General features: G+C 36.2%; 2 protein-coding genes and 2 long non-coding RNA genes across 7 annotated transcripts; 3 read left to right on the top strand and 1 right to left on the bottom strand.

Annotated features, from left to right (window-relative positions):
- The first annotated feature begins 24,026 nt into the window (after positions 1-24,026).
- On the top strand, positions 24,027-30,868 carry LOC114264188 (phosphoglucan phosphatase LSF1, chloroplastic). 3 transcript variants are annotated; one of them, XR_003629870.2, is made up of 10 exons: positions 24,027-24,546; positions 24,799-24,905; positions 25,763-26,216; positions 27,357-27,425; positions 28,046-28,167; positions 28,270-28,485; positions 28,889-29,029; positions 29,216-29,328; positions 29,846-29,990; positions 30,224-30,868. XR_003629870.2 is itself a non-coding variant. In XM_028204781.2 (10 exons), the coding sequence occupies exons 1-10, from the start codon at positions 24,223-24,225 to the stop codon at positions 30,341-30,343; spliced, it is 1,776 nt and encodes a 591-aa protein (XP_028060582.1). In that variant the 5' UTR covers positions 24,027-24,222; the 3' UTR covers positions 30,344-30,868. The 3 variants fall into 3 exon arrangements, 1 of the variants encoding a protein (XP_028060582.1); XM_028204781.2 differs by having other exon boundaries at positions 28,889-28,994; XR_014347856.1 differs by lacking the exon at positions 28,889-29,029.
- An 801-nt stretch (positions 30,869-31,669) lies between these two features.
- DEG1 (DegP protease 1) lies at positions 31,670-38,872 on the bottom strand. 2 transcript variants are annotated; one of them, XR_014347857.1, is made up of 8 exons: positions 38,275-38,773; positions 37,886-38,008; positions 34,479-34,650; positions 34,181-34,218; positions 33,122-33,320; positions 32,764-32,967; positions 32,515-32,649; positions 31,670-31,983 (listed from the first exon to the last, which is right to left on the bottom strand). XR_014347857.1 is itself a non-coding variant. In XM_028204798.2 (8 exons), the coding sequence occupies exons 1-8, from the start codon at positions 38,685-38,687 to the stop codon at positions 31,906-31,908; spliced, it is 1,311 nt and encodes a 436-aa protein (XP_028060599.2). In that variant the 5' UTR covers positions 38,688-38,872; the 3' UTR covers positions 31,670-31,905. The 2 variants fall into 2 exon arrangements, 1 of the variants encoding a protein (XP_028060599.2); XM_028204798.2 differs by having other exon boundaries at positions 32,815-32,967; positions 38,275-38,872.
- A 10,600-nt stretch (positions 38,873-49,472) lies between these two features.
- Positions 49,473-52,579, top strand: LOC145805290 (uncharacterized). Its single transcript, XR_014347854.1, has 2 exons — positions 49,473-50,869; positions 51,912-52,579. It is a non-coding gene; the product is annotated as an uncharacterized LOC145805290 (long non-coding RNA).
- Positions 52,580-66,531: 13,952 nt separating this feature from the next.
- On the top strand, positions 66,532-69,907 carry LOC114264216 (uncharacterized). Its single transcript, XR_014347853.1, has 2 exons — positions 66,532-67,697; positions 69,574-69,907. It is a non-coding gene; the product is annotated as an uncharacterized LOC114264216 (long non-coding RNA).
- Positions 69,908-71,843: the final 1,936 nt, after the last annotated feature.

The following is a 71,843-nucleotide window of genomic DNA, read 5'->3' as shown; positions in this document are numbered from 1 at the left end:
AAAATTACCAAAATGCCCTATTGCAATATGTAATCCTAAACAACACTGAGGGTAGTATCATAATTTCATAATTGTGATTATAATCACAATCCTAAATCAAATTTTGCAGAAAAACGCACGCGTCTAGCGTCTGGCGTTCTCAGCCAAACGCTGCGTTTCTCTCTCTTGCCAAAATAGCACTTAGTTGCATTTTTTTTGGGTTAAATTTTTAATTTTTATGTTTTTGAAAAAAATAATAATAATAAAAGTTTGGAAACATGCATCTATTTCATTTTTGTGTAATAACAGTTTTTGAAAATTAAAAAACTTTGTAGTATTTTCCAAAAAATAGTTTTGTTATAAAACAAATTTTCTCTATGTTTTTTGAAAAATTAAAAGTGTAATTTACTCTTATATTTTATGTCAAAAGTGTGAGTCAAACTATATTTTTTTCAAAGGTGAGTGTAATTTAACCATATTTTTTATATGTCAAGTGGTTTTCTTATGATTGATTTGTAACTAATTCGGTTTATTTATTTAATTTTTTAAAAGAATATAGCTTTCCACTTATAAAATAGTTGAACTACTTCAATTTTTTTATTTTTATTAATTTGTCTGCCTATTTTCTAGTAACTTTGTTTGTGTGAAGGCAAGTAACTTCTTGGTAATTTTGGTGATTAACAATGGTGTGAAATTGACTAAAGGAAAGCAAGTGCCTCCAAATATCATTGAAATGTGTGAACCAGTGAATAGATAGATAGGGCCCCCATGAAATGTGCTTCACAAAGTGTCATCCTCAACTTTTGGATTTTCACATTCATTTTCTTTTAAAAGTTGAAAGAGATTTGAGGTCATGCCAGAAAGAGATTTGAGAGTATTTCATCCTTAAAATATATTTTTATAATTGAAAGAAATTATAATTCAGTATAAGTTTTAAAAAAAATGTAATTCAGTGGTAAATTTTATAAATATTAATAATTAAAATTTTAAAATTTAAAGGTTTAGCAAATTCTCAAGCTTTTATATTTTTACACGTTTAATTAATTCAAAAATTAATGTTTATTGTAATTGTATTTTCTCTCTCCTCAAAATAGTTGCTATCGACCTTCTCCTGGAGTATCAAGCTATGCATTGACAAAAAATGTTCAAAATTCCTAATTATATTGTCTAAAATATATTTAAATAATTTATTTTCATGAATTCTATATCGATTCTATCCAAATAAATGACTCATATTTGTTTAAGGCATGACCACGTCAATATTGTTTGATATCACAAATAAATTTGATTATGCATTTAATTAGTTGTTATGGACATGACACATTTCATTGTAAATTTAAATAATAACATAAAATAATTGAGAAACAAAACACATGAAATCATGGAGTGCAACACAAGTTAAAGAAATTGCTTCGAAACCACATTCCCTTTTCTCACATTTACTTGATCAACACGTAATTGATAAAATAAATAAATAAAATTTCTATGAGAGAGGGTTTTCTAGTATCAAAATTATTTATTTATTTATTTATTTATTATTATCTAAATATATTGTCCAAATATTAAATTATATTTCAAAATTTGCAAATCCAACCATTAAATCTTATTACTTATATTGTGATGCTTGGCGCTTCAAACATTTATTTAGGTGAATCATACGACAAATATGCCATGAAAAATAAACGTTGGATTCGGACTTTATAAATTTATAACAGTATTGATGTTATAAAGAGAAATGTTGCTTTTGCAATCTCACCTTTGAAACTGGTAAACCAATACACAAAAACAAACATGATTATAAACTAAAACAAGAAAAAAGGGTTAATAAGTTTAAAAAAATAGAGTAAATATTATACCTTTAGTACAACTACATTGCATTTTGTAAATATTTAATTCATATAATATTTAATCATTTTTGCAATAATAATTTATAAATCATGTGAATAAAAAGTAATATAATAATCTACTTTACGCAAATTATATTACATTTTATTTATATTACTTTTTCACAACATTATCTATCTCTTCTTTACGTTGGAAGATAGATTTAAAAAGTAATTTAAAAATAGATAAAGAAATGAAATATATATTTTATATAAATATTTTTTTATTAAATCTCTCTCTAAATTTATAATCTAAATATAATTTATTTAAAAAAAAATCTAAATACAATTCAGTGTGTTTGGTTTGAGTTTTTTAAATTAAATTTTTTGAAAACTAAGTTTTTTTATTTTCGTGTTTTTTTGTTTTTAGTGAATTTTTTTAAAATTTTAAACATTTTTTTTACTTTTTTAAATGCACATTACTTAGATGTATCTAAAAAGTAAAAAATTTGTGAAAAAATATTTTTAAAAATTAATAAATACATAAAAATACAAAAAAATGTACTGAATTCTCATATTTTTTTGTATTTTTGGTATTTAGTGAATTTTTAAAAAGTTTTTTTTATTTTTTTTTTTACTTTTAGGTATATTTATGTTAGGTATGTCTAAAAATTAAAAAAATTGCTCAAAATATTAAAAAAATTCAATAAAAAAAATATAAACAATAAGAAAATAAAATTTTTTAAAAAATAATAACCTAGCATAGTGATTACGACAAAATCAATTGGTTCGAATTATTTCATCATAGGCTAAACCATCTCACATTTTACGTTTCACAGGGTCAGTTATTGCTTTTTTTAAGGCGGAATGCGTGCCCGAAACCCATTGGCCGAAAATAACAAAATATCAATAATTGCTTCGTCTCCTTGACCTTTTTCAGATCCATCCAATTGAAATCTCACACGCAAGACATTGATTGCATTGGGGTTCAAAATACAAGAATCATTCTTAAACAGGCCCGTTTGGGAATTACCTTTCTAGCTAAAAAGTTAAAAATTTATTTCTTTAGCTAAAAAGTCAGTAATTCATACAAAAAATTTAAAAATTCTCTTTTCTCTCTACTTTTTACACATCTTTTCATAATTAATCAAAAAATCATCCTAAACATATAAATTTTTTTTACTTACTTTTTTAGTCAAATAACCAAAAAGTTACTAAATTAGCCTGTTCCTAAACGAGGCCTAAGGCCAAGTTTAGCATATTGCAAAAAAGTCAAAAAGTTAAAAAGTTATTTAAAAAGTTATTCAAAAAGTTAAAAAGTTAACACTATTCACCAAAAGTCAACAATTATGGCTGCACAATTCTCAATCCTAATTTTTTCCTACAAATCAATTTTTACAATTTTTTATTACATATTTTTTCATAAAAAGTCAAAAAATTAACCCAAACATCCTTTTTTTTTTCCTTAATTTTTTAGTTCAAAAAGACAAAAAGTGCACTTATTTAGGACACCCCAAACAACCCCTTAAATTTTCCGAAATATCTCTTGGGTAATAATCATCTGCTTCTGTATTTACAATTAAGTTGTTTTGCAATCGCCAGCCTGTTTGTCTCAAATCATGCCACATCATTCACAAAGTAGGTTAAAAGTCACTTCTTAATTTTTAACTCACTTCTTTCTCTCACAAAAAAAATCAAAAAACAGTTTTTAACTATCTTCTCAAAACACTCCAAAGGTTTTATCGTCAATTAAGACATGTTCGATTGGTTGACTAAGAGGCCGGATTGAACTATTACTGAGCTACATCAATGAATAACATGTTTAGTTGGCAAATGATGGGTCGGATTGATAGTCTAAAAGGATTAGTAATCCTGTACGACTGTTGGATTAACATAGTTGTACGGAGTGTGGGATTCAAAAGTTAGTCTACGGATTATTGGTGGAGAGGGTATAAAATTACATAAGTGTCCTCTCCTCTTCAACCCTTTGTCAAATTATTATCAGTATATAATGGCATAAAAAATTTTAAAAAAATAATTTAGGGGTGTTTATGTAAGGGGCAAGACGCCCCACGTGAGTTGTCTCCCATTTTTTATTTTTTTATTTTATATATATATATATATATGTCTATATTGGAGTATTTTGAGAAGATAGTTAAAATTTATTTTTTAGCTTTTTTTTTACTTTTTTGTAAGAGAGAGAAGTAGGTTAAAAGTTGAAAAGTGACTTTTAACCCACTTCTCAAACATGGCCGGTCCTAGCCTAAGGCCAGTGAGGCCTATGCCTTAGACCTCAAAATTTTGGTCAAAAAATAGGGCTCCCAATTTAGTAAAATGTTATATGTTTAATTTTTATTTATTTTTAGGATCAATTTAAAGGGTCCCAAAATATTTTATTGGATCCATATATGGTTTAACCTATATTTATTTATAAGTGTAGTTTGGCTCATATTTATTAAAATGAAATATATATATATATATATATATAAAGTGTTTGAGCCCAAGAAGAATAATACATACAATATATGGGTTAAGTGTTGTGCTCTCAGTGCTTTCAATTTAATCTCTCTCTCTCTCTCTCTCTCTCTCTCTCTCTCTCAAGAAGTGATGAAGAAAGAAGGACGCATGAGCATAAAGCGAGGCAGGCAGACGCAGCACAACACTGAGCAAGTGACTCGCTATCTCTCTCTCCCTCTCTTACACACACTCCTCCGGCGACGCACTCTCTCTCACACATACTTTCTCTCATACTAAGTCCTTTCTATCATTATCAGATTTTATTAAATAAAGTTGTCCTAATTTTTTTCAACATTCTTTCTTTATTAGTTAGTGGAATAATAAATTTGCCCTATTTTTATTTTTATTTTTATTTTTTACCTTCTTTATCTATTAGATTTTAGTGGAATAAATAATTTTGCTCTAATTTTTTCACTTAGGTCTTTATCAATTTTAATTAAATAATTTTTTCCTATTTTTTTGTCCTAATTTCGTTTTATTAAATTGTTTTGTTTATAATTTTAATGATTATATGTGTAAGTAAATTTTTTTGTGTCTACAAACAAATAAAAAAATTATTGTAATTTATCGTTTTATCCATAAACTTTTTTTTTTCAATGTAAGAGGGCATCATTTCCAAAGTTTGCCTTAGGCCTTCTAAATCTCAATTATAAGACTCCTCATAGGAATTACACTCCTAGTGAAGAGTGTCTATCCGAATAACATTTCACTTACTACCAACCAAGTGAGATGGTTTGCACAATCCCAGTAGGACTCTAACTCTGCTCAGCAGAGTCCTTCTAGGAGTCTCATGCCTAGGACTGCAAATGAACCGAGCTATTCATGAACAAACTCGGCTCGGCTCGTTAAGGGCTTGGCTCGGCTCGACTCGTTTAGTAAACGAGTCGAGCTCGAGCTCGCATAAGCTCGGCTCGTTTACCTTTATTTAAATTATATAATAAATATATTATTTATATATTAAATAATATATAAATATATATAAATACATTATTTATATATTAAAAAAATATTAATATATATAAAAATAATAATTTAAATACATTTTTTATATATTAAATAATATTAAAAAAATTTATCGAGCCGAGCTCGAGTTTCAATAAAATTAATGAGCCGAGCCGAGCTCGAGCCTAGTTCCTTATCGAGCCGAGCTTGAGCTCAATAAACGAGCTCGATAAGTAAACGAGCCGAGCTCAAGCTCAGCAAAGCTCGGCTCGACTCGGTTCGTTTGCAGCCCTACTCATGCCTAAGGATAATGTTTATCCTTAGAACACCCTTATCACTGCAAGTCAAGTGAGATGGCCACTCCCTTATGCTTAGATATACATTCCTGACCGAGTTACCTTAACTCGGTCCCCTATCATTTGGGCCGTGTGACCGGAAGTCGATTTACCGAATTGCACCCTGCCGAGCTACACATAACTCGGCCTTCTCCATTGACAACATCTCGGTCCAATAAAAGACTACCTTCAGAGAGGTCCAGGCCCTAGCAACCCATCTCTGGCCGACCTAGTGTCTTCTTAGCCCAAGACCGAGCTACATCAGCTCTTATCTCGGCCCATTGCGCGGCCTAACTTCCAAAGAAGACTTTTCTTGGCTCGGCCCAATTTGTTCACAAATTACCCTCTCAATTGCCCCTTAATTCCATCTGCGTAGCATGTTTAGGATTTATTTTCCTCCAGCCGAGCTAAGAAGCACAACTCTGCCGAGCTAGAAAAGTTGTTTGGTTTCACAACTCGTTCGGCCCCAATAAGTCTTGTCCGTTGCTCAACGACATCATTCCTAGGATGCGTGGCGTGCCCCCCATTATCCTCGTTCTCCTGTTACAACCGTCATGTACCCCAAAAAATTTGAACAACCCTGCCTTTTGCCTTTAACAATTATATCCTTCGAGTTCGCAATCGCATGAGAAAGCGTTCTTTCTGTGTAATTGAGCTATATGGCCCACCTCTTGTAATCACCTCTCAATCAATGATTTTTTTTTTGTTGTACTTCTTGCTCGGTCACGGCGTTTTTCCTTTATTGTAGTGTACCATTTCCTACCCAACTTTTCTTATTTGGCCGAGATACTTATCCCGGCTACAGATTGCAAAATGTTAGTCAATCTTGCCAATCTTCTTGAGCCTAGATCCTCATCTCGGCTGAAGAATGAAAAAGCGTTGGTCAATCCTGCCAACCTTCTTGAGCCTAGATCCTCATCTCGGTTAAAGAATGAAAAGTGTTGGTCAAACCTGCCAACCTTCCTAAGCCTAGATCTTTATCTCGACTAGAGGAAGAATGAAAAGTGTTGGTCAAACTTGCCAACCTTCCTGAGCGTAGATCTTTATCTCGGCTAGAGGAAGAATGAAAAGTGTTGGTGTCACGACCCAAACCCGGCCCTATGGGTTTAGCACCGTAACCGGCCAGTAATCCGAGATTACCGAAGGCCTGCTTAACAGTAGTACAGTAAAACAGAGTTCAGGGCCCGGCGGAAGCCAATACAGTAAATAAATAATGTCCATTGAGCTGTGACAGTCTGTATGCCTAAAAGATTTTTCATGCATTCATACATACAAACAGTACAGTCTATACAAAATTTACAGTCACAAAGCACAGGGACCTAATCCCTTGATAACAGTACAGCTAGTAGCTGACAGTTTATACAGTAATCCAAACAGTATGGAGACAGACGGGGGAAAAACAAAACACCCCAAAGCCATAGCATGGCAACTCGGAACCTCTCAGTGAGGCACAAAGGCTGGCTTGACAAACTGGAGTCTAACCCACGCTCCTAGCTCCGATCTGGTGGCTGAGCACCTACATATATATATATAAACAGTGAGCTAAAGCCTAGTGAATAACATAATGCGTAAAGAGGTTAAGAATGAAATGTCCTTACAGTAATGAGAGCAGTTCATTAAACAATACTTCAGTCTTTCAGTCAGAACAGTTATTCAGTCATATGTGGTACATCCATTAGCATAGCAGTAAACAGTAGGTCTTAAAGACCGAACAGTAATGATGGCCATCAATCAGTAAACAGTAGTGGTTTCACGAGAAAACCGACAGAGATCTCTGTAACAGTAGCAGTAACAGTATACAACAGTTGCTAAGAATGCCACAATACATTTCAGAATATAGGACATCTATTCAAACAATTAATCAATAATTACTTCAGAAAACAGTTTCGTTAAACAGTCAGAAAACATTATCGGTTGAACATATCTTTACACAATTGTTACTCACAGAGTTTGGGCTACAGTATGCTAGAGCGTGTCTCCTCAGTCGCCAACCCTACACAGTTCACAGGTTGAACACACACTAAGCTACACAGTTGGGAAATATCATAACTTAATCCCTAATTTGCCTTGGTGTGTTCTACATCTATATCCTCATTAAGATGCCTTAAACTAGGCCTAAGAATGCCTAGGATGAGATGAGGATGCAAAAATGCACTTTTAAAAGTATTTTCAGAGTTTTCAAAAAACAGAGTCCCGCTCGAGCGCAGGATTCCCCGCTCGAGCGGACATTCAACAAAGGTACACGCTCGAGCGTACAAATCTTCCGCTCGAGCGTACTGTAAAAGTACTGGATGGGTGAAATATCCGCTCGACTCCCGCTCGAGCTTGAGACACACGACTCCGTTCGAGCGCCCAATCCTTCGCTCGAGCAGACTGTAAAATAGTGCAGAGAAATACTGGATGCTCGGATTCTCCGCTCGAGCGCCCATTTACCCGCTCGAGCGGGAGTGCAAAATCTGGAAAACCCAGATTGCACCTCCAAGCTCAAACCAAGTTTTAGCAACTCAAAACTCGACCTCTTGGGATGAATTTCCAGAATACATTTGTAAACACATAGAATAACATGGTTCAAAGCTCAATTTTGAGAAATCAAAGCCCAAGGGTGTTTAATTCAAACCCAATTTCAAGCCAATTTCATGAACATGGAGAACGTGCAAACATGCATGAATTCAAACCAATTCAAAGCTTCCAATACTAGCCCAAAAGAGCCAATTCTTTTCAAAACATGATGAGTTCATGGTCTTAAACATAATTGTGAACATGCATGTAATATTTTGCCATGAAAACCACTCAAACATCTACAATACAAACATGCATGCATGGAATGAGCTTCAATTCAACATGTTAGAACTAAATTATGACTTAGCTCCTCAATTAGACATGAACCATGCATGAATCACTTAATATTCAAGAACAAGAGAGTAGTTATTCTACCTTAGGTCTTCAATGCAAGGCTAGAAGCTCAAAATAGCAATCTATACTTCAATTACCAAGCAATTCTTCAAGTTGAATCCCAATTTCTCTCACTCTCTCCCTCTCTTCTCTCTAAGTCGACAAAGCAAGGAGAAAGGCTGATGAAATTATGTGCTTAAGTGTATCATAGGGCTCATATATGTTATATTGAGTGGGCCACTAAGGGTTAGTTTGGTAATTAAGTCCAAAACTTGCAATCCATCAATATTTAATCTAATTTAATCATACCTAATCAGTTTTCAGATAAATACACCATAAATTCATATTAATTGTGAGGGTCGAGAAACATCAATCAATTCCCGGTTCATCCGCCGATAAGGCCTTCAATTAGTAGTTTAAACATAAAACGTGAACAGATCAAATAAACAATCGAACAGATAGAATACAAATTAACATACATACTCAGTCAATTTAGTTCCAGTTTTCAGTCAGTCAGTTCAGTACTTTAATCAGTTCAATTATCAGTCATAATCAGTCTCGGTTAATAGTAATTAGCAGTTAATCAGTCATTAATCGGTAAACAGTGTGAGGGTTGTTACAGTCTCCCCTCCTTATAAAGAGTTTAGTCCTCTAAACTCGAGTTACCTTCAGTCTGGAAGAAAACAGGGTTCAGTGGGAACAGTTCAGGATATCTTTTAGCCATGTCATCTTCCCTTTCCCAAGTGGCATACACACCACCATGGTTCTGCCAGTCAACTTTCACTAGCGGGATCTCTTTGTTTCTCAGTTTCTTGATCCGTCTGTTTACAATCTGTATAGGCCGTTCCTCGTAAGTGTAGTCATCACTCAACACTACCCGAGTATGCTCAATTACATGGAAGGGATCCCGGAGATAATCTCTTAACATCGAAATGTGGAAAACATTATGCATGTGCTCCATTTCAGGAGGGAGCGCAACCTGATACGCCACCGGATTAATTTTCTCAATAATCTCATACGGTCCGACGTATCTTGGCGCTAACTTGCCTTTGACTCCAAAACGAGTCTGGCCCTTCATTGGTGTCACTTTCACAAAAACGTGATCACCCACTTCATACTCTCTGTCCCGTCTTCTGACATCCGCATAACTTTTCTGTCTACTCTGTGCAGTTTTCAGTCTTTGCTGTATCAGTTTTATCTTTCCAGTTGTCTCATATACGATCTCGGGCCCAAGCAAAGGCCCATCTCCAACTTCTGCCCCAGCAAATCAGAGATCTACATTTTCTGCCATACAATGCCTCGAAAGGCGCCATACCAATACTCGAATGGTAGCTGTTGTTGTAGGCGAATTCAACTAATGGCAGATGACTTTCCCAATCTCCCTGAAAATCAAGGACACACATTCTCGGTAAATCCTCCAGAATTTGGATGGTCCTTTCTGACTGTCCATCTGTCTGAGGATGATAGGCACTACTCAACTTCAATTCAGTACCCAATGCAGTCTGTAGACTTTGCCAAAACCTCGATGTAAACTTCGAATCCTTGTCAGAAACAATAGACACAGGCACTCCATGCAGTCTCACAATTTCATCAATATAAATAACAGCCAATTTGTCCGCATTATAGATTGTCTTGACAGGTAAGAAGTGAGCAGATTTGGTTAGTCTATCAACAATAACCCAAATTGAATCCATACCTTTTATGGAGCGAGGTAACCCAACGATAAAATCCATCGTGATATGCTCCCATTTCCACTTTGGTATGGGTAGGGGTTGCAATAATCCGGCAGGTCGTTGATGTTTAGCTTTGACTTGTTGGCAATGAAGACATTTGGACACAAAGTCGGCAATTTCTTTCTTCATTCCCGGCCACCAGAAATTCTGTTTCAGATCTTGGTACATTTTCGTATTCCCCGGGTGGATAGACAATTTTGAATTGTGGCCCTCTTGCAGAACTCTTCTTTTCAGTTCAGTGCCATTCGGCACACACAGTCTTTCTTGAAATTTCAGTACATTGTTCTCGAATTTGAAACCCGGTCTCGGCTTAGACTCTCTTTCTTCGATGATCTTTTTCAAGAAGTCATCCTGTTACTGTTTCTCTTTAATTTCTTCTATCAAGGCTGGTTGAGCAGAAATAGCGGCTAGCGTTCTACCTTGTTCTCTCAAAACAACTTCAATTTCAAATTTTTCAAGGTCACCAAGCAGCTCTTTCTGTCCGGTGAGCAAACAAGCTAAGTTGGCAATTGACTTTCGGCTCAATGCATCGGCAACAGTATTGGCTTTTCCCGGATGGTACAGAATCTGTAGATCGTAGTCTTTGATCAGTTCTAGCCATCTGCGCTATCTCATATTTAGTTCCTTCTGTGTGAAGAAATATTTTAAGCTCTTGTGGTCGGTGTATACTTCACATGTCGCCCCATACAGATAGTGACGCCCAATTTTCAGTGCAAACACCACCGCAGCAAGTTCCAGGTCATGGGTCGGGTAGTTCTTTTCATGTGGTCTCAACTGTCGGGAAGCATAAGCAATAACTCTCCCATTCTGCATTAAAACACACCCCAAACCGTTATGAGAAGCATCACTAAACACAGTATAACCATCCGTACCTGAAGGTAAAGTCAAAACTGGTGCAGTCACAATTCGAGTTTTCAACTCTTGGAATGCTGATTCCTTTTGGTCAGTCCAGTCAAATGATGTCCCCTTCTGAGTTAACTGAGTCAATGGTAGGGCAATTTTGGAGAAATCTTTGACAAATCTTCTGTAATATCCAGCCAATCCCAAAAAGCTTCGGACTTCAGTCACATTTGTTGGTCTAGGCCAGTTCACTACAGCTTTAATTTTCTGCGGATCAACAGAAATTCCATTTTTGCTAACAACATGCCCCAAAAACATAACATGGTCAAGCCAAAATTCACATTTAGACAGTTTAGCATACAGTTTCTGTTCTCTTAGGGTCTGCAGGGCAAGTCTCAGATGATGTTCATGTTGTTCTATACTTTTGGAGTAAATCAATATGTCATCAATAAATACTACAATGAAATCATCAAGGTATGGTTTAAAAATTCTGTTCATGAGGTCCATAAAAGCAGCAAGGGCATTCGTGACTCCGAATGGCATAACTAAAAATTCATAATGGCCATACCTCGTTCTAAAAGCAGTTTTATCAATGTCTTCCGATTTAACCTTCAGTTGATGATACCCCGATCTGAGATCAATCTTGGAAAACACTTGTGCACCCTGTAACTAATCAAATAAATCATCAATACGTGGAAATGGGTATTTATTTTTCACAGTTACTTTGTTCAATTCACGGTAATCAATGCACAGTCTCAGCGAGCCATCTTTCTTCTTTACAAACAAAACCGGTGCACCCCACGGTGAAGTACTGGGCCTGATAAACTTCTTGTCTAACATTTCTTGCAATTGCACTTTCAACTCCTTCAGTTCAGTTGGGGCCATTCTGTAAGGAGCTTTCGATATCGACTGTGAACCCGGAATTACATCAACGGTAAATTCAATCTCCCTGTTAATCAAATCCCCTGGCAGATCATCTGGAAATACATCTGGGAATTCCCTGACTATAGGAATACAATTCACATCAGTTTTAACACTATCATCAGTAGACACAGTCAGCACAGAACACAGATATCCTCTACACCCCTTTCTAATTGATTTAACAGCTTTCACTGACGAAATCAAATACGGAGGAGGTACTACTCCACTCCCATTAAACACAAATTCAGGCAAACCAGGTGGATGGAAAACAACTTGCTTGGTCACACAATCAATAGTGGCATGATATTTTTGTAACCAATCCATCCCCAATATTACATAAAAATGATCAATGTTCAATGGTAGTAAATCAATAAACAGATGCATATCCCCAACAATGATTTCACATGCAGGGTACATATAAGCATATGTCATGGATCCTCTTACGGGTGATGATACGGCTAGCAGATAGTTCATGGGTTCTAAGGGTCTATTCAATTTCCGTGAGAAAGCATGCGATACATAAGAATGTGTAGACCCCGAATCAATCAATACATATGCATTTTGTGTACAAATAGAGAGGTTACCTGACACAACGGTTTCAGTATTTTGCACGTCTCCCGGTACTAGGGCGAACACTCGGCCCTGCCTCATGGGCTCTTTCCCGGTAGCTTTGGGGTTAGGCTTTGGTGCTACAGTTGACGCTGCTGCGCTTAGCGTAGCTTTGCTACTAACTTGCGGAGCAGAGGGACAGTCTCTAAGCATGTGGCCCACTTTGCCACATCTATAACAGGCTCCGAATATTTTGTGACACACCCCTTTGTGCTTGTTGCCACATACAGAGCAGGGTGGAATGAACCCACTCCCTTGGCTGGGGCTAGTTGTCGACCCCATATTCTGTTTCTTGTTGGCCGGGTTGTGCTTGCCTTTCTTGAATTTGAAACCCTGCCTTTTACCATGCCATTCAGTTGTTGGTGTTTTAGATTGTTTCACTGCTGCAATGCTCGACTCGGCCATCAATGCCCGGTCGAGAACACCCACAAAAGTCGGTAGTTTCAAAACACTTATTCGGTCAAGTATTGCAACATTAAGGTCACCCTCAAATTTTCTGGCCTTCTTGTAGTCAGTGTCCACCATATGTGGTGCATATCTGGCAAGCTCAGTGAACCTTGCTTCATATTCAGCCACAGACATTGTACCCTGTCTCAGTTGTTCGAATTCAGTCACTTTCCTATCCCTGACACACTGTGGGAAGTACTTTTCAAAGAAGCACTCCTTGAACTGAGCCCAAGTCATAACAGTATTTGTATCGCGGATCAACATCCACCACCTTCTAGCTTCTTCCTGTAGGGTGAAGGTAGCTAACAATACTTTATTCGCTTCTGAGCACGGAAACACTTCAAATAGTTTTTCTGTTTCAAGCACCCAAGCTTCAGCCTTTAGCGGTTCCAGTCCTCCCTGAAAGGATGGCGGTTTCATCTTGCTGAATTTATGGGTGAGAGCAATAATATCCCCATCATTCACATTCGCATTAGGTTCCGGCTGTACCGGAGGAGGAGGAGGAGGAGGAGGTGGGGGCTGTTGGTTCTGTTGTTGTTCAAGTCTAGCAGTTATCAGTTCCATCATTTTTTCCATTCTTTCCATTCTTGCCTCGGTAGATGAGGATTCAGGTTCAATTGCATTGTCCATTTCACTATAAGCAGTTATAACAGTTATAGCAATTGTAACATAAACAGTTGCATATTTAGACAGTTATCACATCAACATATATTCGGTCATAACATAGCCACACACTTTTCAAGTTCATGAAATGCCCTAATCACTTTTCTAGGACACCCTATAGCTCATTTGGACACGTGTGTGCGGTATGACTCGTGGTTAAGTATCGCTCTGATACCACTCTGTCACGACCCAAACCCGGCCCTATGGGTTTAGCACCGTAATCGGCCAGTAATCCGAGATTACCGAAGGTCTGCTTAACAGTAGTACAGTAAAACAGAGTTCAGGGTCCGGCGGAAGCCAATACAGTAAATAAATAATGTCCATTAAGCTGTGACAGTCTGTATGCCAAAATTTTTTTTCATGCATTCATACATACAAATAGTATAGTCTATACAAAATTTACAGTCACACAGTACAGGGACCTAATCTGTGACACTCCGAACGTTTAGTCAAGTCCATATAAATATTTATATTTATATATAATTATGGTTGCACGTAATTATGGTTGCACGTGATGATAGATGAATAAATGTATAAATCTAAAATGGCATTGGGTTATTAATTAGGGATTATTATTTGAGGCTAAATATAAAATTTATAATACAAATTAAATTAAAAAAAAAGAAAAAAAAAGGGAAATAAATAATAATATAAATAATATAAATAATAATAATGGGTATGGTAATAAAATAAATAAGTAATTTTCTGTTGGTATGTGCTAATATGTAATTTAATTAAAAATTAATTTACTTATATAATTATATTAAAATATTGGGTCAAATGTAATTATCTTAATTGTTATCTTAATTAATTCTTAAGATAGGTATGAATCTCGGGTGAATTAGAAACAATCTGGGAAGGGATTCGAATCGGCCACGTGTGGGCTAATCGGTGGACTCATCTCATTATAAATAGTGAGAAGTTGCTCAATTTGTGGAAGAGAGAAACAGAAAAGAAGAAAGGAAAAGAAAGAAAGAAGAAAGAAAGAAAAGAGAGTGGGAGAGGTACGTAAATAAGTTGGGTTAGTGGAGTAAGGCTAAGGGTCACTATTAAGGTGAGTTATATTATACCTTGAGTTACCAAAATGTATTTTATTTATGTTTTGACTTACCAAAATCTATTTTATACAAGTTATATTTTATTAGTATATTAATAAAAGTTATGTTTTATAAAGATTTCAGTTACGTGGTTTTATTTCTGAACCCTATTTGCTTAAAAGGAAACTCATGGATATGTTTGTTTTTATTTTAAAGAATATTTGGCTATAACCTTAAGTGAAAATATGTTTTGTGAATACCACCACGGGAGTCTCATGCCTTGGGGGACTTAAATAACCATTGGCTTAGTGATTGACCACTTTGTGGCCCAGTGTTTGTCATGGATCCATTGACCAGTGTAGTGCTAGTCACTTAGTGATGTACCGTGGTTATAGTGATTATTTCAGTCTCTGGCACTTAATTAAATTATGTATTCAATTCAACTCAATTTATAATGTTTTTAGCTTAAATAAATATCCATGACTATTTTGTGCCCTCATAGTATAATATTTCTCACTCTGCTATGTGCTTATAGCTGTTACCCCTTTCAGGTGACGAGGTTTAGCGTGATCAAGATGGAAAATGAATCGCTATGTTGTTTTGTTTTTTTTTATTTTTTTTTTATTTCTGTCTTCTATTATTAAACTCTTGTAATACTATGAAGCTCCAATGACTATGTTTTTTACCTTTAAAATAAACAGTTGATACCCAGTTACTTATTCTAATTTATTTAAATTATCCGTTTGTGTTGTAAAATTTTCCGAATTACCTTATTTTATTTCATTTATCTTGTTACGACATTAAACCCTTGGGGTACCGGGTTTGGGTCGTGACATAATCCCTTGATAACAGTACAGTTAGTAGTTGACAGTCTATACAGTAATCCAAACAGAATGGAGACAGACGGGGGAAAAACAAAACACCCCAAAGCCATAGCATGGTAACTCGGAATCTCTCAGTGAGGCACAAAGGCTGGCTTGACAAAACTGGAGTCTAACCCACGCTCCTAGCTCCGATCTGGTGGCTGAGCACCTACATATATATATATATATATATAAATAGTGAGCTAAAGCCCAGTGAATAACATAATGCGTAAAGAGGTTAAGAATGAAATGTCCTTACAGTAATGAGAGCAGTTCATTAAACAATACTTCAGTCTTTCAGTCAGAACAGTTATTCAGTCATATGTGGTACATCCATTAGCATAGCAGTAAACAGTAGGTCTTAAAGACCGAACAGTAATGATGGCCATCAATCAGTAAACAGTAGTGGTTCCACGAGGGAACCGACAGAGATCTCTGTAACAGTAGCAGTAACAGTATACAACAGTTGCTAAGGATGCCACAATACATTTCAGAATATAAGACATCTATTCAAACAATTAATCAATAATTACTTCAGAAAACAGTTTCGTTAAACAGTCAGAAAACATTATCGGTTGAACATATCTTTACACAATTGTTACTCACAGAGTTTGGGCTACAGTATGCTAGAGCGTGTCTCCCCAGTCGCCAACCCTACACAGTTCACAGGTTGAACACACACTAAGCTACACAGTTGGGAAATATCATAACTTAATCCCTAATTTGCCTTGGTGTGTTCTACATCTATATCCTCATTAAGATGCCTTAAACTAGGCCTAAGAATGCCTAGGATGAGATGAGGATGCAAAAATGCACTTTTAAAAGTATTTTCAGAGTTTTCAAAAAACAGAGTCCCGCTCGAGCGCAGGATTCCCCGCTCGAGCGGACATGCAACAAAGGTACACGCTCGAGAGTACAAATCTTCCGCTCGAGCGTACTGTAAAAGTACTGGATGGGTGAAATATCCGCTCGACTCCCACTCGAGCTTGAGACACACGACTCCGTTCGACCGCCCAATCCTCCGCTCGAGCGGACTGTAAAATAGTGCAGAGAAATACTGGATGCTCGGATTCTCCGCTCGAGCGCCCATTTACCCGCTCGAGCGGGAGTGCAAAATCTGGAAAACCCAGATTGCACCTCCAAGCTCAAACCAAGTTTTAGCAACTCAAAACTCGACCTCTTGGGATGAATTTCCAGAATACATTTGTAAACACATAGAATAACATGGTTCAAAGCTCAATTTTGAGAAATCAAAGCCCAAGGGTGTTTAATTCAAACCCAATTTCAAGCCAATTTCATGAACATGGAGAACGTGCAAACATGCATGAATTCAAACCAATTCAAAGCTTCCAATACTAGCCCAAAAGAGCCAATTCTTTTCAAAACATGATGAGTTCATGGTCTTAAACATAATTGTGAACATGCATGTAACATTATGCCATGAAAACAACTCAAACATCTACAATACAAACATGCATGCATGGAATGAGCTTCAATTCAACATGTTAGAACTAAATTATGACTTAGCTCCTCAATTAGACATGAACCATGCATGAATCACTTAATATTCAAGAACAAGAGAGTAGTTATTCTACCTTAGGTCTTCAATGCAAGGCTAGAAGCTCAAAATAGCAATCTATACTTTAATTACCAAGCAATTCTTCAAGTTGAATCCCAATTCCTCTCACTCTCTTCCTCTCTTCTCTCTAAGTCGGCAAAGCAAGGAGAAAGGCTGATGAAATTATGTGCTTAAGTGTATCATAGGGCTCAAATATGTTATATTGAGTGGGCCACTAAGGGTTAGTTTGGTAATTAAGTCCAAAACTTGCAATCCATTAATATTTAATCTAATTTAATCATACCTAATCAGTTTTCAGATAAAAACACCATAAATTCACATTAATTGTGAGGGTCGAGAAACATCAATCAATTCCCGGTTCGGCCGCCGATAAGGCCTTCAATTAGTAGTTTAAACATAAAACGTGAACAGATCAAATAAACAATCGAACAGATAGAATACAAATTAACATACATACTCAGTCAATTCAGTTCCAGTTTTTAGTCAGTCAGTTCAGTACTTTAATCAGTTCAATTATCAGTCATAATCAGTCTCGGTTAATAGTAATTAGCAGTTAATCAGTCATTAATCGGTAAACAGTATGAGGGTTGTTACAGTTGGTCAAACCTGCCAACCTTCTTGAGCCTAGATCCTTATCTCGGCTAGAAGAAGAAAAAAAATGTTGGTCAAACCTGCTAACCTCTCTAAGCCTAGATCCTTATCTCGGCTAAACGAAGAAAAAGTGTTGGTCAAACCTGCCAACCTTCTTTATTGCCCCCCAGTCGGGCAAAGATTTGTTAGAAAGAGTTGGTCAGACCTGCCAACCCACTTTGCCCTCAACCCACTTTGCCCTCAGTTGGTAAAAGATTTTTTAGAAAGAGTTGGTCAAACCTGCCAACCCACTTTGCCCCCAGTTGGTAAAAGATTTTTTAGAAAGAGTTGGTCAAACCTACCAATCCACTTTGCCCCTAGTTAGGCAAAGATTTTTTGCGTGGTTGGTTTTTCTTGTCGATCGTGTTAACTTTTGCCGAAGGTGTTTCGTCTGACCTCGCTATTGTGTCGGACTCTGCCTTAGTGCGTATCTCATCTTCCTCTACCAAGATGTGTTGATGCACTCTCTCCATCAGGGCTTCTATAGTAAGAGGCGACGTCGTTGTCATTGAATCCCTCAATTTATTGCCAGCCGACAAATCCCGTTTGTACTGTGCGATAGCTAAGTTTGTGGGGCAATCTCCAATCTGATTAAAAATCTCCCAATATCGGTTATTGGTGCGCATCCCATCTTCCTCTACCAAGATGTGTTGGTGCACTCTCTCCATCAAGACTTTCATAGTAAGAGGCGACGTCATTGTCATTGAATCCTTCAATTTATTACCAGCTGACAAACCTCGTTTGTACTGTGCGATAGCTAAGTTTGTAGGGCAATCTCCAATCTGATTAAAAATCTCCCAATACTGGTTATTGTAGGACCTCAATGTTTCTTTCTTGCCCATGTCTATAGAGAAAAGCTGGTCAATCTCCACTAGCGTCTTGGTGTTCATTCTGGATTTGGTCACAAATGCCTTCGCTAGTTGTGCCCATGAAGCTATGCTACCTTCTGGCAACCTTTCAAACTATGTTAAACCTAGGTCATCAAGGCTAGAAGGAAACATGATACACATTAGAGCCTCGTTTTGCCGATACACGGTCATAACCTGGCAAAAATGGCTCAAGTGCATGTAGGGGTCTGACTAATGAATTTGGGCTGGTGGAAGCTTGAGGGTAACGGTACATTCTCAATTGCCGGAACGAACGGTGAGCTCTGCAACCTTACTAACACTCTATCTGTTGGTTCCTAATAAAGGCGTGGTATTGACATCCCCATCTCGACACTTCCATGTGTCCTATGAGCCAATCGTTGTAGAGCTGAAACTCTACGAGGGTCGCGAGCCTGGGTGTCCTCTTTCCATCGGGCCTTCTCCTCTAGCACTGTACGCAAGTCTGCCGACCTAAGAAACTCTGTGTGCCTAGATGTCGTTTGGTGCGTGTGCGAAGACCGATAACTACTTCCCTCAGTATATGACCTCTTAGTCCTCATTCTCTCAGACCTTGAGTAATGAGTCTTAGAGGTTTGTGATTGTGTACCACTTATCCTTAGGCTTTTACTTTCTGTTTTAGATGGTGTGACTTGCCTGTTACAATCTTCTGAGTGGCGAGGGTGCGCCCTGCTCTTGCCTACCTCTTCTTATGCCGCCACTTTTTCCTTTATCTGGCGCTTCATTGTTTCCATGTCTGTCGCCATCCTTTGAATCAATTCGTCTTGCTCCCTCACGCGATCCTCTAGAACCTGAGGATCCAACATCTATCTCTGTCTTTCAGGACTTTGGGAGCAACGAGGATTTCCCGTGTATCATTCTGGGGGTTCCGTCATTGGGAATCTAACTCTGCCATAGATGGGATAGAAAGTAAGCCTTCGGGTCTCCCGTCTCCCTCCGGGATTTGCCTATCAATAGCAGATTGAGGCAAATCCTCATTATGTGCCATTGAAATCAGTTAAAGGAAAACTTTATTAAGATGTTTGTTCTTTGTGATTCTTTTTCCCACAGACGGCGCCAATTGTACGAGCGCAAAATAATCTTTTCATATAATCCTGTTGATCAAGTTTGTACTTCTCCAAACAATGTTGCTTTGCCACCTGAAAACACAAACGTGAGCTAACCGGCGGGTGTGTGCCGGAAACCCCTTTGATGCCTAAGTCAGCAACTAGACAATAGACAATAAGTTCTGTGTATTCTAGAGTAAGAATTGTGATACCTGTCCATAGGTCCTATCATGAGCTTTTATAGATTCTGCCTGACACAATCCTAGTAGGATTCCAACTCTCTTTATAAGAGTCCTCCTAGGAATCACACTCCCAGTAAAGAGTGTCTATCCTGATAACACTCTACTCACTACCAACAAAGTGAGATAGTTTGCACAATCCTAGTAGAACTCTAACTCTCTTTAGCAGAGTCATCCTAGGAGTCTCATGCCTAAGGATAATGCTTATCCTTAGAACACCCTCATTACTGCAAGCCAAGTGAGATGGCTACTTCCTTATGCTCGAATATACATTCCTGACCGAGCTGCTTTATCTTGGTCCCCGGTCGTTCGGGCCGTGTAACCGGAAGCCGATTTACCGAATTGTACCCTGCCGAACTACACATAGCTCAGCCCTCTCCATTGACAACATTTCGGTCCAATAAAAGATTACCTTCAGATAGGTAGGTCCAGGCCCTAGCAACCCATCTCTAGCCGACCTAGTGTCTTCTTAGCCTAAGACCGAGCTACATCAGCTCTTATATCGGTCCATTGCGCGGCCTAACTTTCAAAGAAGACTTTTCCTAGCTCGGCTCAATTTGTCACAAATTACCCTCTGAGGTTAGTTTGAGGGTATTTATGTAATTTCATATATTAATCCCATACCATAGTATTTCCTACAAACAAATCCTCTTTATCTTTCATCTTCAAATTAATACTACCACACCGTACTCATAATTCCATTCAACTTAATTCGCCAAACAAACATTACCTTAAAACTTATTACTAAAAAAATGTGTCAAACTATTATTGGTCTACCATCGCCCTACAAAATTCAGAAAACATTTAGTTAAGCTCAATCAAATCAACCAATTACAATCAAGGATAAATTACATTTTACCCTTTTACGTTAAGTAGAGTATTTTTTAACTTTGGTTGAATCTTTTTTCAATTTCCTTCGTGATTTATTTTTTTTTAATTTACATTTTAAATTAATTTTTATTTAAAATTATATATAAAATAAAAAATATCGCATTAATTATCACATAAAACAAAAAATATTATTATATTAAAATTTAAATTTAAATTAGAGTTATATATAATAAAATATTTTTATGTTATGTGATCGTTAATATTTTTTTATTTTGTTTTTATTTTGTACATAACTTAAATTTTAAAAGAAATTTAAAATATAAAAGGTAAAGTGAGAAAAAAAAATATGAGGGCCAAGTTCGGCATGTGTCTAAAAAGTCAAAAAATCAAAAAATTACTTAAAAAGTTAAAAAGTTATCACTATTCACTAAAAGTAAAAAAGTACGGCTGCACAACTCTCAATCCTAATTTTTTCCTATCTACTAATTTATATAATTTTTTAATACACAAAGTTATCTCAAACAATTATATATATATTTTAAAATTTTTAATATAAAAAGTAAAAAAATACATTTATTTAAAATATTTAAAACAATCATAAAGGCAAAAGTTAAAAAATAATTAAAAATAAAACCAAAGTATAATATATCCAAAAACGTAAAGTCCACTTTACAACGTGGCAATGTATCCAAAAGCCAAAAAAGATGCTAGATCCACGTGCAAGCGGGTCCCACGCTTGTCCACGTGGTAGTGTGTCTTACCAGAAATTATCACATGGTTAGGAATCGTCACGTGATATTCTAGGGAGGTTGTGATTCATAAAAATAAAAATAAAAATAAAAATTATAATTTTATGTTAAGTAAAATAGAAAACATGAGAGAATATGGGAGTGGTTTGAAATGATCTAAATAAGTGTATCTTTTGATTTTTTATAAAATATGAGTTGGGTATGGGTTAGATTTGAAGTGATGTGTTGGAGAGGTGATGTGATTTAAATAAGATAATGTGACTTAAATAAGATAGTGATTTTTTTGACTTTTTAACTTTTTTAAATCAGGCCAAATAAGGCCATAATATGATAATTAGGCCTCGTTTGGGAACAGACTAATTTAATAACTTTTTGACTAAAATATGAGTTAAAAAACTATGTTTGGGATGACTTTTTCACTTTTTACGAAAAGATATGCAAAAGGTAGAGAGAAAAGAGAATCTTTGACTTTTTGGTATGAATTGTTAGCTTTTTAACATTTTTTGATAACTTTTTGACTTTTTAACTAAATGGACTGTTCCCAAACGAGGCGTGAAAAATATAAATACGTGGTACTTTAAAAATATTTAATAATTTTTTCATGATAAGATGGTGATATGGAGAAATTATTTGGTGGTCCTGTGTATAATGACGTAATATTTTAAATATATTTTGATTAGTAAAAAATATAAGATTTATAATTATATATTGAATAATAAAAAAAGAAAAAAAAAACATTATATATAGGCCTATTTAAGATGGTAAAAAGTGATTTTTTGATTTTTAATCAAATTTTTAATTTTTTTAGACAAATAATTTGTGAAATTAGTAAAAAGTTACTTTTGACTTTTTCGATTAATATTTGCTTATGATGTCAAATCACAATAAAATGATCAAATTATTTCTATTAATTTAAAATATCTATAACTTCATTCATGCAACACATTTTAATTCATAAAAGATAAAAATGTAATTTAATCAGTAATTAAAAATCAACTCCCAAATAAAAAAAAATATAAAAAAATAGACAAAAAAAAAATTGACTATAAGTCAACTTTTCAAAATAGCCGAGAGTGATTACTGAGGAATCGAAGAATATCAAATAATTTTTGGGTGATGTGCTCGCCAAACGAAATCATATCAATTTTGAGAAAGATTAGAGAACTGTCCAATGAGATTATATATAATTTTTCGTTTTCAACGCATGTAATTATTAGGTGTCTTGTCATGGATGGCACACCGTGGAGAAGATATTAGTTGGTTTTGGGATATTGTCCCAAGCCATAGCGGTTATAACTTTGTATTAAGGTCAAGTTTGACATAATTGAAAAAAAGATAAAAAGTTAAAAAGTTACTATCCTATTTAAGTCACATTATCCTATTTAAGTCACATTATCTTATTTAAGTCACATCACTTCTTTAATACATCACTTCAAACCCAACCCAAATCCAACCCATATTTCATAAAAAGTCAAAAAATACACTTATTTAGTCTTCCCAAACTAGGCCTAAATGATTGAAAAATATATTTTATTCGTTTCAGAATAATGGTCATTTTAAGTAATTTTTTTTATAGTATAATTGTTACACTTTAAAAAGATTGATTTTCTAAAATTATTCTTTAATAGTATATTTTTTTGAGAAATATCAATATTATAATTGTATTTTTTACGTTTTTAATGAATTTAAAAAAATGACAAAATAAGAAATTTATGGTTGCGTTTGGTAGAATTTTAGAATTATGATTTGAGAATATAGTTGTATTTTTAGTTTGTGAGTTTTAGAATTATGATTTGAGTGTGAAAAATTTGTTTAGTTATGAATTTTGAAAAGAGTTTTGAATTGAGTAATGTGACATGATATTTGATTCAAAAATTTACAACTCATAACTAAACACATAACCTAAAATTCTATTCAAAACTCATAAAAAATTAAAAGAAAAATTTTAAAATATTTTTTATTTAAAATATAAAAATAATAGGTGGCAAAAAAAAATACGAACACTGTTCCGGTCAACCGACCAGAGGTCCGAGAAACGTCCAAGAGGATGACTAAGTATACATGTTTTGAAAAATGTATGTGTAACCAATTTTTGAAAATTGTAAGCAAAAAGAGCATCCAAAACATGTTGTGAAATCATGTTTGGAAAGTTCCACCAAATATAACCTATATTATTTTTGTACTTAATTTTTATAAATAGACTAATATTTTGAGATAATAAAAAATAAAATATATAACTTATATTTTGGAATAAAGAATACGGAGACTGTGATTGACTGAGGCCAAGTTTGACATCTTCAAAATAAAGTCAAAAAGTCAATAAGTCACTATCCTATTTAAGTCATATCACTTCACTTCAAATCCAACCCATATTTCATAAAAAGTCAAAAAATACACTTATTTAAAACATCCCAAACAACCGTTAAAAAAAAAAAAAAAAAAGAATATAGGGATTCCTGGTGCACCTTACCGTCACTCTGTGGCTTCTCTTCCTCAATCATCCACCAGCACAGGTTCCCAACTCCCCAGAAGCAGCTCGAATCTCACTGCATATACACATATACATATATGTATGTATATATAGTGATTCATAGAATTCCATCTGCAGAGTCAATCACATTCCATTTGATTGATTTCCTGAATAAAACCTAGCAGATTCAATAATGTCTTCGCTGCAAATACTGATGAATTACGGGGCTCTCAACCACCCGCCATTCCTGGGAAGCTACTCTTCGGCAGAGAAGTTCGCTTCGTCTTCTTTTTGGGGCAGAGATTTGAGTTTGATCAATGGAGGCTTTGTGGTTGGTTGTGTAGAGAAGTGTGGATCTAGTCGCAGAATTTCTAGGGTTTTGGCAATGTCTTCTTCCTCTGGTTCAACGTTCAAGATGAATCTTAATGAGTATATGGTGATACTCGAGAAACCACTCGGTATTCGGTTCGCACTCTCGGTCGATGGCAAAGTCTTCGTTCATTCGCTCAAAAAAGGGGTTAGTCATCTTAAGTGCTTTGAATTCTTAAACCATGTTTCAATTATTTATTACGATTCTTATCATTGTTACTTATTTATTTGGTTGAATTTAGTTGGCGAGTCGCTTTCATATGATGCTTAGCGTTTGCAGTTTTTGATTTATTTATTTATTTATTGATATTTTTGATAAGTGAAATGGCATTGACTAATGACTGGCGTGATATGCAATGTGATTTGTAGAATTTACTTAATCAGTAGATTAATAATGCAGGGTAATGCTGAGAAATCAAGGATAATTATGGTGGGTGACACATTGAAAAAGGCAAGTGAATCACCTGATGGAAAGCTTATTGAGATCAAGGACTTTGGAGATACAGAGTATGCAATGCCCTTTTTGCTTTGTTTTCATTCTAGCACTACTCCATAATCATATCTCAATTTTTCAACATCAAACTGTTTTGGTGGGAAGAATATTGAGTGTAATGGTGACACCGTTTTATATGGTAAAAAACTGCAAAGGTCATTAGGTCCACAAAGCTCGTCTCCTACTAACCCAACAATGTTGTAGTCCCTATTGCAAAGAGAGATTGTTCAATGTATGGTGATATATATCCGATGGAGCCATATACTAGAAAATTTTAAGTTGCACTCCATGATGTTCTTGATGTATTAATTGCTAACTTACTGTGAAGTGTCACTCTGTTCTTCCAATAGATAGCAAATTAGTTATATACTTGATTTTATCATTAACTTCTTACAGCTATATAAATTTCAAAGGGTTTTAATTGTAGAGTAACTTGAGAGTAATTATAATCGATAACTCTACCTTCCAATATATAATAAATTATCTCTGTTCTTGATTTTATCATTTAGCTTTCTATAACTATAACTGTATTTGGATGAGTGATAATAAGAACTATCCTACATGGAGTATGCGAAGAACAGATCTTTGGTTACCACTTTGGGATTGCTTTTGCATGTATTAAAACTTGATCGTTGGAGACCATATTCTTTCCTGGTGAAAGTGAAATATAGATGTGCTTTATTTTCTGTCTTTTTCATTCACATTTAACTTTGAATGTAGTTCAGTTTCTTGACTTAGAAAATACTAGAGTTCATATGACTTGGAAAATACCAGAGCTCATATTTCAATGATTGAAAATCACTTCTTTTCATCTCTGTATACAAAACACACATGCATTTCTGGCTATCGACCTATCATTTTGGTTCTGCAGGATGATAAGGAAAGGAAAATCTGGACCTTGTAGCCTTGTACTTGAGAGACCCTTCTCTCCTTTTCCTATTCAACAACTGCATATTACTAGTGATCTTGATATTTTATATAATAGAGGTCGTGTTCCTATTGCTACTTGGAATAAAACTATACTGGCATCAAACTTGCAAGCTTCTGAGAGCAGCGGAAATTCTGGGTTTGTCATGTTTTCCTCAAAGTTTTTAACAACTCAAGGATGGAAGTTGAATAATCAAAATGGACACATTCATCCACAAATGCAGAAAAGCACATTTGCTGCACCCTTGAGTCAACTTGTAACCATTTTCTCCGAGGAAGAGTCAGGAGATGCTGAATGGGGACATGGGAGTTTCTCATTGGAGGAATACACTAAGGCACTGGATCGTTCGAAAGGGGAACTATACTACAATCACTCTCTTGGTATGCGCTACAGTAAGGTGTGATGTAGAGCTTTTTTTTTTTTTTTTTGCTCTATAGCATTGATTATTTTGCCAAATCTTTACATCTTTACAATAACAAAAGTTGTTAGTTGTTAGTTTTTTATTTTTATTTTTTTGTTTATTCAATGTTATGGTCATATTGGTTTTTATTTTTTGTTCTTAAAATTGGCTCCCAATCCTGCCTCCCTATTTAGTGAATGTTTGCCCTTCTTGTAAAGACTTAAGAGAAGATGAATCAAGGTTCACTTATTTTTCTATGGAAGTATGCGAACACATAAAAGAAAAGTAGTTGGCTTTGACAAATAGAGTTTACTTTCTAGATTGTTGCATGCTTGACATGCCTTATTTCTGTGTTTGAAGGCTGTCTTTTAGGAGACCACCAATTTTCCTGCTGGGAAAACCATCGTTCTGAAGGTCTTGGGCATACACTTTTTGATGAATCCAATGTTAAATAACTTTGGGTAAAGGTTTTGGTTGTGAACTTGTGAGTACGCCCCCAAAAGTTGAATTAAGGCCACCTTGTGTGACAATATTTAAAGGAGTTGTATGTGCATCAACGATCAATAATTAAGTAATTAATTCAAGGTACAATTTAAATAAAAAAAACAATCTATTTTCTCATTTTATTGTTTTTGAAGTGAATTGATTATGAAATGAAGTAATAGCAAACTTGAGAACATAAGCCAAATTTAGCAATATCTCATATTTAGACAAGGGAACATTTATTTCAACCATTTAAAATAACTTATTTACTGTTTTGGCTGCATGCTGTAGACAGTGGTATGTGTTCTGTGGGGGATTAGTGCATGTAGATTTGAAGTATGGGATACATTCTGTACCATGTACCGTTTTGATATAGGTTCTCTTTGTATGTGCATGTATTATGTTGTAGTTAAAGTTTTCTGTACCATGTACCGTTTTCTGTACAATATTGACTTTTATCAACCCTGTCATCTTTGACTTAAAGTTTTCATAATATGCCTGTTAGATAGAGATGTTGAGAAGACTAGAGCATGTGAACTTGAATTAGATAATTGTATGCAGCAGGGCTCCAAATCTTGTATGAGTTTAAAATATTTTAGTCTTGACCATGAAACTTTCTTTTCTCGGCCTAATTATTGTTTTTTATTTTCTTAGATTACAGAGCAGATATATGTGGGGTCATGTATACAAACAGAAGCTGATGTAGAGACTTTGTCAAATGCGGTGAGGGCTGTTATGCCTTTCTTTTACTAGTCATTTTTTAGTTATTTTTATAAACTTATAATTTGAATTTGCACACAATTATCTATCCTGCTATCTGAACTTCTAGTAGCATGCATAGATGTGCACAGTGAAAGAGGTTTTTGTGTGTATAACGGCAGTGTCTTGTCTTGTGTAATTAATACATATATTATTTTCAAGAGCCTTGCATGTGTCTGGTTGGCAAGGTAGGAGTTACATGCTCGGGTTTGAGCAGGTCAAGTTCTTTGGAGCAGATCACTTTTTGGACCTTGATCTATTTGTCCTTTTACAGATATCACATTTCTTTAACTTGTTAAGGGGAAAAGTTAATCAGAACCAGAAACTAATTTGTATTAAATTCTATCAATAAAGTTCCAGTCAACTTCATAAAACAATTTCAAAATTACACTGCAAAAGGAATTTAATTACTTTAATATTCCTTTAGACGGAATTTTACAGTTATTTTAGGTTCTATTTGTGTTTATGTATTTTAATTTTCCTGTTGATACCCTTCACTTTTTTTTTTTTTTTTCTTTGAGGATCTAGTTGTTTCTTGTTCACTTGCTTGCTTGCTCACAACAGTTGGGGAATGTCTGCCTCAGGGAGTCACTGCTGTGCTGAATTTCCAGAGTGGAATTGAAGCAGAAAATTGGGGAATTAATTCAAAATCAATCAATGAATCATGCCAAGGGTTTAACATCCTTATGATTAACTATCCTATAAGGTAACTCAAAGCCAAACTTTACTTTTATAGCCTTTAATGAATGTTCTGTCATGCATGCTTACCTGGGATGATGGCATGAAACATTTCTGATTTCTTTTGCAGGGAGGTAGATTCATTTGATATGAGGAAGAAACTACCATTTTGTGTGGGCCTGCTTTTACGCCTACTGAAAAAAAACCATCGTGTTTACATTACTTGCACCACTGGGTTTAATCGATCCCCTGCTTGTGTGATTGCATACCTGCACTGGATGACAGATACCTCCCTTCATGTTGCCTACAATTTTGTCACCGGATTACATTCTTGCAGGCCTGACAGGTTTTTCCACTAACTGTTTTATCTCTGCATAAGTCATTTGACATTGCAAAATTAATGTCTCAAATGCTTTCTCTCTCAAGATAGTTGTATTAGGAGCATTTGTTGACGATTCACATATTAAGTTTTTCTGGATTATAATATATAAGCATATGCCTAGAAATATTGCTTTCAGGACATTGTTGACTAGCATCTGAGGATTTGGCTCTTGTGCTTTAATTGGTCTCTGTTGCACATGTCTGTATCATCTCAACTATTTCTCATTTAAATCTTAAAATAATTATGTTACTACTTTTTGGCATACATTACTTTATATTATACAAAAAAAAGAAAAGAAAAGAAAAAGAAAAAATATGTCTTCCTTTATAAGAAACTTGATTAAGCATGTGCTGCAATTTGAATGCAGACCAGCAATTGCCTGGGCTACATGGGATCTAATAGCAATGGTGGAAAAGGGCAAACATGAAGGACCTGCAACCCATGCTGTGACTTTTGTGTGGAATGGGCGTGAAGTAATTCATGGCTTCAATCTTTGTTACTACTTTTAGTATGGATTTTTTTAAATACTTAAAATGTGTAGCAAAACTTTATGGTGTTTTATTTCTGAGAACTTATTGTTAAGGGATTTCACAGCATCTAGGATTTTTGCCAGTATTATTCATTAATTAGTTTACATTTATGGATTTATTAGTTTTGACGGTGCTATTTTTATCACTTCGTCTTCCAATTGCAGGGGGAGGATGTATACTTGGTTGGAGATTTCACTGGAAACTGGAAAGAACCAATTAAGGCTGTTCACAAGGGTGGCCCAAGATATGAAGCCGAAGTTAGACTTTCGCAAGGGAAGTAAGTTTCTTCTTTTTCTGTTTCTAAGGTCCTACCCTTGAAATCTAACTTTTTAACATTCATTGAAATTTTCCGTTAGGCTGCTCATTAAGCGTCATCACGCCAAGTAATGGAACAGAAAACCTTCATAGTTCCAAAATTAGTGCTTGGGATTGGGGCATGTATTGAGCACACCTTTGCTACAATGCATTCTTCTCATCTTATTTGAAAAATCAATTGGCATTGCATATTTGTGCTATAGATGCATTCTGCTTTATCTTGGTTGACATGATGCTTGTGTTTGCTGGCATATTTTCTCTATTTTTTTTTTCCTATTTCTCCCCTTTTTTAGTTGGGTTGGGGGTAGGAAGGGAATTATAAATGTTAGAAATCCGTGGTGAATCACACAACCATAGGTCAGTCATCCTGACTGCTAAAGCTCATTGATCAGTGTTTCTACGGTAAAGGACTCGGCTGTTGACATTCTGGCCCTATTACCTAGATTTCTGTATAAAAGTAATTATATTTATGACTTCAGGTATTACTACAAATACATTACTAGTGGGCAATGGAGGCATTCAACGGCTTCACCAACAGAAAGGGATGAAAGGGGGAATGTTAACAATATAATCGTGGTCGGTGACATTGCCAGCGTGAGGCCTTCTATTCAACAACAAAAGAAGGTACATGTGTTCCATTTTGATACTTCTGACTTAGAAAGCATAAAAAAATATTGCTGTTTTAGCTTTGTCATATAATGATAATGTCTTGTCGTTGATGTTGATGCCAATGTCAACTGAAATTAATTGGAGATACGCGAACATATTCAATCAGATTTCAAGCTAGCAGCATCCTTGCAAGTTGAAGTTCATTATATCATCATTGTGGATGATTGTTTTACTCTGGTATGTTTTAGGATGCAAATATCATCAAGGTGATTGAGAGGCCGCTGACAGAAAATGAGCGCTTTATGCTGGCAAAAGCAGCTCGATGTATTGCATTCTCTGTTTGTCCAATTAGACTAGCCCCCAAGTAGTTGTGCATCCTATACTCAACAAGTCCGTGGTACCCTGGTGTAGACCATTATACCCCTGTTGTAGACATTTCAAGACACTGGTCATGAGCGAGAGAATCGAAAACTATGATTCTAAATTTACACGTCACACTTGTGAAGGGATGGAACCTTCAAGGTTATTATTACTTCATACAACAATTTCAAAAAGATGTTGTGCCTGCATGGATGAAATTTGGCACAATTGACAAGGTTACTTCTTCACTTTATTCAAGGCCTTATGGGGGAGGACCAGTATAAGTTCAATATCATCAAATAGAGTTTTCTATGGATCCTGTGGGTTTTTGGTTCTTAGCATTCTGAGCTGTACATGTAGGAGCCACGACTGTTTGTCTGTTCTTTTTTTTTTTTTTTTTTTTCGCAATATATAGGGAGAAATAAAAATAAGACAACCTACAATTGTATTTCAGTTGTAATGTTCCCACTGTCCTGCACATACCAAAGGGATAAACTACTCATATATTCAACAGCATATTTCCTTTGATTTTATAGCACATTTCTCTATAGATAAACAGCATGTATTTACAGTGTTGGTGCAACCTTTCCCATCTCTTCCATCAATCAATAGCAGTTTTTATTCTGTAATAATAATTTTGCACTTACATACAATATGAACGCTCGTCTATCCTCTCACCTCTAAGAAGTGGAAATTTATTAATTAGTCCTATTAATTAGATTTATTTACCAACAAGTCTTACCTGATAAATTTATTATTATAAATTTATTTATAAAAATACAAAATTGATAAATTTATCAATAAGGACTTAATAGATAATAAAGTCTCATTTAACAACCTTTAGTTTTAATCAAAAAGTCAAAAAATTACTATAAATTGTTATATTATTATCTATTTTTTTGTACATCTTTCATAAAAAATCAAGAAGGTACTAAAATGGCCTGTTTTCAAATGAGGATCAAGTCCCAAAAATAAAATCTGTTAGTAATTTATCCTCAAAATTGTGTTGGTGGATTTCTTGTTGGCTTTTTGACTTCTATTAGGCCAAACCCTTCTTTGGAGTTCGGAAATCCTTGCACACACAATATATCCCCTAAGATAATATAAATCCCCAATACAATAAAAAAAATAATTGAAAGCACTAAAAGTGATGTTTTAATAGCACCGCTAATGATGTGGCAGGATGTCTTGCCCACTACCTATGCCTTGTATTTTTTTTTTTGGCATTCCCAATACTTTAATATTATTAGTGGTTTTTGTTTTTTAGTAGTATGAATCATTTTCGAGTACAATATAAGTCCATGATCAAAGCACGCATATCCATGAAATACAAGTTGAAATGCAAACCACTGCCCAATGATGCAGGATAAAAATTCAGCTCATACAGTTGAAACACAGCCGTACAGCGTTAACTCATCAGTGTACTAGCTTTTTATATCAACATCGTACAATAGCTGGAATATGTACAACACCTATGTGGTGAAACAATTAATACACAAACATGCATTTTTTCGGCGGGGTTGTATTTGTATCATACTTGGATTTTACATGCTCGTCGCATTTGAGCCAATTACGATTCATCAGCCTTGGGCTCCAGTAATACAGGGATCTTCTCTTTGTGATCACCTCGCAGCACTTCCACAGTCACCTGACCATAAAAAAGACAACTGATTATTTCACTCATAACAATTCCATTTAACAAAACTTCTTAAATAATAGGTAATTGGAACAATTATGTCAGCCCATGTCTGGAAGATCATGAAATCAACTTGTACATAGGAGTCTGATTATGCCCAACTGTCATTAGGACCCAAGAAAAAAAAGGTGGGCGAGGCTCTCACTAGAATGAGGTCTGGAGGAGAGACTATTCTCGTGACTCAAACCCTTGCCACCAGCCAAGCCGTCCTTTAAAACATACTTTTAGGAATTTGATAGCAGTCAATTCTCAGGTAATTTAAAAGATAATATGCCGACACAGAATGACATTCTTGACCATTTAGAACTATTCTCTGCTTTATAGTGTAAATATCCTACTTTCATCCAAATAGAGAGAACTTGTTTCAATAGTGCATATGTGTAAAATTACTGAACCACAACTGAAAAATATCTAGAACCACCTTAGAAACAAGTAAACAGGACATGTAAAATGATCCGTGAAAAAAATTAAATGAGTGCATACCTTATCGCCCACTTTACATTGGTCAAGAATTCTGTACAAGTCACTCCCATTAGAGACCTTTTTTCCATTTACAGATGTTATAATATCACCCAATATAAGTCTGCCGTAAGAATCTCGTTTAGTTGGTTGCAGACCCTGAAGAAAAGAATAAATCTGCTTTACATGCGCATGCACAATCTTCTAAGATCAAAAGCACAAAGAAGGAGATTTCTAGACCAAACATCTTTGAAAAAAGAAACTAATGCAAACCATTTTTTCAATTATAGGATAAAACAGTCGTAAAGATCAAAATGATCATACTGCTTTGCCAGCTGGACCATTTGCAGGAGCATCTAAGACAAGCACCCCACTAACTCCTATTTGCTCAACAGACTGATCAGGAGCAAACTTGATTCCTAATATCGGTCTTGTAACTTTCCCAAACTTCACCAATTGGTCAACGATGCCACCTACCTGGACATGTAATGAATGTGTATAAATGATTCATCTATAAACATGAGAGAGAGAGAGAATTATCTATTTCCTCACCAATTTCATATGATCCTTTAACTAAAGATCTCATCCTATAAATTGAGGAAAGGAGAAAAAGGTTGAACTAATAACCCACCGTGTCAACTGGTATTGAGAAACCAACGCCAGAGGATGCGCCGGAAGGAGAGTATATAGCTGTATTTACCCCAATAAGACTTCCTGAACTATCAAGAAGTGGGCCACCACTATTTCCAGGGTTGATGGCAGCATCTGTCTGGATAACATCCTGGATTGGACGCCCAGTAGCAGCAGAACTGATTTCTCTTCTAAGCCCACTACAGATAACTTAAAGAATGAGTTATTAAAATGTGAATAGTGATATAAATATGAGCCAATATGTAAACATATAAGTGGGTATTAATATAGACGTCACTGACATTGTAACAGGTTACCTATAGTTTTCCTTAATAATCCTGATAATAGATGCCTGCAATTATTCATTGTACTTGACTGCAATCACAACTTTCCTACTTGTCATTAGTAACTGTATCTTGTTTACATCTATTCATACTTTGAGATGGCTCCAAAGTGTAGAATATCAGAACAAAGATCAGGCACCAAAATCTTAATACTTACCATGAGAATGGAAGGCCTTGTGCCTTGAGAATCTTACTTATGTCACCATCTCTTCTTTTGTTATGTTAAAGAGGTGTACGTGGCTATATTTTGCAATATTTAACAGTTCCACAATTTCTCCCAAACTTTTCTGTTTAATCAAAATTTACTTCTTAGCAGCAATTTTGACCCCAAAATAAAAAAATAAAAAAAGAGCACTAGTTTTCACAAGAGCCAAATTTAGAACTGTTTCACTGAAAATTCAGATGTAACTAAATTATGAATTTTTTTTATAAGTAGAAGTGTATTGATAAAAATAAAAATAAAAATAAAAAAGCCACCTAAGCGGGGAGGACGTTGTACACAAAAACCAAGCTAAAAGCTATACATCAAGAGGCATGTACAGACCTCCAATGAACTGAGCAAAAGATTCAACAGAAAAAAAGGGCACTTCTCTCTCAACCACAAAAACAAGGAAAGGAGCATAGATCCTTTAATACTACTAATTGGGATCTTAAAACCCCATCAAACAGTCTCATGTTATTCATGCATTTGATGTAATGATACGTGAACATCATACCTGATGACACCAGTTGTAAGTGTATGGTCAAGTCCAAACTGCAGAAACATTGAGGTAGAAGTTAAAAACAAAGAAACTTTATGTCAATTAAATTCACTGATGATTGAGCAAATCAACTGTTCCAATTGCCACTCAAAATTCAAAAAAATTTCCACGATTCTATAATTTATCACAATCCCATTTATAGACCACTTAATACATCATCAATGACAAGTCCAAAGAACAATAAGGCATTAAAAAAAAGAAAGAAAAAAAGCCAGGAACAAATTTTTTTGTAAATACATATTTTCACACTCACAGGGTTTCCAATGGCATATACTTTTTGGCCAACAAGCAAGTCAGCTGACGCACCAACAGGTATAGGCCTCAATTTGTCTTTGGGTGCATCAACACGCAATACAGCGACATCTTTATCTTGGTCAAATCCAACAACTTTTGCATCATAAGTTGACTGGTCAGCAAGAGTGACACTGCACAAAACTAACACTAATTCAATTCCAGACAAAATAAAACATCTTTATTAAATTTATAGATGATTAAAGGAACAACTACAGATCAAAGCCAATGTCAAACCATCGCATTGTCAACGTCTATGAGTATAAAGGAATTCATGCATCCCAAGATACAGAAATTAAACTTCATAGACATATGCAAAAGGCATCTAATAACTTGAACTGTAAAGCGAAGAAAAAGCTAAAATCAATAAAATTGGAATGAAGAGAAGATACATATTTGCATATACAAAATAGTTCTGTGCTATCTAACACCAACTCATCTTAACAAACAAACCAGAAAACCCATCTACGGGAATATCATCTATAAAATCAGAGGCATATATGTTTGTTCTCATTTCCTTTTTCACATTCTCTTATATAATTCCTCTTGTTTTCATAGCAACTTCAACCTGGTTGGTTTGGGATCAAGCTCTCTAGAGTCTACTGGATTAAGGGAGATGACACCGGAAGCTTGCATTCCAAATAGATTCAATTTGTTAGGTAGGTCTGCAACATTATTTTTTAGAGGGAAATGATTTAAGTAGGAGGATGATTCAAGAAGAGGATAAGTGTGGGATCACAGTGTGGTGGATGAAAAAGAATTTCATATTTTCAACAAGTGTATATAGGCAAAGGAATTATGGTCCTTGTTCAATGGGGCAGTTTGCTGATAGAATAGTTAGGTTGCCCACGGAATGGATCATCAAAGTGCTGAATGGATCATATAAGGACATTCCACCCTCCTTAGTTGTGAACTTAGGATATGGAGAACTGTTCGAAATCAAAGTAGAAGCTCCTTGGTGAAAAATCTAAAATCCCTGACATATTGATTTGTGACTATGTTTCCATTTTAAGTAGTAAATAGCAATCCCAATCAAATAATCAAAGACAAATCGACACAACGATTTTACGTGAAAAAATCACAATTGGAGCGCCTGTAATTGTGATAAAAAAAAATCACGGGCAAAAGTCACAAAACAATATACTAAGAAAATACAAAGGAATTACACAAGTGTACTCTCAATTACCTAGTGAATCCGCACCCGAATCGAACCGACCCCTATCTGCCTCTTCAAGTCCTGTCTTCGCCTCGGAATTGTCTTGCCCAACGTTGAATCCATAACGCCGATATCAAATCCACGACAATGAGCCACTCCGAAATCCACCAAAACTTTAGGCTCAAGTTCCACACAATCCACCGAAGAACAACTCTCTCTTTTATAAATAAAACAAACTAAACAAACCCTTTAATATAATCCACTCAATTCATGATTAAACTCTCACAGATATCAAAGGAAACAAGTAAAGAAACTCTAGATGAAAACCCTAATACCTAAGAAGAAGATTTGAAAGCCGTATCCTAGAGACTGAATTAATCGTAAATTTATAGAAAACAGAATCACGATCTCCGCTCGAGCGCAAGAATGGCCGCTCGAGCGAAAAATACAACTTCTAGTGCTTTTTCAAGTGAGTGAAACTTCTGAAAAGTCGCGATCTTTGCTCGAGCGGTCAAACAACTTCGACTGCAATTTTGCTTTTTGCTTCGAAGGCGCTGTCCCTCGACCCCGCTTGGGCGCTGCCCCGAAACCGCCAAGGAGCGCTGCCTCCTGGACCCCCGCGAGTTGATCAAGCAGCTCGATCCCCGACATAGTCAGCGAAGTGGCAAACATGATAGGATTAAGAACACAAACTCCTCTGCATTGGCCCAATTTGGATTGGATTCACATCTAAATACTTATAACCTCACTTAAATAAAAGATCGAATAAAATTACGACTGAAAAGAGTTTTGTCAAACGGGATTACCAAGAATAAAAACCTAACCCCAAGTGTGTGGAGAATGCAAAATATTTGATCATGCTACAAGTTTGTGTCCAAGTAAACCGAAAACTCAAGCTCCTAGTAAACTCAAACAAGAGTGGAAGGCCAAAGAAGTAGCCGAGACGCAAGAGGAAGGCAAGCCAAGTGAATGGGTTGAAGTGAAAAAGAAAAAAGGCAAGGATGTCGTTGATGCTCCTATGGTTAACTTTGTTCCTACACCTCCTCCATCTTCATCGAATGCATTTAATATTCTCAATACTTGTGTAGCCAATAAGGAGTTTCTTTTTGTGCAGATCTTACGAGCATGCTTAATGCGAATTGTTCCTCTTTGAAAGTAACCCTTCAAAAGATATACCGAATGAAGAGGCTTCAAAGGAAAAGAAAGAAATTGTCGGGAATGTGGGTAATATAAATGGTTTAGCCACTAGATGATCTTCACGTCCCAAAGGAGCTCCCCAATCCCTTTCAGATGGAACATTTGTTGTTCCATAGATAAACCCATCTTCAAGAGTGAAAAACAAGAAAAAACTTCTTAAGAGAATTGCTAATCTTAAACTTGCTCAAGAGGTAAGCCTCTCTATGAAATCTAAGAAATCAAGTTGTAAGACTCCTATGAAATCGTAGGCATGTCTGTTGATTGTTGCTTGGTCTAACTTTTGGATTCTCCTTGTATGTTTATCTACTTGTTAGATTTTTGTGTAAAAGCTAGGCATGTTTTTTCCCTCCTTGAAGGGAGTGTTGCCTTTGGACATGCAATGAGCCTCACTGTAATATCTATTTAAACAAAAAAAAAGGTCATTTTAAGGGGTTATTTATCTAGGGAAATAAATTTATCTAGGAGTTTTGTTTAGGAAGTTGAGTTTGTTTAGGATTTTGTTTTGTGCATGTCTCTTATAGAATTAGTTTGCTTTGCCTATATATATGGCTTTGATATAATCGATTTATCAGACTTGATATTATTTGAGTAATGAATAATTGAGATTGACATTGAGATATTGCTTTGAGATAGTGATCACTGGTTTTTCCCTCTTTATTCCTGCTTCTATCCTTCTTCTCCTTCTACGTTGCTCTTTCTCTAGTGCTACATCATGGACTCATGGTTGACAATGAAGAAACACAAACATTAAAACAATCAAATGATATAAGGTTGAAAAAACAATGAAAGGCTCTCTTAAGGTATACCGCATCTTTTTTCTTCTAATTGTATTTACTGCTTTGTATCACTCAAAGTAGAACCTTTCACAATTCAAAATTTACCACACGGAGAAATAATAGATAATGCCATTTAAACAATATGCAGCATTGTTCTTCATCAACTAATCAAAGTTGATGTGGAACTTAAGCAACAAACAAGCAAATACAACCAAATAAAATGAACAAAAAATAACCTACTTCAGATCAGATGCACCGCGAATCACATGATAATTTGTGACAATATGACCCTGTTTGTCCCAGACAAAGCCTGATCCAGACCCTTGAGGCACTTCCAGCACATCCAATGTAAAAGCATCCTGCCTAAAACACACCACATCACTCCAAATCAAAATTCCCATGCCCTAGAACTACTTTAATCAGTGCTAAACAAACAATTATATTACACATCAATTTCCATTCAAAAAATCACCATATTGACCTTAATCTCCAAACTACCTCATTTAAATCAGTTCACGGAACTGTTTCATGCAAATTCTTCTTGTAAAACACCAAAAAGATAATGAAAGGCATAATAAATTAATTAATTAAAAAAAAAAAAATCCGACAAATTCAAAAACATAACATACCGGACAGCAAGATTGGTGATATAGACAACGGAAGGCGTGTTCTCTTGGAAAAGACGAACCGTAGCGAGCTCATCGGACTGCAATTTCCTCGGCGTGTTGACTACGAAAGCCGAAGCCGAATCGACATCGGCAACGAAGAGAGCAAAAGACAAAGCAACGGAAGTGCAGAGAACGAACAAAGAATCCAAAGCCGACGAGAATTTGTGATCGGAGCCTGAGGTGTGAGAATTGGATTGAGAGGAGTTGCGAAGAGCAGAGAGAATGGGACTGAGTCGGCTAGGGTTTCTGTAAAGAGAAAGAGATTTAGAGAGAGAGAAATGGGTGGTTCTAGAGCGAGAAGAAACAGAAGAGGAGAGAGAGAGAATGGGAGGAGTTGCAGACAAGTTTGTGGAAAGGAGTGAATGTGCAGCCATTCCTGCTTGGAAAGCTGCTTCGAAAAGAGACTGACTCAATACGCTAGGTTAGCTATTTATAGTTTTAACAACCACCACATATGTGCTCTATAGAGTTTTAACAACCACCACATATGTGATCTATAGAGCAGCCGAGAAATTACACGATAAAAGGGTCAATACGGTGAATATCCAAATCCAAAAACTTAGAAAATTTATTCTTATAATTTAAAAATAAAAATAAAAAAGTAACACAGGTTTTATTTTATTTTATACAAATTGGTATCCTTTAGGCCCTGTGTTTGGGTGTAGGAGATGGAATGAGGTTAGAATAGTGGTGGGGTCACTTAATATTATGTTTGTTTGTAGAGTTTAACAATGGATTGATAAGTCGAAGGCTTGAAGATGGGCCTTGCATACAGGTTTCATAGTCTGTCCCAATACATGGTATTGAGAATTTAGTCCGTTGGTATTAGGGGAGTGATTACTTATTTACCTAGGGCTGTTCAAAAATCCGTTCAAATCGGTAATCCGGACCGAACCAAACCAAACCGCAAGAATCGGTTCGATTTCAGTTTAAGAAATATAAGAACCGTAAAAACGGTTCGGTTAATGGATTTTATGAAAAAATCACAGTTCGAACCGAACCAAACCGAATTTTAAAAGATATATATATATATAATATCAAGTTTTATTTTTATTAATTGGTTTTTTTGTAATTTTAATGATATTAAGATGATATAGATATGTAATGTTGAGTAATGTCTTAATATTATTAGTTTTTATCATGAGTTAAATGTAATTAGTTTGAGTAATTATTTTGCTAATATTAACAATTTATTCTTGTAAATAGAAATTTTTGGAATCGTGAACCAAACCGAAACCGAACCGTTATTTCGATTTGGTTCTGGTTTGATTTTACAAGTGTAATGGTCTGGTCTGGTTCTCAAAATCACAGAACCGTTAGGATCGATTCGGTTCTTGGATTTTCTCAGAACCAAACCAATCTGGACCGTGTACACCCCTATATTTACCCATCGTTGCCCTAGCTCATCCTTGGAAGAAGCAGCAGGAGGAGGAAGGAGAGGCAAAGAGAGCTTTCATCTTCTTCATCAAAATTTCGATCTGAAAGATTCAGTCTGCCCTACTCATCTTTAGAAGCAACAACAGCAAGAAGGAGGGGCAAAAAAAAGCTCTAATTCTCTTCTTCACAGTGTGCCCTAGCTCTCTTTCATCTTCAGATTTTCAATCTTCAGATTTAGTGAAGCATTTGCCGTATCGGTAATTTTTTATTTATTTATTTTTTTTTGTTAAGCAAGTTATTATTAACTTGGTGGTTGGAATTGGGTTTTGTTTCAAATTGGGTTATGCTACATCTACTTCAAATTGGGTTTTGTTTTTTTTTTTTTTTGCATTTGGGGTTTGAATGATATATTTTTTTACACATTTGGGGTTTTGATTGCTGGTAATTACTACAGACATCCAACTGTTGATTGCTGGGGTTTTAAATACTCAATTGTTAATTGCAATAGATTTTCTTACCGTGCACAATAATAATCAAACCCATCAAAAGATTGGTTCAGACATCCAACTGGCCAAATTTTTTACTATGAAAATATGGAAATCCTCTTTAATTAACTGGTTGTCTACATGACTTATCAAAAGAGAGAAGAAAAAAAACTGCCTAGATCCTTTTCCATTAATATTCTTGTCTTAAAAAAATTTAATCTGTGACAACAACAACAAAATTTCATATACCTCCACCTCTTTAGTGGGTACTTGTATAAAAAGTTTCGAAATTACCTTTTCTGACCTATGCATGCTGCAGTTGTCGATAGTGGATTTATATGAATCTCAATGTTCTTTTGCCATTGTGCTTAACATATTAAGTTGGATTTCAAGTGCTAAATTTGCCTCTGATAACTTTCTCCAAGTTTCTAGGGCCTTTTGAGGCTCAGATTTTTGCCACTTCTTGACAGCACCCACCATTGATATTGTGGATGATCCTCCAGCCCCTGGTTCTCCTAGTAATTGCATATGTATCACAATCACTAATAGCAACCAATAAAGAAATTGTGTTCCCATGGTTTCTAGGGAACATAAGGAAGCACTTACCAAGTGTACACCTTTTTTTCAAAAAATGGAAAAAATAGAAAGTTGTATAGCAAATAAAGAATGTTGGTTAAGTCAAAGTCTTATATGTTTCACATCTGGCCAGTGGGGTCCTAATGAGAAAGTTGCTCTGATTAACAAAATATGTTAGGAAATGAAAGTTCTATTTTGCATTTTAGTGAAAATCTGTAAGAAAATATAAGATTTGGGGAAGATGATATCATTCTTCTACATATACATAAATTTCTTCATCTAATTTATGTAAAAAATAAGATAGACAAGCATTCTATGAATTCCTTCATCAAAGTTTTGTATCAAATACTATTAATCTGGCGCCAAAAGGCTTTCAGCCATAATTCAAAACAACCCAGTTGAGTTAACTATGATTTTGTTTTCTTAATATGATTCATTCCTTCAGGGGGGGGACATATAGGGAGGAGTAAGAGATAGCATAGTAGGTTGTGACATTAGAAAATTGGACTGTTAAGTGTGAAACCCTAGAATCAAGTCTAGGGATATTCATGTAAATAAAGCCAAAATGTCAAGTCTGTCCTCTATCCCCTGCCAACACCCTAAAATCTTGAATTGACAAGAGCACAATTAGGTTATTGCCTTCTCAAGGGAAGAGATCAATGACTAATGATTAAATTAATAGTCATTGAAAGTTTTAAATTTAATTACATAATTTGAAACTTTAACATTATGAAATGTGTTTCTCATGAAATGAACTACATACATACCATGTATTCCTCATTCTAATACAACTAATAAAAGAGTATGGGAATGGAATATTCAAATAATGGGTTTGTATCATTCTTGTAATAAAAAGGACCATTCTTGTAAGAAATTGCCCCTTTTTTCTTGAGTAAAAGTAGGGAACATATTTACCTATTCATGTGTTTTTTCATATATTTTTGCACTAGTGTTTTAATGGCATATGTTGTAGCCAAAGATTGTGTATTATAACTAAATGCTTAAGTTGGATTTCTATTGAAAATAAATATCTTTCATTTTCTTTGATATCTTTGTGCATCCATGTAGTGCTAATTTTGTGTGGAACCAAATTATTTGTTTTTCTTTATGTTTTATTTTTTATGATCTTTTCTATTTCTTTTCTGTAGGAAATTAATATTACTTTCACATTGTTAACATGTGGTATGAAAAAATTTGAACAATGCTCTTCTTGGTAATTCTTTGCGGGAAAGTCTATAGTATATTTTGTTCAAAAAATGTACGGTACATAGAAAATTAATGGCTAAGATTGAGCCACATCATTAAAAGTGACCTGCTAAACAGGTCACTTTTTATAGTTATGAGCCAAAATCATATTTCTTCATAACTATAATCAAATTGATCATAATTTAGTTATAACCACATCTCATAACCAACACCATTTTGTTCATAACTAATACCACATATTTCATAACTACATCTCATAACCAACAGCATTTTGTTTATAACTAATATCACATATTTCATAATCATAATCATATATCTCATAACCAACACCACTTTGATCATAACAAATATTACATATCTCATAACTACTACCCACGTAATTCATAACCACATCTCATAACCAGCCCCTTTGAGTTATAACCAACATCACATATCTCATAACCTCTAGTCACATATCTCGTAACTAACACCTTTTTGTCATAACCAACATCACATGTCTCATAACCACTAGTCACGTATCTCATAATTAACATCTTTTTGCTCATAACAACACCACTTTGATCATAACCAACATCACATATCTCATAACCACTAGTCACATACCTCATAATTAACACCTTTTTGCCCATAACCACACCACTTTGATTATAACCAACATCACATATCTCATAACCATTGATCACATATCTCATAACTACTACCCACATGAATCATAACCACATCTCATAACCAACTTCTTTGAGTCATAACCAACATCACATATCTCATAACCACTAGTCACATGTCTAATAACCAATATCACATATCTCATAACCACTAGTCACATAACCAATATCTCATAACTCATAACCAAACACCCTTTGACACCACTTTGCTCATAACCATTACCCACATATCTCATAACCACTAACACATATAGCATAACCAAGCACCCTTTGACACCACTTTGCTCACAACCATTACCCACATATCTCATAACCACTAATACATATAGCATAACCAAACACCCTTTGACACCACTTTGCTCATAACCATTACCCACATACCTCATAACCACTAACGCGTATAGCATAACCACACACCATTTGACACCACTTTACTCATAAGCATTATCCACATATCTCATAACCAACATCACATATATTATAACTACTAATCACATATCTCATAACCACACCACTTTGATTATAACTATCATCACATATCTCATAACTATTAATCACATATCTCATAACCAAACACCCTTTGACTTATAACTATACCACTGCTCATAACCAGAATCACATATGTCATAATCACTAATCATATATCTCATTACGTTTACCCACATATATTATAACCACATCTCATAACCAGCACCCTTTGTTTCATAATCAATATCACATATATCATAACCACTAATCATATATCTCATAACCACTACCCATATATAGGGGTGTAAATTTGGCCCACGAGCTCGCGGCACACCCTAAATTCGCTCGCACCCTGGGTAGGCCCAACCAGGCTCGAGCCTAAGCCCAACCTAAGACCCTGGGTTATGTGTTCTAGAGCCCGGCCCGGCCTGACCCTGGTGTGTTATGGAGTGTGACCCATCTCGTGAGATCGGCCTGGAATTTTCTTCCCCATTTGGCCCGACCCGACCCCAACGGCTCCCTACCCTCCTTGTTTGTGCAATGATAAAAAATTTAGAACAAAACAATTTGAAAGAGTCATATAACCGTTAATTCCACCAACAACCAATTTTATTTTATTTTTATTTATATATATATATATATAAATTAACCCCTCTCTCCTAAGTCCTATAAATATCACCCTTCTCACATTTTATTTCTCACAAACAAATCTGTCTCTCAAACTCTTATTCTTTTTGAACTCTCAACTCTCTCAATTAATTTTGAAGTGTCATCCCTAAGTGACAATTGCAATTGATCACCTATCTCTATTTTAGATTTATTTTTAGTCATAGTATCTTCATTAAAAATAATACAAATAATATACAAACGATATACTTTTTAAAATATCTATATACACTTATAGACATATATATATATATATATAAATATATATAATTTAACTAAATTTTAATAAAAAATATGCTGAAAAAATTATCTACTAAATAATTTTTCTCCTAAATTTTTTTCGCAACTTTTCTTCATTTTTTTCTCCACTCAATTTTCTTTCCCTTGATTTGTCCTAGTTGTGCCTGAGCTCTCACTACAAGAAAAGTGGGCTTAAAAGATGGAAGCATTTGCGACGGCACACTTGCCGTCTCAAAAAATCACTTTTTGAGACGACATAACTTGCCAATTGCAAAAAAAGTGAGTTTTTGCGACGGCACAACTTGTCGTCGCGAAAAAAGGGAGTTTTTGCGATGACATTATTTATTGTAGTAGAAAAATAGAGTATTTGCGACGGCAGAAAATGCTGTCCTGAAAAATGATAGTATTTACGACGACAGAGATTGCTGTCGCGAAAAAAGACAGTTTTTGCGACGGCACCAACTGCCGTCGCAAAAAAAAAAAAAAAAAAAGATGAGTTTTTTGCGACTGTAATAGGCACCGTTGCAAAAAAAAAGTAAAATAAAATAAAATATTGTATCTTTGAGACAGCTTCATAAATATACAGTCACAAAATGGTTTGAATAAATAAAACGGTATTTTTCTGTCGCAATTTTTTTTTAAAAAAACGACATCGTCTTACTCTTTTGATATAACATTTCTCTCTTCACCAATTTTTTCATCTTCCTATCTTTCTGTCTCTTCTCTTTCTCTCTTTCACTCATCACTCTTCTTTCTCTATGTGTGTGTGTGTGTCTTTCGCTCATCTCTCTTCTCTCTATCTCTGTCATCTGTTTCTCTCTCTTGCTCATCTCTTTATCTCTCTCATCTCTTTTCTCTCTCTATCTCTCTCGCTTATCTCCCTATCTCTCTCTCGCTTGTCTCTTTTCTTTCTCTTCTCGCTCATCTCTCTTCTCTCTCTATCTCTTTCTTTTTCTATGTCTCTATCTCGTTCATCTCTTTTCACTCTCTTTCTCTCTCTTTTTGTTTATCTCTTGCTCATCTCTTGTTTCTCTCTATTTCTCACTCTCTTTCTTTCTCACTTTCTTTCACTCATCACTCTTCTCTCTCTCTCTGCCTGTCTATTTGTCTGTCTGTCTGTTTGTCTCTCCCTCATTGTGTTCACCTTGCTCACTCTCTCCTTTCCCTTTTCTCTATTTATCGAGCTCTCTTTCGATTTATTGAGACACTACAAGAAAATGCACTTTTAGCGACCACTTTGTCTCTTTCTTGCTCATCACTCTATTTTTGTCTCTCTGTCTCTCTCTCACCACTCATATCCTCTACCACCTTCACCACTACTGCAAATGCCATTCCACTACCACCATTACTACCACTGTTGCCACTCCACCTCTACGACTATCATTACTACCACAATCGCCACCATTCCACTATCACCACTACTACTACTATTACCTCTCCTCTACCACCGCTACTCTATTTCCTCTATAACTACCACAACTTCACCACTAATCTCCTTCGCCATTACCACCACCATCACCTTTTATCCACTACCTTCACAATTATTGCCGCTCCCTATCCTCTACCCCAAAAAATTAGTTCCTGATTTTTAGTAACAAAAAAAAATGGGTCGTAGAAAAATATTTTTCATTGATTACAAAAAATTAACTTTATTTTAATAGAAAATATTTTTTATTAAAATATTACCCCTATTTCTGCCAAATAAAAAAAATAATAATAATAATTTTTTATTCATTAAAATAAAAATGAAACAAATAAAATTTCAACCTTAGTAACTAAAAGAAAATGAAAAATAAAAAAAAAAGTTTCATTAACTATAAAAAAAATTATTTTATCAAAAAATAAATTTTATTGTCGTTGCGAAAAAAGAAGAAGCCGTTTTACTGTTTAAATATTCATTTGTGATGAAAAAAAGGAGCCGTTTTTTCCATTCCCGTTCGGGTTCCCCCCTCCAAACAAAAAAAACCCAAAATCCCCAATCTCTTCAACCAAAATCCCCAATTGGTTCCCCCCGAGAGAGAGAGAGAGAGAGAGAGAGAGAGAGAGAGAGAGATGAAGGGTTCGGTTTGTGTATATTTGGTTTCTCCTTTCCTTCTTCTCTATTCTTTGGGTTCAGCGACTCTTCGGGGTGAGAAGTTGATCAGAGAGCTCAATTTCTTCCCAAAGGAGTCCATCAACATCGTCGATCCCAATAATGTCTCTACTGCGCCTGTCGCTTCCAGGATCGTTGAGAAGCGTTTCAAGTTTCCCAATTTCGCTGCCCCCGATGTTTTGTGCTGAAGACTTGGGTCACCATGTTGGCTACTACACGATTCAGCATTCTCATGCTGCTAGGTATTTTCAAATCCCTCAAATTTCGATTTTTATTACTCATTTTTATGTCAATTTGTTTATATTTATACTATACTATACTAGTGGTGTGTGGTGTGCTATTACAGGTTATAAATTTTGATCTCAATCTGAATTTGGATTTCATTAGTTATAGGACGTTTTGATTTGGGCAATTACATGAGGATATTTTGGAAAGGAAAAAAAAATGTGACATCTACCTCAATTTTGGCCTTCCCTTTTAGGTATAATATGTATATAGAAAGGAAATTGAAATAGAGAAAGACTCAAACAATTGCAAGAGCCATGCACATGTTATTTTAGAATGGTCAGCTGAACCCTAGGAGGTGCAGAGGCTCTGGCACTATGTGCTACCCCATTTTGGTTGAATTTCTTTGATTTATCTGAAATTTGTGAATTGAACTTGACTTCTTCTTCTTCTTCTTCTTTTTTTTTTTTTTTTTTTTTTTTTTTTTTTTTTTTCTATTGAATGAGGATGTATTAAAATTTTTATCAATTGAAAAGTAGTGTTCCTTAATTCAATTTTTATTGACTTAATCGCATAATTTTTTTTTTAAAATTTACACACGCATCGCTTGTGCCTTTACCACTAGTATTTATTTATTTATTCTTGTGAACATTTGTTAATTTTCAAGTTTTGCTTGTGAAAATTCTTTGACTGAAATATGAATTTCTGTGTGGTTCAAATTTTATTCTTTGGGTTTGGTTTGTTACAAATCTATGAAATAAGAATGGGTTTCTATGAAATAGATATGTTATGTTATTATTTGGCTTTATATATTTGGTAGTTTAGCATTATTAGTCCTATTTTGTTCTTAGTTAGTTAATTTTAAATTTTAAGTTGTTATGGGATAGTTTTTAAATTTTTCATTATGTGTACATACTTTTAGTCCTATTTTTCATTCTTTTTGGCCTAGCAATAAATAAATAAATAAAACTTCAATTTACACCTATCAAATGAATTTCAGTTTATTTATTAGTTGAGTTTTATAGGCATGGCAGCATGGGCTAGATTCACGCTAATTGGTAGACTCCTGTTGATTGTGTTGTGATACATGCTGCTGATTGTGATTTTGAGCAAGTCTCCATGAAGGGGGAATTTTTTTCTTACTTCTTATTTTAGCTCATTTTTGGTATTAATAACTGCTTGTTTACTTTTTAACAAACCATTAATAACTGTTTGTTTACTTTGGTTATGAAGTGTCAGTTTTCTCTTGCATAAACCACCCTCCTGCAAACAAACATGGGCAATTAAGTTATATATATGTTACTCTTTTTGTTTTTATTTTCTATTTTTTATCCTCAATATTGAAATTGCAGAGAAATTTTATGCACTTAATTAGTCTGCTTTTCTAACATCTTGTGCTTTAATGTTTTCCAAAACTAGCATGGAAGGCATTCATAATCTTTACTTGTAGTTTGCATTTCTGGAATGTCAGTATGGGCCACTGATTTTCTTGAAGGTTCTGGGGATCTTTGCTTAGCTGATCACAAGAATTGACGATGTGGCCTGCATACCCGAGGTATATTTTGTTATCATTGTGATATTTTGTCCAGAAGGAAATATTATGTAAGCTTTTTTATTTTTATTTTTTAAAAAATTTGTCCAAAAGGAAAAGACACTGGACTAAATTTCTGAGTGATTTAAAAGAACAAGCTTGATTTTTGGAGTGGGGCCTGTAACCCCCTAGCATATGATGAATCTGCTAGTTCTTTCTGTTGCCAAATGTGATTTTGGGCAAGTCTCCATGACCGTAAGTGTTTTCTGTAGTAGCAACATAATACAAAACATTTAGGTTTACAATCCATTTCAAATTTATCCATATGGATTCACTGCCTTGCCTATTTGATTAACAATTTTAAACATCAAGATTAGGGGTGAAATCGGTGCGGTGCAGTCCGATTTTGAGGTATTTTTGCGCCGAACCGCACCCTTCGGTTTTCCATTGATCTGCACCGAACAGACCGAATTACTGGTAAGAACCGTACCAAGCGGTTTTACGTTGGGGCGGTGTGGTTCGGTCGGTACACGTCGGTTCTTCGATCTTCAACAAAATATTTTCTTGAAGGTGAAAGACCATTGGTGAACACATGAAGAAGATGAAGATAGAAGATGGAAGATGGAAGAAGATGAGAGGGTTTTGACACAGAGAGAGAGAGATCCAACCTTCACATGAAGAAGATGAAGATGGAAGATGGAAGACCCACAAAATATTTCGTAGGAAGAAGATGAAGCATATAAACCTTCATCTCAGAACTCTCTACAACACACAAACATATAGAGAGAAAGAGAGGAGAGATAGAGCATTTGTTTTGTAGAGAGTTGCAATTACTCTTAGAAACATCCAACCCAAGACCATGATATTCATTGTCGAGTAGTGTAATAATTAGATAGAGAGAGAGAGAGTTTTTTATTTTTTTTTTATTTTGAGCAATGTGAAACATTGGGCAGTGTGAAAGCTATTTGAATATTGGAATTGAATACACAGATGACCTGCACGAAAATAATAATAAAAAATAGCTGGACAATACATAATAGTAATAAAAAAAGAGGGAGTATATATCGGTGCGGTTCGGTGTGTATGGTTTTCAAATTATAATTACCGAAAACCGAACCGAATTTCGGTTTTTTGTTTTAACATAACCGAACAGAACGAAACAAGAAAAAAAATAGACCAAAACCGGCTAGTTCAGTTCGTCTGGTCGGTCCAATCGGTTTACCGGTTTTTCCTTTCACCCCTAATCAAGATGGAAAAACTGTTCAAGGCACTCGTTTCAAGCCTACATTGACGTGCTCGTTTCTAACCCTAGCACAACTCTAGTTTAGAAGGGCCTACTCAAGTTGAGTTGCGGTTGGAGTTATTATTGTAGTACTATGCCTTGTCCCATGGATGCATGAAAAACTGGAGCTTTTTTTATTTTTAATTTTTAATTTTTTAGTTTTGGATAAATTTGTATTTTCAAATTTTTAGATGCCAAGTTTGGGAAGACTAAATAAGTGTACTTTTTGACTTTTTTGTATTATGTGTAAAAAAAGTAGAGAGGAGATGTTGATTGATGTGACCCAAAAAAGATAAAAAGATGAAATAAGTGCACTTTTTTAGGTTAGCCAAACTTGGCCTTAATTTACCACAAACATTAAGTAGTGAATAAACTCTAAATGTTTTCAATTTTCCATGTTATATTTTTGCTGGCACACTATATTTCTATTACAAGTTACAACTATTTAGATTTCAGGTGAAATAGTGCATAGTGTCAATTTTGATTGTCTATCCCTTAATTCTGTTGCGAATTAAGTCCTGCTAGAGTCATAAAATTCTAAAGAAGCGTGGGCATGAATTCTGTTGGATTCATTTGCTGTTGATTATTTTCCTGTCTTCTTTCTCTAGTTCTATTTTGTAGTTAATTCTTAGCTTTAATTAGTAGATTTATAAGCAATATTTTTGTTTCTTGATCATAAGCTTAATTGGAAGATATAGAAGCACTATTTTGTAGGTTAGTCATATAAGTATGTTATGTTGTGTTTGGGACATTGTGTTGCTGAGAAAATATGCAATGAGGGAAAGAAAAGGAGATTGCAAGTCTATTTGGGTTTTTTTTTTTTTTGTGTGTGTATGTGTGATGTATTTGTGCTTGAAGAAGATAAATAATAGCTAATTGTTGCTTGTTTCGTGTAATTAGTAGATCTATAAGCACGTACTATGCTTGGTTGCTGAGAAAATAAGTTAAGTGAAAATAAGGAAGAAGGAAACTGAAACGTTGAAATCTTTCCTTTAATTTTATTTTTGATTTCCCAAAATTGACAACTTACCATATGCCCTTATGGTTTTGGATAAACTATATTGACAAAGTAGTTTACGATTCTAGTTTTTAAAGGGCAGTTCTAGTTGCGCTATGCAATTATGAATTCCTCATTTATTTGTCAACGTTCTTGTACACTCACAATGTTGAGTAGCAACAGCCAGAATCCTCATTTGGGATCGTTGCATTGGAAAAATGATGTTGTTAACAAAGCTACAACGTTCTTTCCTTTAATACTCAAATCATGATTTATTTTTTATTTTTTGTAATTGTTACTAGTAAATTTTTGTATCAATTTTATCATAATTTTCCCTTCAAATAATTTTGTCAAAAAATTTGGAACAAACCCTCGAAATTTTGTCCAAATCAAAATTCCCTCCTATCTTTTTTTTTGACAAACCCCTAGACCTTTTCTTCAGCCCTAACATTTTGAGAAATTACGCTCGCACGCTCTCTCTCTCTTTCTCCCTCTCTCTCCAGTTGTCGCCGCCACCCATTGCCACAGCTAGCGACCATCACCGCATCCAAGTAAGTCCAACATCTTTCTCTCCTATTCTGTTTTATTTTGGACAACTAATTTTAACCCTCTAGGTGCCACTCTCTCTCAAGGGATCCTACACTTCCTGCCATTGTCTCCACCAAATTGAACAACCTATTGGATAAAGCCTAAACCCCTGCTACGACGACGAAACCCTAGATGTATTCAAGCTCGATTACAAACTGGTTTGTATGTAGTTCATAATTGCCTAAAGCCCTTACTTTTATTGTATTATCTGCAATTTGTCTGTGTTGAGAGGAAATTTTCAAATTTAGGGTTTTCAAGCAGAGGATATGAAATTTTTTGTATGATTAAGTAAAAAAATCAAAAACCAATCTTCATTCAGCCCCATTTCCTTTGAAGAAAGACTTGATTTTGTTTTTCCAAGTGTAATTTATGAGATTATGTGATTTTGAAGACCATTTGAGCCTTGATTGTTTGTGTTATTTAATGTTTTTGTGGTTGAATCTATGTTGCTCCAGTTGCTATAGACTTGGTAGGTTCACTACTTGGATGTGTTAGATGATATGTTATAACTGCTATTGAAGTTTTGTTATTGTTGTCATTATCATTATGGTTTTACAAAGGAATTTTTTTATTGTTTATGTGCTATGGCAACTTCATTGCCTTTTGTGAATATTCGTGTGGATAACTATGGAAGAGTTCAAATTTAGCTCAACTGACTAAATGAAGGACTACTTGAACAATTAGTGACGATTAACATGACTATATTATTTGAAAATAATTAATGATGTAATAGGTGTTCATTATTAAGTACAAATTCCTTTGTCATTAATCATGTTTGCTAGGAAAATATTATGTTTGAAGAATCATTCAAATTGATTATTAGCAAAAATATTGAATTTTGTGGACATTGATCTATTGAAATATGTAGTTTGGAAATTGTCCTTCTGTATTGTTGAGAATGCAATTGATCTATTGATGAATATTGAAATTAGGAGCTTATTTTTTGAAATCTTATATCTAAATATTTGAAATGTATATGAATCTCATACATGAACTTTTGTCAATTATTTGGGATATTTTATCTAGTCGAAGCCATTGTAGCCTAGTAATTAATTTATTTGAGATGTTCGCAGGTAATGTGGTTTGTATTGAACCACAATTGGGTTGTTGCATTTAGTTGTTCGATCCTTTCTTGATCTCTTGTCACTCTACTCTCAATCTCTCTCTTTCATTTTGAATTGTTTTTTTTTTTTTTTACAGGAATTGTATTTGAGGGATAGAACAACAAAAAAAGTTTGGTCTATGGAGTTGTGAATTTGTTTTGGTCTTTTTATTTTGTTTAAATATGGGACAATGGTGTTTTAGCCAATCGCCGAAACATCTCCAACTATTCACACCCCCAAAACATCGCATTCAACTCTCTGTCTCCCACTCGCTACTCCTCACCTTGCCGATCACTTCCGCCTCTACCGTTGTTAGAGTTGCCAATCGCCGCCATCGCCGTTAGTGGTGTCGATCGTTACCGCCACCGCCACCACCACCGCCACCGCTAGCCCTACTCTCCTCTTAGATCGCCTCACCGCTTGGTGATTTGGTAAGTTTCTTTTTCTTTCTCTTTGCTCTCTTTCTCTATGCTTTTTGCTATGCTATCTTTGCTTTTGGCTCTCCTTCCTTTGGTTTGGGCTCTCTATCTCATCTTATTTCTGGTAAGTTTTTTTTTTTACTGACTTGATTCTATTATTGTGAAGTTGTGAGAGGTTGAAAATTTCTTATATTTGATGAGCATTTGTGAAACAAATATAAATGTACTGTTTTAACTTAAAATATTTGTAAGCTTTTTGGTTAAAATATAAATGTAGGTTGTTTGGTTAAAATTTTAATGTAGGGTGTTTGGTTAAAAGATTAATATATATATATATATATATATATTTGTAAAAAATATGAAATACAAAAAAAAAAAGAAAAAGAAAAAAGTACTGATTTAGCTTGAAATATGAATGCAGGGTGTTTGGTTATATTTGATGAGCATTTGTGAAAAAATTATAAATGTACTGATTACATTCATGGTGGACAAATAGGCAGGTTTTTTTAAACTCCAACGTTTATGAAGCTTGAAGGCTTCTAAATTGTTGTCTTGAAGCAATGTTCCTGCTATTACCTAACAGCATCTCTAATGATTCAATTGCAAACAGACGGTTATTGCTATATTTTAGTAATGAATAACGACAAAATACTAAAGTTTAGGAATGTCGCTTTAGTAGTTACTTTGCAATTTTTTTAGATTTTTCTCTCAAAATATCAAATAAAAAAAATGTTATATATGGTGTTGCTTCAATAGTAACTTTGCTTTTGTTAGTATAGCGATCCCAGTTGTCCCTTTACTGTTCTGTTGTATTCCGGACTCGGTTCCGTGGAGTTGGTAGTTGTATCTATCTTGTTGTCGTCCTTTAATTCCATTTGTTTGAGTTTTAGGATGTGTTGGGCATGTTTCGAACAGGTGGGTTGAACCTTGGTCTAAAATCTTGTTGCCAGGTTTTTGGTCGTTCCGCTCGAGCGGGCCTTGTTGCGCTTGAGCGGAGATTGCACACTTCCAATATCTCGTGTCCCTGTAAAACTTCTGTAAGTGTGATTTTTACGCTCGAGCGGGTACTCTGGCGCTCGAGCGGGTAGTACTTTTTGGTGTAAGTTCTGGGAGGGGAAAATCCATGCTCGAGCGGACTAGTTTTCGCGTTCGAGCGGATGTACTTTATTCTTGTGTCTTGGCGCTCGAGCGGGCCTTCTTGCGCTTGAGCGTACCTAGTTTTTTGTTCTTGACGCTCGAGCGTTGTGTTCTTCGCTCGAGCGGGAATGTCGTATATCAGTTGGTAGCTGGGCATTTTAAAATCACTTTTTACATTCTCTCTCTCTCTCTTACTTTCTAAAAAGATATTTTGAGAGCTTCTCTCTCTAGAAACTCCATTCTCTCTAGGGTTTGATCTAGTTAGAGTGTCTCACTATCCTCCGGCCTTTGTAAAAAGTGTGTGGATCGTCGAGGGCTCTATTTTGATCTGTGGATCTTTGAGTTTGGAGCATTTTGATTTTCTTCAACTCCCCCGTTTGAGCTCTAACTTCGAGGTAGGGATATCCTACTCCTTCTCATGAGTTTTGTCTTTGAATTTTAGCATTTTGATGAGTTGGGGGTTGTTGGGTAATTTTGAGAAAATTTGGGCCTTTGTGTAATTTTACAAAAGTTGGGGTTTTGTTTATATAAACTTATATGCATGTTTGGCATAGAGAAATGAGATCAATATTGGATTATTGGTGAAAATGGAACCTTAGGGTTGTGATGATAATTATGGGAAATGCTCTAATTACATTGATAAATCAATTGGTATAATTAATTTGAAGAAAAGAGGAATTAAATTGAGAATGTTGGAATTGGATGTGGATGAGATTAAAGGGTGTGGTTAGATTCGTTCATCGCTCACCTAGTTGAAATGTTGATTATATATCCATTTGGTGCATTTATTTTCAGTATAGAAATAACTGCTTGGGGCTATCGGTGGAGGATAGTCTTGATTGTTGTAGACACTGCATGATGATTAGGCAAACTAAAACTAATCGATTGAGTATGCTATTGAATATAGCAACTGGAACAATACATTAATTCTATGTATTGATTGATTGTATATGATCTATGTTTATATACATGTGTTGTGTGGGAGGAGATAGGGGATGTACTCCACGGTTTAGGGGAAGATAAGGGATGGACCTCTAAACCGGATTTTGTGTGACATTGATACAGCGCTACAATGTGTATCAAGTGTTGATTATGGAAGTGTTTGAATTGATTTGATATAGCACTAAAATGTATATCGTTATCAATTGTGAGGTATAGAAGTGATTCTATGTTATGTTGATACAGCACTAAAACGTGTATCTTTCGAAAAGTGTGGGAATGGTTTATGTGTTATTGATACAACATTAAAATGTGTATCCCTCATGAATTTTGAAAGTGTTTTAAAGATGAGTCTAAATCTCATTAAGTTATTTGGCTAGGTGTTGAGCCTTGTTTTCAAACTCAAAGTTGGAAAAGACATGGGAAATGAAATGTAATATGGACTTAATGTCATGAAATCGAAATGTGATATATGTGGATGTATCTGTGTTGACCATGTATCAACTGCTAATCTTTTAGTCATTGTTCATGGCTGGTTTAGTGTATTTCTACTGGGATGTGGCTCACCCTTTATGGGTGTAGCAACCCTCACCTCACTCTTATCATACCTGCATACATTCATGCATGATCTCGTCTTGTTATGTTGTTTTGCAAGTTTTGCCTTGCCTTGTTTTGTTTAAGTATTGCTTGCATGATTTTGTTCCTTGCTTGGTGTGTAGCCGAGGTCATCTTGAGCTTAGTTCACCTCTGAACCTTTGTATTTGGAACTGTTTTGGAACCGCTTGGTCGACCCCCATCTTTACCCCGGGCTTGTTGCTGAGATGTTTTGCACTTAGTGATCCTTATCCTTGGGCAGGTATGACCTAGACCGAGGTGTGGCACATCTGGGCCGAGGTGTGGCACAGCTTAGTCAAGTGTCGTCCTCCCTAGCCGATGTCTTTGTTACCCTGTTGCCGAAGCTTTAACTTTAGCCGATGTCATTACTTGCCGATGTCTCTTGCCTTAGCTTGCTGCATACGCTTTGTCATAGACTTGTCTTATCAGTCAATCACCTTTTGAGCCGAACCAACCCAGTAGCACCACGTGTCCGAGCTGATTGTTAAGGCAGCCGGCAGACCTAGAAACAAATCATTTTTGTCTCAAATCCTTGCCTTTAGAGAAAGAAGCTCTAGAGAAAGGAGGAGAAGTTCTTGAGTGAGAATAGATCTTCCAAGCTTGATCTTCGAGGTTTGAACCGTTGGATTCGAGTTTTGAGGTTAGAATCTTAACCTACTCTTGTTGTTCTTATTGATCATCTAGCTGCATTGCATGATCGAATCTGTTTTGCATGTCATGCATCGATCTGAAGTTGGTTTCGAAAGAGAAAGATAGTATTCACATGTTCTTGAAGAAAGTCTCGTTTTGATCCGAAAGTTTGGAGCTAAAACCATGTTTTTGTGTTTGTTCTTGCATGACCTTTGTATGGGTACCCAGGTCCATGTTTTGAACTTTTGGCATGAAATCTTAGATTTTTGTAACAAGTTATGATCTTGCATTCATCTTCCTCATGATCATGTTCATCATGTTCTTCATGTTCTTCAAAGGGAAACCCAAGTTTTCCCGACTTTGCTTTTGAATGAGGCCATCGGGACCACACCTCGGCAAGGAGGTGTGGGACCTCGGCAAAGACCTGGTTGGTACCCAGTGTATTTTCATGAGACGGAAGCAGTGTTTAAACTCCCAGCATGTTTTGCTTTGTCATTGACTTATATCTGGTGAGAATGTCGGGATCATTTGCATGCATATAAAGCTTGTTTTGAGAATGTGATTGCCATGTGATTGTAGGTCCTTGATCTTTGCTTTGAGCCCATACCCGAGGAGATCTATATGAGTGGTATTTTTAATAAAGCTATGTTATACTGTTTTGATAAATCTTACTTTGCTTTGTTTTGACGAAAGTATTTGTTAAGTATGAATGAATAGCTCTGTTTTGATGTATCAAGTATAAGCTTTGTTTTGATGTCATCCTTGAAAGTCCCTTGTACTGGAGGACTCTAAACTTTCGCAGCACTAAGTATAAAAGGATACGGTCCTATAGCAACCCTCACCTTACTCTTATCATACCTGCATACATTCATGCATGATCTCGTCTTGTTATGTTGTTTTGCAAGTTTTGCCTTGCCTTGTTTTGTTTAAGTATTGCTTGCATGATTTTGTTCCTTGCTTGGTGTGTAGCCGAGGTCATCTTGAGCTTAGTTCACCTCTGAACCTTTGTATTTGGAACTGTTTTGGAACCGCTTGGTCGACCCCCATCTTTACCCCGGGCTTGTTGCTGAGATGTTTTGCACTTAGTGATCCTTGTCCTTGGGCAGGTATGGCCTAGACTGAGGTGTGGCACACCCAGGCCAAGGTGTGGCACAGCTTAGTCAAGTGTCGTCCTCCCTAGCCGATGTCTTTGTTACCCTGTTGCCGAAGCTTTAACTTTAGCCGATGTCATTACTTGCCGATGTGTCTTGCCTTAGCTTGCTGCATACGCTTTGTCATAGACTTGTCTTATCAATCAATCACCTTTTGAGTCGAACCAACCTAGTAGCGCCACGTGTCCGAGCTGATTATTAAGACAACCGGCAGACCTAGAAACAAATCATTTTGTCTCAAATCCTTGCCTTTAGAGAGAGAAGCTCTAGAGAAAGGAGGAGAAGTTCTTGAGTGGGAATAGATCTTCCAAGCTTGATCTTCGAGGTTTGAACCGTTGGATTCGAGTTTTGAGGTTAGAATCTTAACCTACTCTTGTTGTTCTTATTGATCATCTAGCTGCATTGCATGATCGAATCTGTTTTGCATGTCATGCATCGATTTGAAGTTGGTTTCGAAAGAGAAAGATAGTATTCACATGTTCTTGAAGAAAGTCTCGTTTTGATCCGAAAGTTTGGAGCTAAAACCATGTTTTTGTGTTTGTTCTTGCATGACCTTCGTATGGGTACCCAGGTCCATGTTTTGAGCTTTTGGCATGAAATCTCAGATTTTTGTAACAAGTTATGATCTTGCATTCATCTTCCTCATGATCATGTTCATCATGTTCTTCATGTTCTTCAAAGGGGAACCTAGGTTTTCCCGACTTTGCTTTTGAATGAGGCCATCGGGACCATACCTCGGCAAGGAGGTGTGGGACCTCGGCAAAGACCTGGTTGGTACCCAGTGTGTTTTGATGAGACGGAAGCAGTGTTTAAACTCCCAGCATGTTTTGCTTTGTCATTGACTTGGATCTGGTGAGAATGCCGGGATCATTTGCATGCATATAAAGCTTGTTTTGAGAATGTGATTGCCATGTGATTGTAGGTCCTTGATCTTTGCTTTGAGCCCACACCCGAGGAGATCTAAGTGAGTGGTATTTTTAATAAAGCTATGTTATACTGTTTTGATAAATCTTGCTTTGCTTTGTTTTGACGAAAGTATTTGTTAAGCATGAATGAATAGCTCTGTTTTGATGTATCAAGTATAAGCTTTGTTTTGATGTTATCCTTGAAAGTCCCTTGTGCTGGAGGACTCTAAACTTTCGCAGCACTAAGTATAAAAGGATACGGTCCTTTCTTGGGAAGACTATCGTGTTAAAGCGGGCTACGGGCCTAAGTAACACAAGACTATCGTGTTAAAGCGGGCTACGGGCCTAAGTAACACAAGACCATCGTGTTAAAAAGAGCTACGGGCTTAAGTAACACAAGTTCCTTGTGCTGGAGGACTATAAACTTTCGCAGTACCTTCGACTAATCGATTACGGATCCTGCAGTCTTTGTTTTGCCACTGACGGTTTACCGCGTGGATTTGTTTGTTCGGAAAGCTTGATTTGTGTTTTGCCGATGCCAGTAAGCATCCCTTGAGACTTGTAAGACTTGATAGATGAATACGGTTCATCTCTTTCTTTGATAAAGTTTTGATGTGTTTTGCTCTGAAAGGATCTCGGCTAATATTCATATGGTCTTGGCATGTTTTGTTTGGAAAAGACTTCGGCTATATTCATGCAAAACCTTTATTACTAGTACCATTCACTGAGTATCCAAGCTCACCCTCTCTATATATATGTAGGTGATGAGCAGGACGGCGGCGACGCCTAGAAGTGTCTTGCAAAGCTTGTTTTGGATTCTTGTCATGTCGGCTTGACTTGTTCTATGTCGGAAAATTTGTATTTACGTCGGCAAATCTTGAAGATTATGCTTCTTTGGCTTGTAATCATTGTATTTACACATGTCGGCTCTAGAAGCCTTTTGATCAAGATTCTGATATGTATTTCGTTTATTATCAACCGAATGAGAAACTATGTCATGTTTGTCATTACATTTGATCTATGCACAGCTCTTATGGACCACTTGTATTTTGATTCATCGCTTCCGCATCTGTGAGCCCCTATACTATACCCTGATTGTGTTAAGCTTTTGAAAGTTGGCCTTCAGTAATCTCGGATTGCTGGCCATCACGGCACCCAAACTACTAGGGGCGGTTTGGGGTCGTGACAGAATGGTATCAGAGCACAAGTTCCTCAGTATACGTTATTTACACACTTTGAGTCCTAAAGAGCATAGGATTTCCCTTAGAAAGATATTAGGGTTGCATCATGGTGCTTGCTATTTGAACGAGGTGTGCATTGTCTTGACATACCTATTTGTTACTTGCCTACGTGGTTATTTGCTTATTTGTTTTAAAGTCACACTTTGCATGCTCATAGCATCATGAGGAGAGGTAGACCTCCAATTGGCCGAGATCAGCCCGAAGACAGATTGGACAGACTGGAAAGATTAGTTGAAGGTTTGGCCCGCGAGTTGAGGCAAACAAGACAGCAGTACGCTAGTGCTACGTCGACTCAGGCCGAGCAGACCAACGGCCGAAATGTAGTTCCGCCTCCACCTCCTTCAATGCCGCAAGTTCCTCCGCAGCCAGCCTTATATGGGGATGGCACGATAGCTTTGATCAGGGAGTTCAAGAAAATGAAACCACCGAGATTCTCTGGGGGTATAGAGCTGATGAAGGCCGAGGCGTGGGTTTTGGAAATAGAAAAGCTGTTCGAGATCTTTCCTAGCACCGACGCTCAAAAGGTGACGTTGGCAGCATTCACGTTAGATGATGACGCTCGCAGATGGTGGATGATGGTTCGAGAAAGCAATCCAGATTTGACCTGGACCCGATTCTTAGAGTTGTTCTACAACAAACACTTTTCCCTAAGTGTTCGAAACTGCAAGGCTACCGAATTTCAGACTTTGACGCAAGGCAACCAAACAGTGGCGGAATACGACCGCGCTTTTACTGAATTGGCGAGGTTTGCACCTCACATGGCCAACGATGAATACATGAAGGCCAGGAAGTTGGAGAGTGGGCTTTGCGGACCGATTCAAGACCTGGTTAACTTGTACAATATGCCGACTTACGCCAAAGTGTTGGACAAAGCCATTCTGGCCGAAGCTAACCTGAATCGATACCAGAGCTCGGGGGAGAACCAGTGAAAGAGACAGAACTATGACAATCGCCGAGCACAGCTGGGCACCAAGAAGAAGACGAACATGGGCAGTGCTGGTAACCTAAGACAGGAAGGTAATGCTAAACCGACGTGTTCGGATTGTGGGAAGCAACATTTCGGGGTCTGTCGTCGGACATTTGGAGCTTGCTATGAATGTGGCGAAATGGGTCATTATGTGAAAGATTTCCCTAAGACAAAGGCTGATAACAATAAGAAAGGTGAGAATATCTCGGGTTCCGTCCAGAAGGGTAATGTTGGAAAAGGACAAACGAGACAGGGCAGAGTGTTTGTGCTAGTACCAGGGGACACTCAGAATGCTGAGACAGTGGTGTCAGGTATACTCCTAATTTGCTCCCAAGATGCCTATGTGTTGATTGATTCGGGTTCTACGCATTCGTTTGTATCTACTAAGTTTGCCGAGAAAATTAATAGAGAACTAGAGCCCCTTGATTATGTATTATCTGTGTCTACTCCATCTGGGAGATCTATGATTGTTGTATCCGTTTATAGAGCATGTGTTGTTGTGATTGAGAATGTTGAATTGTTAGTAGATTTAATGCCTCTAGACATAACTCATTTTGATGTTATACTGGGAATGGATTGGTTAGTCGCAAATCATGCATCTATTAATTGTGTTTCGAAAAGTGTCACACTGAGACCCCCAAACCTAGCCGAGGTTATTTTCCAGGGTAAAGGGATAGTGCCCCCACCTTACTTGATTTCGTCCATTAAGGCCTATAAGTTAATTCAGAAAGGGTGTCGAGGCTACTTGTGTAGTATACTGGGTGATCAGAATGGAAATGTTAATTTAGCCGACATCCCAGTTGTTAATGAATTCCCCGACGTCTTCCCAAACGAATTGCCTGGCCACTTAGCCGATAGAGAGATAGAGTTTACTGTTGATATCATGCCGGGAACCCAGCCGATCTCCAAAACACCCTACAGGATGGCCCCAGCTGAACTTAGGGAATTGAAACTGCAATTACAAGAATTGTTGGATAAGGGATTTATTAGGTCGAGCACTTCACCATGGGGAGCGCCTGTTTTATTTGTTAAGAAAAAGGGTGGCACACTCCGTCTTTGTATTGATTACAGAGAACTTAATAAGGTCACCATTAAGAACAAGTACCCATTACCTGGGATTGATGATTTGCTTGACCAGTTACAAGGAGCACGAGTCTTTTCTAAGATTGACCTTAGGTCTGGTTACCACCAGCTTAGAGTTAAAGCCGAAGATGTTGAGAAGACTGCTTTTCGGACAAGGTATGGCCACTACGAGTTTTTAGTAATGCCTTTGGGGGTGACCAATGCCCCTGCTGCATTTATGGATTTAATAAACAGAGTCTTCAAGCCGTATTTAGATGAATTTGTTGTTGTCTTCATTGATGATATATTGATCTATTCCAAGAGTAAAGCTGAACATGAAAATCATTTGAGACTTGCCTTACAGATTTTGAGAGACCGGAAATTGTATGCTAAGTTTAACAAGTGTGAGTTTTGGCTTCCTACTATCTCATTCTTGGGTCATGTGATTAATGAAGAGGGTATCTCGGTTGATCCTAGCAAAGTTGAAGCCGTAGTAAATTGGCCGAGGCCGACTAATGTGTCCGAGATTCGTAGTTTTCTGGGTTTGGCAGGTTATTACAAGAAGTTTGTGAAGGATTTCTCAAGAATTGCAATTCCATTGACACAATTGACTAAGAAGGGAACACTGTATGAATGGACTAAAGATCGAGAGTCAGCTTTCCAGGAACTGAAGACGAGGTTAGTTACAGCACCAGTATTCGTACTCCCATCAGGTAATGAAGAGTTTCATATCTATAATGATGCATCGCATAAGGGTTTGGGTTGTGTATTGATACAAAAGGGTAAAGTCATAGCATATGCATCTCGTCAGTTGAAACCACATGAAAGGAACTATCCCACCCATGATTTGGAGCTAGCAGCCGTCGTATTTGCTTTAAAGATTTGGCGTCACTACTTGTATGGAGCTTCTTGTCAGGTTTTTACGGATCACAAGAGTTTAAAGTACCTGTTCACTCAGAAAGAATTGAATTTGAGACAGAGAAGGTGGCTTGAGTTGTTGAAAGACTATGATATGCAAATTCAATATCACCCAGGTAAAGCTAACAGCGTGGCCGACGCTTTGAGCAGGAAGTCAGAGGGAAATTTGGCGTGTTTGACCATGATAGCAGTAGAGCCGACTATTGTTGATGAGGTAAGGACAAGACAGATGGAGGATAAATTCTTCAAGAAAGTAGCCGAGGAGATTGTCACAAAGCCGAGATCAGGGTATACCATCGAAAATCAAGTGCTCAAGTTTGAAGGAAGGTTATGTGTGGCCGACATCCCAGAGTTGAAAAGGAAGATTTTGCAAGAAGCCCACAACTCCAAATTTTCCGTTCATCCAGGAAGCACCAAGATGTATCAAGATGTGAAGCGGACCTTCTAGTGGCCAAATATGAAAAGAGAAATAGCTGAGTTCGTATTTCAATGTCTGAGTTGTCAGCAAGTGAAGGCAGAACACCAGAGACCAATAGGGCTTCTACAACCCTTATCAGTTCCTGAGTGGAAATGGGAACACATCTCCGTGGATTTTGTGGTGGGTTTGCCGAGGACGCAAAGAGGTATGGATTCAATTTGGGTGATCGTTGACAGGTTAACTAAGTCAGCACACTTCTTGCCAGTTAAAACTACGTTCAATGTCGACCGACTTGCCAAACTGTATATGAATGAGATTATTAGACTTTACGGTGTGCCGGTGTCCATTGTATCAGATCGAGATTCGAAATTCGTTTCCAGATTTTGGCAGAGCCTGCAAGGAGCCTTGGGGACTGAGTTGAGGTTTAGCACAGCTTTTCACCCCCAGACTGATGGGCAAACGGAAAGAACCATTCAGACACTTGAGGATATGCTCAGAATGTGTGTATTGGATTTCAAGGGAAGTTGGGAATCGCATTTGCCATTAGTAGAATTCGCATACAACAACAGTTATCAAGCCAGCATTAGAATGGCGCCGTACGAAGCTTTGTATGGAAGGGAGTGCAGGTCGCTGATATGTTGGATCGAGGTGGGAGATACAGCTTTGATTGGCCCCGAGTTAGTTCAAGGAACGACCGAAAAGATTAAGCTCATTCAACAGAGGATTAGAACCGCGCAGAGTCGACAGAAGAGTTATGCCGACCAGAGGAGAAGGGAGCTAGAATTCGAGGTTGGGGATCATGTATTTTTGAGGATCTCGCCGATGACAGGAGTTTCAAGATTCGGAAAGAAAGGTAAATTAGCACCCCGGTATATTGGACCGTCTGAAATTTTTGAGAGAATTAACCCCGTTGCCTACAGACTTGCTTTGCCGCCAGATTTAAGCCAAGTCCACAATGTGTTTCATGTTTCGATGTTGAGGAAGTACATCCGAGATCCACTACATATAATTGATCATTCTGGGATTACGGTTAATGAGGATTTGGGCTACGAGGAGAAACCAATGAGGATTATTGACAGACAAGTGAGGTAGTTGAGAAACAAATCGATACCAATGGTAAAGTTCGAATGGAAGGAGCATTATGGCACAGAAGCCACGTGGGAAAAGGAAGAGGATGTGAGAATCCGTTATCCGGAGTTGTTTATAGAGCAAGGTAATTTAAGTTTGGGGACCAAACTTCTTTAAGGGGGTAGACTGTAGCAACCCTCACCTTACTCTTATCATACCTGCATACATTCATGCATGATCTCGTCTTGTTATGTTGTTTTGCAAGTTTTGCCTTGCCTTGTTTTGTTTAAGTATTGCTTGCATGATTTTGTTCCTTGTTTGGTGTGTAACCGAGGTCATCTTGAGCTTAGTTCACCTCTGAACCTTTGTATTTGGAACTGTTTTGGAACCGCTTGGTCGACCCCCATCTTTACCCCGGGCTTGTTGCTGAGATGTTTTGCACTTAGTGATCCTTATCCTTGGGCAGGTATGACCTAGACCGAGGTGTGGCACATCTGGGCCGAGGTGTGGCACAGCTTAGTCAAGTGTCGTCCTCCCTAGCCGATGTCTTTGTTACCCTGTTGCCGAAGCTTTAACTTTAGCCGATGTCATTACTTGCCGATGTGTCTAGCCTTAGCTTGCTGCATACGCTTTGTCATAGACTTGTCTTATCAATCAATCACCTTTTGAGTCGAACCAACCCAGTAGTGCCACGTGTCCGAGCTGATTGTTAAGACAGCCGGCAAACCTAGAAATAAATCATTTTTGTCTCAAATCCTTGCCTTTAGAGAGAGAAGCTCTAGAGAAAGGAGGAGAAGTTCTTGAGTGAGAATAGATCTTCCAAGCTTGATCTTCGAGGTTTGAACCGTTGGATTCGAGTTTTGAGGTTAGAATCTTAATCTACTCTTGTTGTTCTTATTGATCATCTAGCTGCATTGCATGATCGAATCTATTTTGCATGTTATGCATCGATCTGAAGTTGGTTTCGAAAGAGAAAGATTGTATTCACATGTTCTTGAAGAAAGTCTCGTTTTGATCCGAAAGTTTGGAGCTAAAACCATGTTTTTGTGTTTGTTCTTGCATGACCTTTGTATGGGTACCCAGGTCCATGTTTTGAACTTTTGGCATGAAATCTCAGATTTTTGTAACAAGTTATGATCTTGCACTCATCTTCCTCATGATCATGTTCATCATGTTCTTCATGTTCTTCAAAGGGAAACCCAAGTTTTCCCGACTTTGCTTTTGAATGAGGCCATCGGGACCACACCTCGGCAAGGAGGTGTGGGACCTCGGCAAAGACCTGGTTGGTACCCAGTGTGTTTTCATGAGACGGAAGCAGTGTTTAAACTCCCAGCATGTTTTGCTTTGTCATTGACTTGGATCTGGTGAGAATGCCGGGATCATTTGCATGCATATAAAGCTTGTTTTGAGAATGTGATTGCCATGCGATTGTAGGTCCTTGATCTTTGCTTTGAGCCCACACCCGAGGAGATCTAAGTGAGTGGTATTTTTAATAAAGCTATGTTATACTGTTTTGATAAATCTTACTTTGCTTTGTTTTGACGAAAGTATTTGTTAAGTATGAATGAATAGCTCTGTTTTGATGTATCAATTATAAGCTTTGTTTTGATGTCATCCTTGAAAGTCCCTTGTGCTGGAGGACTCTAAACTTTCGCAGCACTAAGTATAAAAGGATACGGTCCTTTCTTGGGAAGACTATCGTGTTAAAACGGGCTACGGGCCTAAGTAACACAAGACTATCGTGTTAAAGGGGGCTACGGGCCTAAGTAACACAAGACCATCGTGTTAAAAAGAGCTACGGGCTTAAGTAACACAAGTCCCTTGTGCTGGAGGACTATAAACATTCGCAGTACCTTCGACTAATCGATTACGAATCGTGCAGTCTTTGTTTTGCCACTGACGGTTTACCACGTGGATTTGTTTGTTCGGAAAGCTTGATTTATGTTTTGCCGATGCCAATAAGCATCCCTTGAGACTTGTAAGACTTGATAGATGAATACGGTTCATCTCTTGCTTTGATAAAGTTTTGATGTGTTTTGCTCTGAAAGGATCTCGGCTAATATTCGTATGGTCTTGGCATGTTTTGTTTGGAAAAGACTTCGTCTATATTCATGCAAAACCTTTATTACTAGTACCATTCACTGAGTATCCAAGCTCACCCTCTCTATATATATGTAGGTGATGAGCAGGACGGCGGCGACGCCTAGAAATGTTTTGCAAAGCTTGTTTTGGATTCTTGTCATGTCGGCTTGACTTGTTCTATGTCGGAAAATTTGTATTTTCGTCGGCAAATCTTGAAGATTATGCTTCTTTGGCTTGTAATCATTGCATTTGTACATGTCGGCTCTAGAAGCCTTTTGATCAAGATTCTGATATGTATTTCGTTTATTATCAACCGAATGAGAAACTATGTCATGTTTGTCATTACATTTGATCTATGCACAGCTCTTATGGACCACTTGTATTTTGATTTATCGCTTCCGCATCTGTGAGCTCCTATACTATACTCTGATTGTGTTAAGCTTTTGAAAGTTGGCCTTTGGTAATCTCGGATTGCTGGCCATCACGGCACCAAACTACTAGGGGCGGTTTGCGGTCGTGACAATGGGACATCATTTTCAGGTACAGGTAGCATGTCACCTCCAAGGACATAGCTTGGGAGGCTAGAGGCAGACAGACTGCTTTGTTATTTGCTTTCTTTTGATGTATTACATGTAAATTCAAGCCAAGGGCTTAATATGTATTGAGTTAGCACTCTTCTTTTTGTAACCAAGTGTTTACTTGGAAAGCTGTAAGCCCGTAGAGCATTTGCTTTTGTTGTTAACATGTAATACTTTGTAAGAACTACTTAGATTAATGGAAAGATGGTTGGTTTCATTGTATCAATGCATGTCCAAAGAGATGGGTTTTATGTATTTTTTTTGAGGGCGTTACAGTTAGATTGTGGCTTCACAGCATTGGTTTTTAAATGATGGTTTGCAAATCCTTAGCCACTATATTTCATAGTTTTTGAAGCAGATTTAATGCCTTTGTTTTTGGCTCTTCATGATAGTGTTGAGTTCACTGGTTTTTGCTGTTCTAAATAAACAAATTCTTTTGGTAGCCCTTCTTACAACTAGGAAGCCACCTCTTTAGGCAAGTAAATTCTTCTCTACTTAGTGAATTAAAGCTTGAATTATGGTTACAATATTTGTAACAATTCTTGTGTTTTTTAGATTCTTTGTTATCTTAATTAATTGATGTGTAGCGAAATTTGTAGGTACCAAAAGAGTATTGAGCTCCTGATCTTGGAGCTTCCATTCAAGAGGCTTGTCCATGAAATTGCTCAGGACTTCAAGGTAATTGAATGGTCACAATAGATAAACATTGCCATATTTATCGTAATTGTTTAGGTTTGTGGTTTGTGGTTTTTTTTTCTTTTTCTTTTTTAATGTTTTTGATTAGTAGTGTATGTTAATGTTAATGTTAATGCTTTTGATTTTGTGTGTGTGTGTGTGTGTGTGTTGGGTTGTGGATTTGAATAGGATACATTCTTTTATTGTTGACTAAAATTTTGAATGGTTTGCTTTTGTTTCTGTTTTTTTTTTTCAAATTATTACCTCTTCTACAATTTGTTGTTGATTTACTTGTGTATATGTGTGTGTGTGTGTGTGTGTCTGGAATACTTTTATTTATGATGGACATCACTCTTTAGCAAGTTTGGCCCATCTCTCTCTATATGTATGTGTGTATTCTTTCTCAGTTTGATCATTGTTGTTGCCTCTATCAGGTAAAGCTTGAATGACTACAGTGACGGTAGGTTAGACAAATGCTTATTTTTTTGAATTAAATTGTTGGTCATAGATTTTAAAGCATTGTTGACTATGACTTTTCTGTTTTGACTTTTTATTTGCCAATTTTGTTTTGGTCAAAGTAGTTTGTGGCCCTTTCAAGAGTTTCATATGACAAATTTGAGTGTGGACTTATTGACAGTGTCCAATAAAGCATCTTTCTAATTGTTCCTCTTTGGAACCTATCACTCTCGGCAGAAAATACCAAATGTGATTTAAATAATTTATGGTTTTTAGATAACAAGTTTTGTCTTTGAGTTTTGCCATGTTAATCTGCTTTGAAATTATGTACTCTTAAAAGGAGTAGTGTGCATTAGAGCTATCCTCCATATAATTTTTTCTCTAATTTATACAAATTATGGGCAACTTTCTCATGTCCATCATGGTTTAAAATTTTTCTTATTGCGAGCTACTTGATTTGTTTATGAAATTTCTGACAATGTTGGTTTACTTGAAATATGCATGAAAAACCATGGACAAAGTCGTTCAATAGAAAAGAGGCCAGCTTCATGCAATAAATCATAGCTCCTTGGGCAAGGATGTGAATGACATACGGATGCGGATATGTCTCCTCTCCAGTTTAGTTGAGTCATGTTGTTTAGTCTAGAGGATAAATTATTTATCATCAAAGAAATTTGTGAAATATAATGACTGGTTTTAAGGCTAAGTTGGTGTAGAAACTTGGTGCTAATGAGTTTTTGCTAAAGCAATATAGTGGTTATAGATTGGAGCTTCAGAACATGGTGTTGTATTTGTTTCTTTTTAACTGTAGAAATAGAAATTTGGTTTGAATTTTAAGGTTTGTTAGATGGTGTTTAAAAGACAGATAGCAGAAATTTATAGATTGGAGCTTCTAAGGTATATTTATTTTTCTGAAAACTTTTTTTTTTGGGTTTAATATGTTGATGCCTTCTGTTTGGAAAGAAAAAAAAATACTTGTATTGGTTGGTTGGTTCCTAATGTTGAAGGTCATAGGAATGGCAATGTGGCGGGGCGGGGCCGGGGATCACACTCCTTGTCCCCGATCCCCGATGGTGAAAATTTCCCCGGTCCCGGTCCCGATCCCTGACGGGGAACCTATCACCGTCCCCACCCCCACCCCCTAACGGGGTTCGGGTTTTCTGAATCCCGAATATTCCCCGACAAAAAAAAAAACAAAATAGCAGCTGCTGTAGCTTATCATCATCAACATCAACAACAACTAGAGTATCATCATCATCAACATCAACAACAACAAAATGTATATATGTATATATATATATATATATGTATATGTATATATATATATTACCTTAGATAATAAGATGTGAGAGGTCGGTGTATATATATATATATCGTGAAGATCTAGATCTGTACATCAATGATGTTGATATAGGTGAGAACCAGTGTATATATATAGTTGAGAACCAGTGGTGCGAAGACATGTTCATCGCGGCTCGGATTTAGAAGAAACTATTCGTCGTTGATCTGTCTCTAGGCTTCTTTTCCGTCGCGGCTTAGATCTGGTGGTAGAAGAAACTCTCTGTCGCCGATCTGTCTCTAGGCTTTTTCTCCGTCGCGGCTTAGATCTAGTGGAAGGTGCTCATTCATCTCTCGCACAGAGAATAGAGGGAGAAGAACAAGAGAGAGAGAGAGAGAGAGTTAAGAAGAACCAGAGAGAAAGAATGAGAACTTAGAAGTAGATATTAGATAATAATATAATAAAGCCTTAACATATATATATATATAGAGGATATTCGGGGCGGGGTCGGGCTGGGCTGGGCCGGGGTTGAGGTACCTATCACCGTCCCCGGCCCAGGCCCAAAAATTACCAGGGATTTAATTTTTAATACCATCCCCCGCCCTATGGGGATAATTTTCGAGGAAAACCCGTTCTAATTGGGGTCGGGGGGTCGGGTCCCCGTCGGGCCGGGTTCAAATTGCCATCCCTAGCAGGTCATATTGTCCATCTGAATATCACATATGAACTGCTTCCTTGCAGTTACGAATACTTTGTTAGAATAATGAGGAGTGGGTGAGAGAATTTCTTCTTCTTTTCCCAATCTATTCAATTTTATTAAATTGTTTATATAGTTAACTCGGTGAGATTATTGTTGAGTTTTTTTTGGTTCAGCAAGGTAGAAATACAAAATTAGAAACGGAATGAGTTAAGCAAAAAGGAAGTCTTGTTCGAAATGGATTTTTGACATCAGTTAGATCAGGTAATGGATTTTTTTAAGACTTTAACAAGTTTTACACTTGGCTTACCATTTTTGTACTTGACTAATTTCACCGAAAAAAATTAGATTACAACCATGAGAACACATTCAAGTCAAAGAGAAACCATTTTGTTCCTCCCCTGTTTCTCTGATCTCTACTAGTATGAATGAACCACTTTGATTATTTTCTTTCCTTTCCTTTGTTTTGATTAGTAGATTTCTATAATTCAATTTCTAATATTTCATTTCCTCTTGCTGTAGTTCATGGGTCTTTGTTGCAAGTGGTGTCTTGATATGACTGGATGGCAAGTGGTGTCTTGATATGAACTGCATCATATGGACAAGAAACATTAGTGGCATAGTAGATTGTCCACAAATGTTGAGCTCAAAACTTGTATTCTTAGTAGTAAACAAACAATATTAAATTTTAGATGTTAAGTTGAGTGAGTTTGTGGCTTGGGATCAATTTGAGGGAGTATTTGAATTCAATAGAGTTAATAATAAATTGTGATTAGTTTGGTTTAGGTTAGATTTTTGCATCTTTTTATAAGTTGAATAAATGATACTAAATAAAAGCTAAGAATACTTCTGTCCATTTTGAAGGTAATTTATTTATTTTCAACCTAATGGGTTTATTATTCTGTAATAAGTTGTAAGTAAAACTTCACTAAACAGTTGAAACATAGACCAGAAAATAAACAATAATAAATTGCACCAAACAATCCTCATATTGACAAGTGTTATTATTAGCTAGTTTTCTGTAAATTAGCCTATATCTTTTTTCCTTTTCATTTTTTTCACTTTTTGTTTTTTGTTTAGGTTAAGAACTTAATGCCTTTTTGGCTTTGATATCTAGTAGCGGTATTACTTTTGGATTGGCCACCTGGCCAAACTTGCATAACCTGAATCAGAGTAACTCTAATAGTTTTGTCAAATGCCTTGCCAATGCCAAAAAATTGGTTTCAATTCACAAAATCACTCTAATGGTGAGTCAAATGCTTTTCCAAAAAATGTCAACCAAATCTTAAACTAAATTTGGATAAAAGTTTGGCAAAGATATTCGTTGCCACATCAGTTTTCCTACCAAAATTTAACTATTTTTTCTTTATCAAAACGACGTTCGCGGGTAAGGTATCTTTAGGTTCTGTCATTATATTTAAAGTTCTCCTATTTCTTGTTGCTGCAAAATTTTTTCTTTGGAAATGATTTCCTCTTGTGGACCATCCTTCAAATTAGTGGACCAACCAAAGCTAATAGAGAGATTATTTGGAGAACATTGTGCATAATGCTTTAGATTAAATGAACTCACTCAATCATCTGCATTGTCTAATTACAAAATGATAACTTAGACTGAATCCAAGTTTTGCAATATCATTTTGGAACATTTTAACAATTTTGCCAAACCGGCAACAACATTCATAACCAGATTTTTTTCCTTAGAAACACTATACTTTTGATTTACACCAACAACATAAGATAAAAAAATCTATCAAATTGATAGCGACCCCAGATAATAATACACCACTAGAGGTATGATTCATCTTCCTACAGTTCCCCAACAATCTAGATCTCTTGTATTTGGCTGGTCTCTAGGAAGGGATCTGCAAACAAATCAAAATTTAAAACATAATCGTTGCCATTTAAAAAATTGCTTAGCTTAGTTCCAGTAGTAATTTAATCTACACAATTCAACAAAAAAATTGAAAGGTAGGTAACAGTCATAAAGTAAAGAAAATTCAAAGTTTCGTTCTAACAAATTCAAATTTTATATGATGTTAATCCATATGAATAAATTGAAGACGAGCACAACATTTTCACATATAAGAACAACTTAGAATTAATGCCGGCAAACTCATGTCCATAAACACACATGACTACACCTCTAGCTACCCGCAATAAATAATAATAAAAAAAAATGAAGAAAGTGTTGTTAATAATAATATTTTTGCTTACATTTCTATTTAATTTTGTAAAATTCTGTGGATCTAATTCCACTCCCAAACTAGCAATCACACAGAGCCTTACTAAAAAGTTCAAGAGAAAAAAAAAAACATTACCCAAAAGAACATAGGGAATTAATAGATATGCATAAATAGTGCTCAAATACCTTAACTAGAAAATAGGACAATTTTCTGGCACCAATCTTTGGAAATCCAACAATTGAACCAGCTGTCAAAATTAATGTGGTAGTCCATATCTAGGCCATAGGCAAAATCACACAAAATGCCTGCAAGAATTTCTGGAAGCAAGCTTGTACAGAAATTTAAGACATTTATATTCATCATTAACATAGCATTTGTGTACTCTAGTATGGTAACTGAGGTATACGTTCCTCTCCTAAGAACAAAACTAAGCATTTGCTTCCAAAAAGCATGTCTAAATGCTATTCCAATGCAAAACAATTCTAAATGGATCCAACTCCAATCCAACTGCTAGCTGTGGCATTTTCATGTTTGGTTTTTATTTTTTATTTGGTACAGAGGAAAGGAACAACAAAAAAGCAAGCCTACTGTACATTCTGCTAAAAGCAG

This window comes from Camellia sinensis, chromosome 1 (genome assembly GCF_055761805.1).
Source record: "Camellia sinensis isolate YWXY chromosome 1, ASM5576180v1, whole genome shotgun sequence".
Taxonomy (NCBI): domain Eukaryota; kingdom Viridiplantae; phylum Streptophyta; class Magnoliopsida; order Ericales; family Theaceae; genus Camellia; species Camellia sinensis.
This window is presented reverse-complemented; position numbering and strand designations above follow the sequence as displayed.

Bases quoted from the DNA above. Each gene is read 5' to 3' on its own strand.
- LOC114264188 (XM_028204781.2), top strand. From the start codon at position 24,223: ATGTCTTCGCTGCAAATACTGATGAATTACGGGGCTCTCAACCACCCG. The intron at 24,906-25,762 runs GTATGCAATGCC...TTGGTTCTGCAG, and splicing joins AAGGACTTTGGAGATACAGA to GATGATAAGGAAAGGAAAAT. The intron at 28,995-29,215 runs GTAATTCATGGC...TTCCAATTGCAG, and splicing joins TTGTGTGGAATGGGCGTGAA to GGGGAGGATGTATACTTGGT.
- DEG1 (XM_028204798.2), bottom strand. From the start codon at position 38,687: ATGGCTGCACATTCACTCCTTTCCACAAACTTGTCTGCAACTCCTCCC. The intron at 38,009-38,274 runs GTATGTTATGTT...GGTGTGTTTTAG, and splicing joins ATCACCAATCTTGCTGTCCG to GCAGGATGCTTTTACATTGG. The intron at 31,984-32,514 runs GTATGCACTCAT...TTTTATGGTCAG, and splicing joins AATGTAAAGTGGGCGATAAG to GTGACTGTGGAAGTGCTGCG.